Raw genomic sequence first — 72,089 nt, forward strand, 5'->3', positions numbered from 1 at the left:
ATAAAGTGGGCTATATTTCAGTTTGTATAAAAAATATTGCAAATTTTAAAATTGTGTCTAATTCTAGACTTATTGAAAAATAATTTGTCGCAATATTACGATTCTAGTGTGAAAATTACGTCCTGAAGAGTTCCTCAAACTATACTCTTGTCGCAACTATTCAAATTATTCCTGCAATATTATATATGTGTACTTTTGGGGAATTTTTGGTAATATCTCAAGTTGTATACAAATTTTTCCCAAATTTATTTTTTAGGCTTTTAACAAACATATCAAAAAATTATGTAACACAGTTTTGTAACAGTAGTATAAGAAATACGTTCTGACGAGCTCCTTAAAAATAAATTTTAATTTAAAGTCGAATACATATCAAGAATGATGTTTTAGGATACTTCTTGTACAAAGATAGTAATATCGTGTATTGCATTAAAAATATTGCATTTTTTTTCATTTCATATGATAATAGACTTATTGAGGAATAATTTGTATCAGTTTCACTACTTTAGTACTAAAAGTGAACCCTGAGGAGCTCCTCAAAACCACGTTTTATTTATAAGTTTAATACATATCGTGTATTGAAATGTTTGGCACATTTTTTCACAAAGTTAATAATGATAATAATAAAGATTTTATAATTTTTCATCATAATATATTTATAGAGAATAGTTTGCGACATTTTCAAAGTTGTAGTACAAACAGTAAGTCCTGAGGAGCTCCTTGAAATACAACTCAATTTACACATATCGAACTATAGGTTTTTGAGTACATTTTGTTACAAAGTGGGTTATATCTCAGTTTGTATAGAAAATATTGCAAATTATAAAATTATGTCTTATTCTAGACTCACTAAGAAATAATTTGTCACAATTTTATGATTCTAATGCAAAAAGTACGTCCTGAAGAGCTCCTTGAAAATCCAAGCAGTTCAAACGATGTTTTTTAGGTACAAAGTTTGTTTTTTAGTGTTTTGTGTGTATATATTTTTTGAAACAGATAATTTTGCACACTACTAAAGCCAGTAATTATTTCAATAAATATTTTATCAAATAGAAAACAAAAACCTCGAAGCTATTTACCTGCAAACTTTCAATTTTGCTAAAATATTGACACTAAAAATTAATATAAACTATTTTGTGAAAGCTGTCTTAGAATTCTCCTGATTGCAGCTATTATAGCTTATAGGGAAAAATATTGATTATAGACTATAGATTATCCATTATAGACTATAGATTATAGATTATTATCGATTGTAGGTGCCATTATCATAAATCTCTTATATTGGAAGAAAGACATTGCCGAAGAAATTTAGAAAGTCGACAAAGGTACTACTGAGCTACTTATATAGGAAAAATGGTTGAATTTGAGGAGCTCTTCAGGACGCAAATTTTATAGGATTATAGTGAAATTGAGACAAATTGGTCTTTAATAAGTCTCTAATAAGACAGACATATAAAATTTGCTATATTTTTCTCACAAATTAAGATATAGCCAATTGTAAGAAAATGTACCCAAACTCATAATGTTTGATATTTTTAAATGGAATTGTGTTTCATGGAGCTCGTCAGGTCGTACTGTATGCACCAATAAAAATGTGACGAAATATTTTTCAAAAAGTCTATCATGATATGGCATAAAAAAATTTTAATGCTGCTTTGAAAAATATTGAGATATTACACACTTTCTCAAAAAAAAATACCCCGAAATATTTATCCTTACAACAAACAAAAATATTTTAACAATTTATATAGATACAAATTTATACCAAAATATACATTTTTATTACACAAAACATTAAACAAAAGATTCATTTAAATTCTAAAAATATTCCCAAGTGGGAATATTTTTATGGTGAGTAATAAAAATTCCTATTGGTGAGTAATGAAAATGCATTTTGTATCACCATGAAGAAATTTAGACAAAGGTACTATTGAGCTTCTTATTTATAAAAAATGTATGTTTTTGAGGAGCTCTTCAGGTCGCAAATTTTATAGGATTGTGGTGAAATTAAGACAAATTATTCTGCAATAAGTCTGTAATAAGGAAAAATTAAAAAAAAAAATATTTTTCTTACAAACTAAGATATAGCCCACTTTGTAAGAAAATGTACCCAAACACATAATGTTTGATATGTGTAAATGGAATTGTGTTTTCAAGGAGCTCCTCAGGTCGTACTGTTTGTACTACTATAGTGATAGTGTGACAAAATATTTTTCATAAAGTCTATTATGATATGACGTAAAAAAATTATAATAGTTCTCTGAAAAATATTGAGATATTAATAACTTTCTAAAAAAAACACCCAAAATTTTAATGCTCGATATGCCTACTACTGAGTTATTTAGAAGAAATTTGCTGGGAAATTTCTATGTTTTTGAGGAGCTCTTCAGGACATACTGTTTGTACTACAGCAGTGAAATTGAGACAAATTATTCTGCAATAAATCTATAATAAGGCAAAATTATAAAATTTGCGATATTTTTCTTACAAACTAAAATATTTGTAAGAAAATGTACCCAAATGTATACTTTGTAAGAAAATGTACCCAAAAAACGAAATTGGGATTTTAAGGAGCTCGTCAGGTCGTACTGTTTGCACTACTATAGTGACAATGTGACAAAATATTTTTCAAACAGTCTATTACGATATGACATGAAAAAATTTAATGCTTCTTTGAAAAATAATGAGATATTACAAACTTTCAAAAAAAAAACATACCCAAAAATATTTACCCCTACAACAAACAAAAATATTTTAAAAATTAAAATAGATACAAATTTATACCAAAATATACATTTTTATTACACCAAATATCAAACAAAAGATTCATTTAAATTCTAAAAACATTTCCAAGTGAGAATATTTTTTTGGTGAGTAATAAAAATGCCTATTGGTGAGTATTAAAAATGCATTTTGTATCACCATGAAAAAATTTAGACAAAAGTACTACTGAGCTTCTTATTTATAGAAAATGTATGTTTTTGAGGAGCTCTTCAGGTCGCAAATTTTATAAGATGATGCTGAAATTGAGACAAATTGGTCTTTAATAAGTTTGCAATAAGACACACATATAAAATTTGCTATATTTTTCATACAAACTAAGATATAGCCCACTTTGTTCAAAAAAGTACCCAATAACGTAATTGTGTTTTAAGGAGCTCGTCAGGACGTACTGATTGCACTACTACAATGAAAATGTGACAAAATATTTTTCAAATAGTCTATTATAATATGACATGAAACAAATATAATGCTTCTTTGAAAAATATTGAAATATCAAAAACTTTCTAAAAAAAAACACTGAAAATTTTAATGCTCAATATGTCTACTACTGAGTTATTTATGAGAAATTTGCTGCAAAATTTCTATGTTTTTGAGGAACTCGTCAGGACATACTGTTTGCACCACAATAATGAAAATGGAACAAAATATTTTTCAAAAAGTCTATTATAATATGGCATAAAAACATTTTAATGCTTCTTTGAAAAATAATGAGATATTACAAACTTTCTCAAAAAAAAAATACCCCAAAATATTTACCCCCACAACAAACAGAAATATTTTAAAAATTTATACAGATACAAATTTATACCAAAATATATTTTTATTACACCAAATATGAAACAAAAGATTCATTTAAATTCTAAAAATATTTCCAAGTCATTCCTGCCTATTGGTGAGTAATAAAAATGCATTTTGTATCACCATGTTCTCATAAATATTAATTCAGTTCACACAATCGAAGTCTATAACAAATTTTCTATTGTATGAAAAATTGTCTTTAAAAATTTTTACATAATGTGACGTGAATGCAAGAATTTAAATAAAATCGATATTTATTCAATATTTAATTAATTTAATCAATAGTAAACATAATAGATTCATTTATTAGTCACATGTGCCAAAATGAAATTTGTTTATAAAATTAGATGTGAACAATGGTACATTTTTACGTTTTTTTCTATTATGAATATTTATTTGTAACGATTTTGGTGAATGTGTGATTTACTTGCACTTTGTTTTGTAAATTTAATTAATAAACATTAGAAGAAATTTGGGGAACTATGTGTGATTCATTGAATACCAAAAAAATCTACATAATATTTACTAAAACTTTTCCTAAGAAACTATATTTAAATAATTTACTTCGAGTCTGAGAATTATCATACTGCAAATTGAAAATTTATTTGTGCATTTTTTCACCTTTTGCAAAAATATCTAACAACCAGATTTTTTTTTTGAAAATATGTTGTAACTTGCTGAAACTAGATAAAGTTATCTAAATTTTTTGTGAACATTTGTTATATAAAAATCGTCCACAAGTTCTAAAAAAAAATTCACAAAGTTTCAATAAGTATTTCAACGTCATCAATTAGTACATACATAAAGAGAGTGTGTCGTAAGATATTTATTCTGATTTTAATTAATAAAACGAAATTTAGTAACTTTAGCTCAAATAACTGTTAGAAAGAATTAAAGACAATACAATTTTGCAAAATACTTCTGAATACTTAAATTTCATAAACTCAAAACTCATTCTTCAAAATTGAGCTTGAAATTCAAAATTTGTAAAAAAAATCTTGCAAACATGAGGGACATTTGTTCGAAATTTAATTAAAAACACAAAATCTAGTCATTCTAGGTTAAAAACATGTTAGAAAAAATGAAAGACAATAAAATTTTGCAAAATACTTCTGAATACTTAAATTTCATAAGCTCAAAACTCATTCTTCAAAATTGAGCTTAAAAATCAAAATTTGTAAAAAATATTTGCAAATCCTGCGGTACTGTGGTGCTTCATTATTTAACCTTAACTTGCAGGACATTTTTTCACATTTAGTTCTAAAACACTTTAGTTCTATTTTAGTACAAATTAAAGATGATAAAATTATCTATTCTTTATGTATACAATACAATATAATGTTTACAAAACTAATATTTATAGCAAAAAAATAGCTTTCAAAATTAGATTATTAGTTTTATATTTATTATCCTGCAGGACATTTTTTACATTTAATTCTATAACTCCAAAACTATATACAACAACTTAATACTATTTTAGTACAAATTCAAGCTAATAAAATTCCTCATAATTTCTACTAACAACACATGTACAAAAAATTAATATTTTTTATGAAATTATATTTTTTTATCGGTCGCTCCATTTTCCAAATTACTAATTATTACTAACGATTAAGTATATGTGAAATTATGTTTATAATTTTGAATGACTGTTCAAAAATTAAAAAATGTGTGTCGATGTTCTTAAAAAAATGTCTTAGTCATTCCTAGGAAATTAGTAATTGGATTTTGTGGAATATTTATATATGAAATTCATGGTTTATATGAACCTAAATTTTGGCCTAAAATTTCTAACAATATTTTGAAAAACTTCTAAAAATTCCTGAAGTTATTTTGTTGATAAATAAATAAATTCGTTGAATAAAAGTACTAGAAACAAAAATATTTATCAAACAAATATTTACAAAATCAAAATAAATAAATAAATAATCCTTTATTACGTCCAAGAAAACTAATGTTTTTCCAGCTAAAAAAATTCGTAGAAAATTAACGATAACATTTTCCTTGAATTACAAACATTCTGAATAATAAATAAAACATGCTAAATCGATTCATAAAATTATTTTTATCAACAAAACGTTTTTTTAAACATTCTATGCAAATTTTAATGGTCAATGCAAAAATACAATGTAAAAATTATGATAAAGGAATTATAGTAGTTATTTACGTATTTTCTGATAAATTGTGGTAAATTTGTCAGTCTTGTTAAGTTTTAGTGTAATGTAAAACATATTTTATTAAAAAATTTAAAAAAATAGATAAAAAAAAAGTTAAAACATGAATAAAAACAAATTTATCAAGGTACTGATTTTATATATTATTTTTACTTGTGTAATTTTTGTGTAATATATAGCTAATTATGTAGTTAATTTTATGTAGTTATTATATACTAAAACAAATTTGGTAAAAGCTAATTTTGATGGTCAATGCAAAAATACAATATGAAAATTATGATATAGGAATTATAGTAGTTATTTACGTATTTTCTGATAAATTGTGGTAAATTTGTCAGTCTTGTAAAGTTTTAGTGTAATGTGATTGATATTTAAAATTTTAAATTTCAAATTTGATTTTAAAAAATTTAAAAAAATATTTAAATCATGAATAAAAACAAATTTATGCAGGTACTTATTTTATATAATTTTTACTAGTCTAATTTTTGTGTAATATATAGGTAATTAGTAAATTTCATGTAGATGTTATATACTAAAACAAATTTGGTATTTGAAAAAATGTTATATTAAAAAATGTGCAAAAATGTACTAAAAATTTAGTATAAATTTGTATTTGATTCAAGCAATTTCTGGGGCTTGTAGCTTTATACTCGTGTAACTAATATATAACTTGTATTAGCAAAAAGTTTAAATAATTTTATCTAGTTTCAGCTAATCAAAACAGTTTTGTCAAAAAAATTTTGTAGTAAAAGTTATTTTGAAAAAAGTGCAAAAATGTACTTGTACAAAATTGGCATAAAATTTTGCTACAAACATTGACATATAAACTCTTGTCCCCAAAACTCGAGACGTGATTGGTCAAGTTCGCTCACCTGCACCAATCACCGCAAAGAGAACGCGAAGTCGAGCACGATTACACCTGTATGGTATTTTCTCAGATGTAAAATACATAAAAGTTTTGACTTGTGTCTCGGATTCCCGTTACGTTATTGGCTGTCGCGTTTTCCGCAACCAATCACCGAGCTCGGTACAATTACCCGAGTCTGTAAATGTCTGAATATGTCCCTTTATTATTGGAAGAAAGTGGAGGTACTTGAAGTCATACAAAACTCTAGTACAAGACAAGAATTTCATTTATTGTTGACAAGAACACGGCGGCGTTAACAATAAACAAATTAACGTTTTTTGTTATAAAAATTTGAAATTTGTTACGAGTTTTTGAAAATATAGTGTTTTTTCTAAATTTTTTGGTTTGTGTGCGAATTTTTTCGAGTGATTTTCGCGTTTTTAAAAGTGCTTAAAGGGATACTGATTTGACTTCAAGGTAAGAGTGAAAAAATTTGGTTTTTGCAAAAATTGTGTGCATTTTTTGCAATTTTTTGAAACAGTTGTATGAAACAAATCTTTAGGCTTCGTTTTGTGCAAAATTTAATGCTAAATTTGTCTTTGTAGGCTTGTTGTACTATTTATAGTGCACCGAGTGCACTTGCATTTACACATTTTTTGGTGCACTTATTTCTTAAAAATGCTGTAACTCCTAAACGGTTTGAGTAATATACATAAAATATTTGGTAAATTTATACAAAATTACACAATCTAAAATGTTGTATTACATTATAAAGTTCTACAACAACTCTGTATACTTCAAAATCGTGTCTAAACCCAAAAATGCCTAAGTTTTGTATAAGCTCTCATAAAACCTAAACCACTCGATGCGCATGAATGAGGCGTTAAGAAAAATTATTCACAACAAAATTATCTAAATATTTGTCTAATATTATAAAATCCTACAGCAACTCGGTATACTCTAAAATTTAAATTGAAAATGAGTAAAACAAATTTTCTCATCCCTTGAGTGTTTTTCTACAAGGCGTCTCCACCGTTTAGGGTGGATTTTCCCCGTAAAATTTTAATTTTTATTTTTTTGCCAAAAAATTTAACTATTTTTGGTTAGATAATTTAGTGTAAGTTTGTAAATAACTGTACACGAACGGTTTGACATACTTTTACATATATACAAATGTATATAATGGATATTTTTGCAAAAATTGATATATTTAAAATTTATTGTTTGTATTTATTTAAATTATTTTGTTTAATTTATTTATAAAGTAAATTGTGTGTGTGTTGAGATTTAAAATTATTAATATATATGTTTTTAAAAAAAATCATTCATTATTTTATTAAAAAATATCAAAAATTTATATTATTTTCAAAAAAAACGTATGAAAAAATTAGCAGTGGCATCGGATCAATTTTTCAGAATTTTCTGTATAATTTTTTTTAAATCAACCCCTATTTTTTTGGTAATATTTTTGAAAACTGGATAAAATTTACTAAAAAACAGTGCCTATTTAGTTTATTAAATTTGATAATTCAATACTGAAAAATAATATTTGAACATTATAAGAGTTGAAACCTAACAAAAAATTTGTTCAAGTAGAATAAGGATTTTTTTTTTGGATTTCCATGTGTAACTTTTTTTTTAATCGAAACAGAATTTTTTGTGTTAATTTTTTAGAAACTAGATAAAATTTACTAAAAAACAGTGCCTTTTTAGTTTATTAAATTTGACGATTAAATATTGAAAAATAATATTTAACACCATACAAGTTAAAACCCAAAATAAATTTGTTCAAGTAGAATAAGTATTTTTTTTTTTTTTTGGATTTCCATGTGTAACTTTTTTTTTTAATCGAAACAGAATTGTTTGTGTTAAATTTTTGGAAACTAGATAAAATTTACTAAAGAACAGTGTGAATTTAATTTTTAGTAAAATGTTGAATTATTAAAATATTATATTTGAACATTATAAGAGTTATAAAACACAACATAAATTTGTTCAAGTAGAATAAGAATTTTTTTTTGGATTTTAATGTGTAACTTTTTTTCTAATTGAAACATTTTTTTTGTGTTAACTGTACGAAAACTAGATAAAATTTACAAATAAATAGTGTGAATCTTATTTATCTACTATAATACTAAATATTTAAAAATAATATTTAAACATTACAAAAGTTTAAACCAAGTACAAAGTTTAACCTAGTCGTATAAGAACATTTTTTTGGATTTTTATGTGTATTTTTTTTTAATATTTGAAAAAATTTTTGTTGTTAATTTTTTTAAAAGTAAATAAAATTTACTTCAAAATGGTGTATATTTTAAATTAAATTAGTTAAATTAATTACAACACAAAACAAAATTTTGTATTAAAAATCTCGGTTCAGGAAAAAATTCGAAAGTGATTTTACAATTTTGTTTTTAAAATTTTTATAAAAAATTCAATAATAATACTATAAATTTGTACCTGAGATATAACATTTACTAATGCATATATTAATTGAATAAATATTAAAAAAATAAAAATTGTATTTAAACTAGAAGATATTACTAATTTTAGGAACAAAGTGCATTCTGCACTTTAAGCATTTTAAAACCACTTTTTTATATTTTCAAACCCGTAAAAATTTGTTTTTATTAACAATAAATAATATTTAATATTTTTACTAATTTATTTAGTACTAAATATTAAAAATAACCTTGATTTCGATATAAAAAACACGTGCAGAGCTTTTTTGTACAAGTAATCAAATTTGCTTACTGAGAAATATGAATAGGAGACGTCTGAATATGATATGATAAAAATTTATTAAAGATTATTTTTAAATATTATTTAAAATAATAAATTACTAGCTTGATTCTCACAGATTTTAAAATTTATATATATATATAAAATAAAATAAAAATATTATAAATAATTTTAGCATTATTTCCCTTAAATTCCTGAGGTTTCTTACATAAAATTTTTATTCTGCATACTTGGATGTCCTTATGCTAATAAAATTTGCAACTACATGCATTTACTTATTAAATATTTTGTAACTTTCAAACAGTTTGTTCGATTTAAATGCAATATTCGACAAATTTGTTCAAAATTAAATAATCTATAATATTGTCTAACATCATTATGCTCTACAACAACTCGATCTACTCAAAAATTATTTCAGATCAAGTTTTATTCCCCCAGGTGAATTTGTCATCCAAAAATACCAACAAAAATTCTTTCTCTAAATTATTTATGTCATTACAATAAGTAGACGATTTTGAAAATGATAAGTATTTAGAATCGAAGGACGTTTTCTAATTTATATTTACTAATATATAAATGTTTGTTTATGGTAATTGCATATTTTAAAGTTCATTTGTTTAATTTGTTTAAATTTATTTAAGCCAACAAAAATGTTAGGAAATTATCATTAAAATTGTTGACGACATTGGATAGAAAAAATAATAAAAATTATAAATTTGTAGAACATTCACGAGATTTTTTATTTTTTATATATGTATTAAGTATACTGATTTGATGTAGAATTATATTTTTTAAAAAACTACCCAAAATACTTCAAATTTATACAAATTATGCAAAAATATAATTAATTTTAGACTTAAAGAAATACATAAATTTTCAACAGCCAAATAATTTAATTAAAATTGTCAATTTTTACATATTATAATGAAAAAATGATTAATTCTAATAATTAAATTTTGTATATCAAAATATTTACATTAAGCAATATTGTTTAAATAAAATCGTTTAATTGTTTAACAAATATAAATATTGCAATCGAAATTCAACTTTTCTGCAAGGTCTTTTGGACGCATCATTGACATAAGTCAATATTGACATGTGTCAATAATTTATAACAACAGTAACAATAATTTTCACAATATATATTATTATTTTTGTTAATTTGTTATATGATAGCTCAACAGATTTAGTTGTTCAAACAATTACCTATGAAAATGATCCTACTCGTTTGGAACATTGTTCTACGATTATTTAAATGAATAGAAATTTTTGTCCGAGGCACTCTTTTTTAGTTAAGTTAGCAGAAACTAGATAAAATTTACTTAAGATCCATGTAAAAAAATTATATACTCGTATATAAATATTTTAAATAAAACGAGTTTGAAATCGGTTCCATGTTTTGTACAAGTTTACTATAGAATTCCGGGATATAGAATTTTTTTCAAATAACTCAAAAACTTAGCATTAACCACTATTTTGAAGTAATTTTAGCAAAAACTAAATAAAATTTACTACTTATTCTTATAAATAATTTTATATATTCTTATATAATTTTTTTGCATAAAATATATTTGAAATCAGTTTTATATTAATAGGACAAGTTTGATCTAGGTTTTGTGTTGTGTACTAGTTTGCAATGGAATATTCGGGACATTTTTCTACATTTTTTAAATAACTAAAAATTTTGTTTTAGGACACTCTTTTTTAGTTAGCTTAGCTAAAACTAAATAAAATTTAATAAAGATTCACGTAAAAAAATTATACAGTCCTATATAAATATTTCAAATAAAACGAGTTTGAAATCGGTTTTATGTTTTGTATAAGTTTACTGTAGAATATTCGGGTCATTTTTCTACCTTCATTTAAATATCTAAAACTTTGTTTACAGACACTCGTTTTTAATTAGCTTAGTAGAAACTAGATAAAGTTTACTTAAAATCCATGTAAAAAAAATTATACACTTCTATATAAATATAAGGTTGTCAAATATCTCCCTTCCGCCTTTTTGTATTATAAACCAAGAGCAAAAAAGCGGAAGGGAGATATTTGACAACCTAATATTTTAAATAAAACGAGTTTGAAATCGGTTTTATATTTTGTATAAGTTTACTATGGAATTTTGGGACATTTTTCTATATATTTTGCTCAAATAACTCAAAAACTTAGCATTGAGCACTATTTTCTAAATAGATTACCTTAATCTAAATAAAATTTAAAACAAATCTATATAAACATTTTTATACACGCCAATATAAAATGTTTGAATAAAATGAGTTTAAAATCAGAATAACAAAGGAATTTGAATTCGGTATTATATTGTAGACTTGTTTGCAATAGAATATACAGGACATTTTTCTACATTTCTTTAAATAACTAAAAACTTTGTTTCCAGATAAACTTAGCTTAGACTAGATAAAATTTACAAAAATTCCTTAAAAACAGTTTCATACATTCCGATATAAAATTGTAGAAAATTGAAGGAGTTTGAAATCAATTTTATGTTTTGTACAACTTTGCAATAGAATTTTGGAACATTTTTCTACAATTATTTAAATAACTAGAACTTTTTTATCCGGGACGCTCTTTTTTTGTTAGCTTATCAGAAACTAGATAAAATATACAACAAATTCGTAAAAAAAATTCTAGAACTTTTAATCTCAAGTTCTATAATTTTGAAATTGCAAAGTTAAACCAATACTCATATTTATTCATATAAAATTAATTAAGTAGCTAAATAAATATTAAAATAAATATGAAAATAAACTAAATATAATTATTATTAATAAGCTCAAGTTCAAATTTATATATATATATATATATATATAAATATATATATATATATATTATCAAACTTCCTGTTTACTTTTGCAAACGTTTTAAACGGGAAACAAAATAACGTTTGAGCAACATTGATTTAAAAACAAAAATATTATTGTTATAAATATTTTGAAACAAAAAAAAATCATATGACTTACTATTCATTATAATTAGCAGTACTACTTATTTATATTTTTTATTAGTTGTTTATTTATATTTTTATTTATTTTTATCGTGTTTAGTTTATTAGTTATGTCTTTTTTATTTGTTGTTTTAATACACAATTTATACTCATAGATCTTTTTATTTTTGAGTTTACTCTATATAATCACAAAATTTAAATTCAATATATCAAAATTGAAAAAGCTTACTACTGGGTAACCTTTTAGATATAATGTTTAATATTTCATATATCATCAAAATTACTGAATGTCTTCCTTTTTATAAAGACAGGTTGTAATTCAATAGAGGATATATATATGTATATATAATATATATATATATATATATATATATATATATAACTTACTATAACAAACAATATATTATTATTCTTAGTACAGTTATCGTTGCAATTTTCGTTTTGAAAGTGATTAGTGTGTGTATGTGTATTGTTGTGTGTTTAGAAGGAGAATAGAAAGTGCAGTTTTCGATTCAAGTGCATTCGCTTCAAGTGCAACGGAACAAAATTCACATTGACCTTAGATAGAGAAGATTCTAGGATAATTTCTCTCTAATACTGATAATAGTCCGGTCAAATGAGAAAAATATTCATAATAAATTATATATCTTATATATAAAATTCTTCTGTAACGGCGTATGAAAGGTTAATCCTCCTTCGGATTTTCATAAATCTTCCTGAAGTTTGTTAAGAAAATTTTCTAGGATTTTTTGATCCATAGAAATATAGTAAGATTGTAGAAATAAATGGAAAAAATTACAAAAAACCGCTTATCATCGTTTGATTTTGAAAATATTTGAGGCATTGTTTAACATTAAAAACAAATGAAGACTGACATTTGCCAAACATTTTCATTCACTTATAGGCTAAGACAATATTTAAATATAATATATTCATGATTATGAATAACAAAAATGTAATGTCTACGTTAATATTGCCGAAAAGCAGCTGAGATGTGCCAAAAATTAAAATAATATAACATATACAGTCAACATGAGTCTGGAGGTTGTGGACTGTCAGTGATTATTATTTTTTAACTAATGCAGTCGTGTTTCGCCTCACTTTACTAAATCACAATACAAAAAAAAAAATACTTACTAAAAATTTATTTACAAGTTTCATTTTGTCAAAAATTCATATGTTTGGCATTGGATACGGAATATTTACTCAAGTCAAGTGTCTGAATTTTTTTTACTGTGATCCAATTTGAATGAAATTTTGGAATTAGATTCACTTTACTCTCAAGTTCAAAAGTGAAAATAATTAGGGGATGAATAATTGGAGATGACATTTCTTTTCATCGGTATCGATAAAAGAACTAATTATAGGAGAAAAATGTTTATATAGCATATTCCCAAAATATCAAGCAAATTGGAGCACAGTAAAAAAAATTCGCAGGGCACAAGTTTTTTTCCTCTCCATTTACTGCAATAATTTTGTTGATCGTATGTTGAATAGAGCACATGTGAACAGGATTTGACAAATTGATTCACTTCAAATATGAACTTAAGTAATAATGTATATTGAATTATTAGTGAGAAAAATGTAAATTAGATATTAAAATTACTAAAAGCCAGTTAAAATTATAAAAATTATAGGCAACATTATTGAAGCAATTATTTTGAGTGAAAAACTCTAAGATGATATTGTACCTTCTGAGAACAACTTCTGTCGGGTCATCAAGTATATATATATATATATATATATATATATATATATATGTAAATATATATATATATACGTAAATACCCAAATAAATCACACTATTTTCTATTTTGTCACTTTTGTGGTTTATTTTAAGAAGAAAGACGAATAATTGTTCTTTCACGCCGAACAAAAACTTTGTGGTTTTGGAGTCATTACACTTTATATAGAAACTACTTTTCATTATTTCTTGAAGTTTGACATCGAAGACTATCAAGAATTTTTAAAAATATAACAAATAATAATTTGGTACTGAATTATATAAATTTGACTTATATATGTATATGTATATATATATATATATATATATATATATATATATAATTTGACTGAATAAAATTAATGTAAACTTATGATTTGTGCTGCTTTTAAGGTTTTGCACAAAATTTGGTTTGTAGTCTTCAATTTAGGTTAAAAATAAATTTACAATTGCACTAATAATTCTTGAATATGTCGATTATAATAGCAAATACTAAAATTCATAATTTTTTATAAAATTTGGTAGAAATTCACGTTTTTGTTAACAATTTGCAAAAAAATCAGAGAGTAAATGAATGTAATTAATATTTCGTACGAAAAGCTACTCAATTTCTTCAATTTTTGACAAAATTGATTGCAAATCTAATATAGTATTTCTGTGTATGTCTATTATGGCAACAGATACTAAAATTGTGAAAAAAAATTATACTTTGGAAGAAATTCACGTTTTTGTTAACAAAGTACAAGAAAATCAGCGAGTAACTTTGAGATCAAGTAAAATTTTAGTACTTTGTACACAAAAACCTACAAATTTTCTTCAATTTGTGCCAAAATTGATTCAAAATCTAATATAGTATCTTTGTATATGTCTACTATGACGACAAATACTAAAACTGTGAAATTTCTAACTAAATTGAAAAAAAATCTTTGAGATTACTTAAAATTTTAGTATCTTGCACACAAAAACCTACATATTTTCCCAAATTTTTATCAGAATTGATTGCAAATCTAATATAGTATTTTTGTATATGTCTACTATGACTACAAATACTAAAATTGTTAAATTTTAAACCAAATCGGAAAAAAATCACGTTTTTATTAACAAATTACAAGAAAATCAGTAAGAACTTAAGAGATTAAGTAAAATTTTAGTATTTTGCACTCAAAAACCTACATATTTTTTTCAATTTGTGTCAGAATTGATTGAAAATCTAATATAGTATGTTTTTTTTATATCTACTATGACAACAAATACTAAAATTGATAAATTTTTATATACTTTGGAAAAAATTCACGTTTTTTTTAACAACTTGCAAGAAAATCAGCGAGTAACTTCGAAGTTAATTAAAATTGTAATATTTTGCACACAAAACCTACATATTTTCTGCAATTTGTGTCAGAATTGATTGAAAATCTAATATAGTATTTTTGTATATGTTGTCTACTATGATAACAAATATTAAAATTGATAAATTTTTAACCACAATGTAAGAAATTAATGATTTTCTAGCTATATATATTTATACATAAGAATTTTAAGATTTTGGTACAAAATGCCTAAAAATCATACTAATAAATTTCAAATTCTATTAAAATTTGCCAAACAAATATCATACGAACATCTTAATAAAAAAATATATATGTGTCATTCAATTAAAATCTAAAGTTTGCCCTTAATGTAACAAAAACGAAACCGTTGCAACAAACTAGTAACACACGAGTGTCTTCTAGGTTACGTAACATCCACGTTAAACATGTTACGTAACAATTACTAAATTACTTACATATTTATATCATTCATCAATCTTTTACCAAAATATTAATATTTTTTAGCATATTTATAACTTTAATCAAACTTTTACCAAAATATTAATATTTTTTTGCATATTTACAACAACTTTTATCAAACTTTTACCAAAATAATATTTTTAAATAATTTTTTTTTCTACAGATGGCTCCAAATCTCTTAGGAACATCGGCAGGGTTGTTTTTAACAGCAGAAACAGCCCTAAGTCACAACCAGGACCAAAAACAACAACAACAGCAACTTTTAAGCAACAAACAGACCAATAAATTGTCGACAACGTCAACAAAAACTTTGCAACATCAACAGACGAATTTAAAAAAATCCGCAGAAAAAAATTACAGGTAAGATAGAAGAAAATTTGTTAATGTAAATATACATTTATTTATATATATATATATATATATATATATATATATATATATTTATATATTTGTATATATAAGTATATATATATATATATATATATATATATAATTATAAAAATAATCTGAAAATCTTACCTTAATTTGCCAAATTTTGCAGAGCATTTTGCACCAAATTCGTTGTTTTTTCCCCAAAATAGATCTGTAAATAAAATAAAATATTTATAAATATACTAGCTGACCCGGCAAACGTTGTTTTGCTAAGAAAGGTATATTCTAAACAATTTCCAGGGAATCAACAATATTAATACTTTAAGTGTATAAGGATATGTTAGTTGAATGCTATATACAGTGAGGTATTATAAAAACAATAAACCCCATTAGTTTGTCTATATTTTGTCAATACAATCAAACTGGAAGTTTTATACACTTTCTATAGAAAACATGCCATAATTCAATCCAAGTCTTTTTTGGTCTTTCGACTTATTGATTGCGTTTCAAGTTTTTCAGATTCTTTTTGGATTCTGTATTTTGTGTATAATTGTAAATAATACTACTGAGCTTATACAAAATTTTCAAATTTCTGCAAGAAGAGATAGAAAATGAATTAAGTATTTCTTCTACCTGCTTTTTGAAAAGTTTCAAGTAAAATTCGATGATTTAAAGTAAATTTGATAAAAAAGTATATGTGTAAAGCAGGGCGAGGCACAAAGGCCCAATTTGACTTTGAAAAAATATAAACTATATTGTGAAAACCATAACAATTATATCACAACAAATAACACATTTCAAACAAACAATTATCTGACTACGTTCAGTAAAACTGCCAGCTACTTCATCATTGTAGAAATGTGCTTTTTATGTCTTTCAAAAATTTGTTATCTACACCTTTCTACCCTATAGGCCAGGTGGCAAACAGGTTTAATGTCTCATTTTAATTTTAAAGGTATTTTACAAAATAATTACATTTTATAATACTTTTATTATGAGAAGAAAATACTTTTATTATGGATTTTCAAAGATTACTGTTTATCGCCCAATAGCAAAGTCATAAAAATCAAGGTTATAGATGGTTATACATCTTATTCCCTTTACTTTCAAATAATGTTGTTAAACAATGCTTAGCTTTACTGGTTTTGAATACTTCGGTCGTGGAACTTTTAAACCCGGACCTTCAAATATTACTATCCATTCTTCGATAAATTCTGGGAAATTATAACTGGAAATAAGTTATTCGACAAAATGTCTCTTTGATATATTTCAAATTTATAAATTTATAAATTTATATATATATATATATATATATATATATAGAACCAAGATCTAATATTTTATCACTATATAAGGTAGTCGAGTAATTTCAATTAGGACTCTTTATTGTCCAATCAAAGCACATTTGCTGATAATATATATGCCAATTAGTTGTAAATGCCTAAAACATTTTATAAGATATGTACAAAGAAATTAAAAATTAGCAACAATTAATATATAACTATTTACATTTTTACTACAAATTTTGAGGTTATGTTAAGAAACTATATTTCAAAATATTTTTCTTATTAATTTGTTGATGATTATACTTATTGCTGATATACAGAATATAAACACCTCAAATACTCTATTTAAATACGTATAAACAAATATATATATATAAATACCTAAGTGTATAAATAACCACATTCCCATTTTCAAGAAATAAATTTCCCAATCGTCCATCTGGCATCGCTTGCTATTATTAAGAATGAATTTACTTGCCACTTCGTAATAATTTTCCATGGTGATTAAAATATTTATATTATTCACGTAATAATTTTCAAAAAGTAATGATTAAAAAATGCACTTTAATATATTTGTATCAAAACAGAAACACCGAATGGCGAATGACAGTTGATCATTGAAAGTAAATGTCATGGATGAAATCTTTGATAGAATCATAGATTGAATAAACTACATGGATAGTTTGTAAATAATTCTGAATTAGAATGAAAAACGGGATAAAAAGTATTTCATATGTTTCTTCTGGTTCTAAAATACCTCCCTGCCAATTTTCATCTAAATCGGTTCAGCCGTTCGTGAGTTATGAGTGTTCTAATTTAAGCGATCCTCTTTTATGTATATATTTATATTTATATTTATATTTATATTTATATTTATATTTATATATATATATATATATATATATATATATATTATCCTAAAGACGATTTGAAAGTGAAATTCCCAAAGAAAAGTGAAAAGCTATTAAACTTAACTCTTTGATTGATGGATGGTGTGCAAATTTCTCTTAAGAAAGCTGAACTAAAGTTCAGTTTTAGAAATCGTTTATAACAATAGCAATAATATTAATAATAATAATATATTATTATTATTATTATAGGATAGCTAAACAGATTTAATTGTTTGAACAATTACCAATAAAAATGTTCCTATAGTTCGGGACATAAATTTTTTTTTTTTAAATATTGTTCCCAAATAATTTTTTTTAGTTTACTTAGCTGAAACTAGAAAAAATTTACAATAAATTCATGCAAACTGATAAATACACACACATGCAAAAATGCATGTGTGTGTATTTATATTTTAAATATTTTGAGTTATTTGACAAAAACCAAAAAAAATGTCCCGAGTTTTCTATTTATTGCTGAAAAATGAAATATTGAATTCAAAGTCGTTTTATTCAAAACTTTTATATCAGAGTGTATATAACTGTTGGCATGAAATTGTAGTAAATTTTATTGGTAATAAAAAAAATATCCTTAGAAATATAATAATTAACTATAAAGATAAATATTACAGACTTGCATTTTTAAAAATTCTTCCAAATCCTGAAGATTTATTCATGCATAATATATATTCTTGATGAACTTGTGAAAATTGGAAATCGAGAGTATTACTATTCGATGGCAAACCAAAAATGCTTCTAGAACAACTTTTTGAATCACCAAAATATCTACAATAGTTTTTACAAAATTGCATTTTTACACTTTGCAAATTTTATAAGTTGCAAAAAATCAATATGGATCCTGCGAAATCGAAATGTTTAAAAATGCAATATCTCGAGAACGCTTTGAGATATTTTAGAAATTCAAAAAGCCGCTTATATAACATTTTTAATTTGCCATCGAACTGTGGTACTTACTATATGTTGTTTTAACTCGTTCACTAAGAATGCAACATTAATTTGCATACTCATAGAAAGAATCAAATAATACAATCGGTAATGAAAAAATAACCCTGAAAATATATTAATTAACAATAAAGATACATACTATCAACTTGCATTGTTAACTATTTCTTCAAATCCTGAAGATTTATTTATGTATATGTACATTTTTGAGGGAAGAGTAAAAATTATAAATCAAGAGTATTACTATTCGATGGCAAATTAAAAATGCTTCTAGAGCAACTTTTTGAATCACCAAAATATCTGCAATAGTTTTTATAAAATTGCATTTTTACACTTTGCAAATTTTATAAGTTGTAAAAGATCAATATGGATCCTGCGAAATCGAAATGTTTAAAAATGCAATATCTCGAGAACGCTTTGAGATATTTTAAAAATTCAAAAAGTCGCTTATATAATACTTTTAATTTGCCATCGAACTGTGTTAATCACGATTCGCTGTTTTAACTTGTTCACTAAAGTGCAACATTAATTTGCACACTCATATAGTAAACTTGAAATAACACAATCGGTAATAATAAATTAACTTTAAAAATATATTAACTGACTAGTAATATAATAGTATCGACTTGCATTGTTAAAAATTCCTCCAAATCCTGAAGATTTATTCATGCATAATATATATTCTTGATGACTTGGTAAAAATTGGAAATCGAGAGTATTACTATCCGATGGCAAATTAAAAATGTTATTAGAACAACTTTTTGAATCACCAAACTATCTGCAATAGGTTTTACAAAATTGCATTTTTACACTTTGCAAATTTTATAAGTTGTAAAAAATCAATATGGATCCTGCGAAATCGAAATGTTTAAAAATGCAATATCTCGAGAACGCTTTGAGATATTTTAGAAATTCAAAACGTCCATTATATAATACTTTCAATTTGCTATCGAACTGTGTTAATCACGATTTGCTGTTTTAACTCTTTCACTAAGAATGCAACATTAATATGGATAATCATATAGAAAGCATCAAATAACACAATCGGTAATGATAAATTAACTTTAAAAATATATTAATTGACTATTAATATACTTTCGACTTGCATTGTTAACTATTTCACTAGTTCCTTGAAATTTATATATGTAGAAAGTATATTCTTGATGAATTAGTAAAAATTCAATATCAAGAGTATTACTATTCGATGGCAAATCAAAAATGTTCTTAAAACAACTTTTTGAATCACCAAAATATCTGCAATAGTTTTTATAAAATTGCATTTTTACACTTTGCAAATTTTATAAGTTGTAAAAAATCAATATGGATTCTGCGAAATCGAAATGTTTAAAAATGCAATATCTCGAGAACGCTTTGAGATATTTTAGAAATTCAAAAAGTCCTCTATACAACATTTTTAATTTGCCATCGAACTGTGTTAGTGACGATTTGCTATTTTAACTATTGCACTAAGAATGCAATATGAATTTGCATACTCATATAGAAGGCATGAAATAACACAATCGGTAATAATAAATTAACTTTAAAAATATATTAACTGACTAGTAATATAATAGTATCGACTTGAATTGTTAACTAATTCTTTGAGATTTATTTATGTATATTGTATATTCTTGATGAACTAGTGAAAATTGGAAATCAAGGGTATCACTCTTCGATGGCAAATTAAAAATGTTATTAGAACAACTTTTTGAATCACTAAATTATCTGCAATAGTTTTTATATTGTAGTGAATTTTATCTAGTTTCTGCTGTACTAATGAAATGAATAAGACGACTTTGAATTCGATATTTCTTTCTTAAGCAATAAATATAGAAAATTTGGGACATTTTTTTGTTTTTTTGTCAAATAACTCAAAAATTTCATATGGAACCATCCCTTTACTAACTAAAAAAGAGTGCTTTGATATAAAATTTGTGAGTTATTTGACAAAAACCAAAAAAATATCCCAAATTTTCTATATTGCAAACTTGTACACAACATAAAATTCAAAAATTCATATACCAAATTCAAACTTAATTCATTTGATAAAATTATATCACAGTATACCAAATTGTTTATATACAATTGTTTATATACATTTATATATATTATTATTATTATTTATTTCAGATTCACACACCACAAATTAGTTTGGAGAAACATTTTGGCCTTCATTTATTTACACATTGCAGCTTTGTATGGACTTTATTTAGTTTTCACGGCGGCCCAACTAACTACCTCACTATTTAGTAAGTAGAAAACATTATTAAATATATATATATATATATATATATATACGTATATATATATATATATATATATATAATATAATTAAATAATAAATTTATCAACAAATGTTTACATATACCCAAACCGTTTACAAATTGTGATCGTTTCAAGAAGTAAAACCATATTAGTTCATTTGTAGTTTCTAATAGAATTTTAAAGTATACCGAGTTGCTGTAGGGCTTTATGATATTATAGAATATGTTAGATAATTCAATTTAGAACAAATTTCCCGAAAACACTATTTATATTCCTTAACTATTTAAAAAGTTACAAATTATTTTGCAAACAGTGGTACCTTTAACGTCTCTAAATTAATTTTCGGTTTTCTAATGCCATTTTAAAGTATACCGAGTTGTTGTACGGCTTTATAAAATAAAAAAGTATTATAGATAATTTAATTTTAAACAATTTTGCCAAATATCTTATAAATTTTGCTCAAACTGTTCAAAAGTTACTACATAAGATATTATAAGTAAATGCACCTATAAAATCACAATTTGCAACTTCAAACTTACGTACTATTTATAGTACAAAGGGACTAGTAAAATTTTATTCCATTTGCACATTTCCAATCATAAACTATTTGTTTACGATAATTTGTTTGCGAATAATTTATAATTAAAATAATTACTGACAAATTAAATCCTCAAGGTGAATGTCGTCGACTTTTCGACTTTCTAATATTTAAGTACTAACTCAACTATCTATTTTACAATTATATAAATTTAATGGATAATGAAAAAGAAAATTTTACAACTGTCAATGATGTAAATTAAACGGATAATCGTTTTGCAGTATAAGGAAAGTGAATTTATGAAAAAAAAGTGGTACATATATTTATATTATAATTCATAACTTTTGAGTTGAGGTATGTAAATAGTGTGTTAGACAAATTTGTTTAAAATTAAATACTCTACAATATTTTATAACATTATAAGACCCTACAGCAACTCGGTATACTTTAAAATTGCAATTGAGTAGCGACTTTATTCAGATTTACGTAGTGGATCCAACTTTCCAGTGCAAGTACATGGATTGGCATGCATTGATTTACTATATATTTTATAACTTTTGAACTGTTTGTTTAATATTAATGTAATATATGGCAAATTTGTTCAAAATTGAACAATCTATAATATTTTCTAATGTTATATTACCATTCAACAACTCGGTATACTTAAAACTTACATTGGAACATGTAATATCAACTCTTAGTCATATTTACATTGCGCAACTTTTTGGTGCATTTGTTTATTGTAGCTCTTGTAACTTTTAAACGATTGGTTTTATATAAATGAAGTATTTCGCAAATTTGTTTAAAAATGAATAATCTATAATATTGTCTAATATTATGAAGCCCTAGTGCAACTCGGTATTCTCTAAAATTGCAATTGAATACAGACTTTGTTCAGATTTATATAGTAGAACAATGTTTCTAGTGCAAGTACGTGAATTGTCATGCTTTTATTTACTATATATTTTATAACTTTTGAACTGTTTGTTTAATATTAATGTAATATATGGCAAATTTGTTTAAAATTGAATAATCTATAATATTGTCTAATGTTATATTACCCTTCAGCAACTCGGTATACTTTAAAATGGGTTTGTATCCCGTTTTTTGGCCCAGTTTTAAAATGAAGTCACCAAAAATCTTATAATCATCCTCCCAATTTCATGTAACGGAACCCAATTTTTTGGTTCCGTTTATTAATTTTTTTTTTGTTATTACTTCGACAATGACTTTGTCAAATTAGTTGAAATGTTTTGGATATTTTAGCCAAATCATTCTCTACCATAAATAATTGGGGTCAATTGACCTGTATTGTTAATAATAAAAGTGTTGTCGAAATTTTTGAAAAGTCATCGTGAAAGTCGAAAAAAATTAAAGATAAAATTCCGAATGAGTTGGTAGAAGACTAGCTGTAAGTGGAATTCTGTCTTAAGGCAATTAAGGCATCGTGCCTTGAGGCAAATTGCTGGAACTTCCCGTACCAAAAATTATTATTTTTTTAAAAACGATTAACATTTTTGAAAAAATTTTACTTCGAAAAAATAAGATTTTTTAGAAATTTTAAATTGGACAAAAAAATACTTTTTTTGAAAATAAAATTTTTTTTTAAAAAAAAATTTTTAAACAATTTTTTTTATAAAAATTTTTTTTTGGAAAAAATGTTATCTTCATTTTGATATATTTTGGAAGATCTGAACTTTTTTTCAAAGCAATCGTACTTCTTTAACTGCATAGAGACAAAATATAAAGCGCGTAAGCGCCGCGTCGCTGTCTAACGGAAAAACATTAGTACGGAACCCATAGGAATGTAAACAAAACTTATACTTATTGTAAAAATCTCAATAAAATATCTGATAATTTGATATGCATATGTCTAATGTCTAATGATTATTGTTGACCGCCAAATGTTATTTTTTTTTAGTTTTTTTTTACTAGATCTCCGAAACCGCTAGTCCTATCTTCATGAAAATTTGATCAAATCTTCATCTTGTTCATACAAGTAAAATGTTTTTTGAACTATACAAATCGGACGCTCCGTTCTCTTAAAAACTGAGTTACCGTTTTTGGCCCTTTTTGCCCCATATCTTCGGAACGGCTAGAATGTTTTTTGAATTATTCAAATTGCTTTATCCGTGTTCCCGAAATCGTCGACGAAAATTTGTATCCGAACACACACACATGCACGCACACACACACACATACACACACACATTCATCAATTTTGTCCAAGGTATGCCAACATATTCAGAAACCTCTGAAACGTGAAGATATATAAAAATTTTCATTTTCGATTTTTTTGCGATTACTTACTCCATGGAAAGTTAATTATAAATAAATCAATTTATCATCTCCAGAACATTAACAATCGTCATTTCATTTCGAATCAAATTCCAAAAAAAAATAGTTGCCAAATTTACACAAAATTGAAAAAGTGCTCCCGCATAGTCACAGTCTAAACGCATTTGCAAATAATTCTGTGCGACATTTTCACTTATACTGTGCTCAGTTTGGCGGTATTTTCACATTTTTCAATAATTTTCACAAAATTGGAAAAGTGCTCCAGTACACAAACAGTCTAAACGCACTTGCGTAAACATTTCTACCAGAGTGGCGCTTAGACTGTGCTTAGCTTGGGTGATTTTTTGAATTTTTAGTCCAAAATTACAAAAAAATTTTTTTGAAAAAAAATTAGAAACAAAAATTTTTTTTTCCAAAATCAATTGTTTTGTTGAAAAAAGCAGAAAGTTCTTTGAATCATTTAAATCGGACGCTTAGTTCTCTCAAAAACAGCCATTTTTTTTAAATTTAGCTCTGTAACTCCGAAACCTCTGGGCCTACCTTTGCCAAAAACTAATCAGCACATCTCCCTATCAATAGGAATCGAATGTTTTTTAAACCATTCAAATCGGTTGATCCGTTCTCTCAAAAATTCGCTTTCTATTTTTTGCACTCTTTGCTCCATATCTCCGTAACGGCTGGACCTGCCTTTGCCAAAAACTAATCAGCACATCTCCCTATCAATAGGAATCGAATGTTCTTTAAACCATTCAAATCGGTTGATCCGTGCGCCCGAAAACGTGGACGAAAAAAAGCGGACATACAAAACACACACACACACACACACACACACACACATCCATTTTTTCTGAAGTATGCCAAAATGTTCAGAAACCTTCAAAACGTCGAGAAATGTAAAAATTTTTGATTTCGATTTTTGGACGATTACTATAACTTACCCTACGGGAAGTTAATAAAATTATTTTATATGTTTCAAATTAATATTAAATCAAGAGATATATATCGAGGAATATAATATTATAAAGAAATTGGGTCGACTTGGATCAAAATAAAATTGTGGTTTTATATTAATTTTATGAGTATACCGAGTTGCTATAGGTCATCATAATATTAGACAATATTAAAGATTATTTGGGTTTAAACAAATTTGCCATATATTACATTGATATTAAACAAACAGTTCAAAAGTTATAAAATATATAGTAAATAAATGCATGCCAATTCATGTCTTGCACCAGTAACATGTTACATGTTTACATGTTTTACATTTACATGTTTCACTATGTAAATCTGAACAAAGTCTGTATTCGATTGCAATTTTAGAGTATACCAAGTTGCTCTATGAATTCATAATATTAGACAACATTAAAGATTGTTTAATTTTAAACAAATTTGCGAAACACTGCATTTATATAAAACCAATCGTATAAAACCAATAGTATTAACATTACTCTTGGATTGCATACAAATTCAACGCGCATTCAGTTACGAAAAATTTATTAACTTTTAAACTATTTGTCCAAAATAAATTAAATATTCGGCAAATTTGTTGTAAATTCAACAATCTACAATATTGTCTAACAACAAAATGCTCTACGACAAATCGGTATACTTTAAAATTGCATTTAAAAACCAAAACTAGAAATCTAGTGAAAATCCTTTTAACACACCAGCAATTGCTTGCAAAGTCAACGCGCATTTAGTTAAAAAAAATTAATAACTTTTAAACTATTTGTGCAAAATAAATGAAATATTCAGCAAATTTGTTGTAAATTCAACAATCTACAATATTGTCTAACAACAAAGTGCACTACGTCAAATCGGTATACTTTAAAATTGCATTTAAAAACCAAAACTAGAAATCTAGTAAGAATCTTTTTAACACACCAGCAATTGCATGCAAAGGTAACGCGCATTTAGTTACAAAAAAATTAATAACTTTTAAACTATTTGTGCAAAATAAATGAAATATTCAGCAAATTTGTTGTAAATTCAACAATCTACAATATTGTCTAACAACAAAATGCTCTGCAACAACTCGGTATACTTTAAAATAGCATTTTAAAAACCTCAATAACATTTTTTGTTAATATCGACTTAATACTCTTCCGGATTGCATACAAATTCACCGCGCAACAATTAGTTACAAAATATTTAATAACTTTTTGACTATTTGTGCAAAATAAATGAAATATTCAGCAAATTTGTTGTAAATTCAACAATCTACAATATTGTCTAACAACAAAATGCTCTACAACAAATCGGTATACTTTAAAATTGCATTTAAAAACCAAAACTAGTAATCTAATAAGAATCTTTATAACACATCAGCAATTGCTGGCAAAGTCAACGCGCATTTAGTTACAAAAAAATTAATAACTTTTAAACGATTTGTGCAAATTAAATACAATATTCGGCAAATTTGTTGTAAATTCAACAATCTACAATATTGTCTAACAAAAAATGCTCTACGACAAATCGGTATACTTTAAAATTGCATTTAGAAACCAAAACTAGAAATCTAGTAAGAATCCTTTTAACACACCAGCAATTGCTTGCAAAGTCAACGCGCATTTAGTTACAAAAAAAATTAATAACTTTTAAAATATTTGTTCAAAATAAATGAAATATTCAGCAAATTTGTTGTAAATTCAACAATCTACAATATTGTCCAACACAAACAATTTCTACATCAACTCGGTATACTCAAAAATTACTCAAAACACGATAAAAACTATTATTAAGCCGTTTGGTTTAAATTCGCAATAGATCAAAATCTGTTTTGTAAATGTGTCTCAAAACAGTTTCATAAATGTTACGTACTTGTTACGTAAAGGTTGCAGAACTAGTAACTTCTTTGTAATATAAAGTAATTTGTAATATAATTAAAATCTATAAGAAATGTGAAAAATATTCTCTTGAGCTTCGTTAAGGAATTTTTCATTTCTGTTTCATTTAAATTAATGTAATACTATTTTGTAATTTTTTCGTAAATGATTCTTGAAAAGTTTGGTTTAAATGTACAATAGATCAAAAGCTGTTTCGTAAAAGTTTCATGAATGTTACGTACTTGTTACGTAAAGTTACATTTGTTTCAAGTATTTTCTTTAATATTTCAATTATTTTTTTATATTTTTAGCTCTAGTAATTGGAAGTTTCGGAGCAGTTGGAATAACTGCAGGGGCGCATCGTCTATGGGCCCATAGAGCCTACAAGGCAGACTGGAAATTGAGAACCCTTTTGACAATCTGCCAAACTTTGGCCTTCCAGAATCACATCTATGAATGGGTCCGAGATCACAGGTAATAAAAAACAATTTACCAAATCTGGAAGACCATCCAAGTTTGGAATAAGGACAGATTTACTGACTCAGGATGTCCATATGTGGATTGTCAGCCAATTACCAACTTGTTTTTCTTCTAAACTCCACCAAAAGTTCACAAATCCATCTGCAATCCAATATTTAGTTGGCAGACAATCCAAATCCCATTAGTCCACCAATTACCAACTTGCTTTTTTTTTAGGGTTCACCACAAATTCACAGACACCGATGCAGATCCTCACAACTCCCAAAGGGGCTTCTTTTTCTCCCACATAGGTTGGCTGATGGTCAAAAAACACCCTGACGTCAAAACTAAGGGCTCAACTGTCGATATGAGCGATTTGGAACGAGATCCTATTGTCATGTTCCAGAAAAAGTAAGAAACTAGTGGTGTACGGCATCGTGCCTTAAGGCAAATTGCTCGAACTTCCCGTACCGTAATGAAATATTCGAGAAATTTTAAACGTTTTCAAATATATTATTACAAATACTATAACTTTCATTATTTTTGCTATCTTGTTATATCCGAGCAAATTAAATGTAAATCATAAATCAATTTATCTCTAGAACATTAACAATCGTCATTTCATTTCGAATTCAATTTCAAAAAAAAAAAATTGCCTAATTTACACAAAATTGAAAAATTGCTCCCGCATAGTCACAGTCTAAACGCATTTGCAAATAATTCTGTGCGACATTTTCACTTACACTGTGCTTAGCTTGGCGGCATTTTCGCATTTTTCAATAGTTTTCTCACAAAATTGAGAAAGTGCTCAATTACAAAAACAGTCTGAACGCACTTGGGAAAACATTTGTACCAGAGTGGCGCTTAGACTGTGCTTAGCCTGGGTATTTTTTTGATTTATTAAAAAACCTTACATATAAAAAGTATTACTATTCACAAAATGTACCAAGTTTTTAAAAAATGTTTGAAAATGTTAAAAAAAAACGTAGATTGTGCAATATGATAAAAATTGACTTGAGTTTTAGAAAATTCAAAAAAAAATTATTGGAAATTTATGAATCAAAATGAAAAATGTGTCTGTCTAGGCACAGTCTAAGTGACAATTTCAAACAAATATATTAATAATTGCATTTAGATTGTGACATTACTGGAGCATTTTTCCTAATTTGTATAAAATTATTATTATTATTTATGCAAAAACAACAAACCAGCAAAAAAAATGAAAAATATGTCTGTCTAGGCACAGTCTAAGTGACAATTTCAAACAAAAATATTAGCAATTGCATTTAGATTGTGACATTACTCGAGCATTTTTCCTAATTTGTATAAAATTACAATAATTTCTATGCAAAAACAACAAACCAGCATAAAAAATGAAAAATGTGTCTGTCTAGACACAGTCTAAGTGACAATTTCAAACAAATATATTAATAATTGAATTTAGAATGTGACTTTAAATTTTTTTTTAAATTTGTGAAAATTATTGAAAAAAGTGAAAAAAGTAAAAATGTGCCCGTCTAAGCACAGTCTAAGTGACAACATGGTACAAATATATTCGCAAAGGCGTTTGGAATGTGATTTTACTGGTGCACTTTTTAAATTTTATGTAAATTATAGAATCGCAAACTTTGTGACAACCCGGCACAAATATAATAGGTTGTCAAATATCTCCCTTCCGCCTTTTTGTATTATAAACCAATAGCAGAAAAGCGGAAGGGAGATATTTGACAACCTAATATTTGCAAAGGAGTTTAGAATGTGACTTTACAGGAGCACCTTCCCCGATTTATATAAATTATGAAAGGAATAGTATTTTTTAGGTTAAGAAAATTCCAATACTGAGCACAGTCTGAGTGCCAACTTCAAACAAACATATATGTACTTGCGTTTAGAATGTGACTTTACTGGAGCCTTTTTCCTAATTTGGAATAATTTTTATGTAAAAACAATTTATAAATATTTTCAGTCTTAGCTCAATAGTTTGCACAAAATTGGAAAAGTGCTCCAATATCACGTCTCCTTATCAGTACGAATCGAATGTTTTTTAAATTAATTAAATCGGTTGATCGGTGTTCTCGAAATCGTCGACAAAAATTTGTATCCGAACACACACACATACATCCATTTTTTCTAAGGCATGCCAAAATGTTCAGAAACCTTTGAAACGTCGAGAAATGCAAAAAATTTTCATTTTCGATTTTTTTGCGATTACTATAACTACTTTTAACCTACGGGAAGTTAAAAAAAACTAAAATCATGGTCAACCTTGATAAAAATTCGATCAACCTTATCTTTTTCCCTAGGTACTACCTAATAATGATGCCGATATTCTGCTTCCTCCTGCCAACAATCATCCCTTATTATCTGTGGAACGAAAACCTTTGGGTTGCCTACTACGTCGCCGCCGTTTTAAGGTATACCTTGTCCTTAAATATGACCTGGCTGGTCAACAGTGCTGCCCACATTTGGGGAACTAAGCCCTATGACACGTGAGTAGAAAAAAAATTGCAATTTTTTTATATTCTCCAAGAAATTTGCATTTGTTGTGTAGGGGTGGTGGAGGCCCAGTGGTTCGACAAAAATATCGAGCCGAAAAATTGGAATCCCTATTATTTTTGGCACGGATTGGATTCTAAAGTAGTTTTATTTGTGTACTATATGTAGTAGGTATACAGAGCACCGTGTGGTATTTGTTGTATTTGTAGGGTTAGTGGAGGCCCAGTGGTCCGAAAAAAATAATCGAACTTAGAAAATTGCTATTCTAATTGTTTTTGGCACAGATTTGATTTTAAAGTAGTTTCATTTGTGTACTATATATAGTATAAAAAAGCACTATATGTTATTTGTAGGGATAGTGGAGGCCCAGTGGTCCAAAAAAATAATCAAACTCAAAAACAGTGTATAGTAATATTTTTTGTTTTTTTTTGTCTAAGGAATTAATTCACAATTACTTTCTACTTTATATAGTATTTATTGTAATTGTAGGGATGGTGGAGGCCCAGTGATACAACAAAATAATCGAACTCAAAAACAGTGTATAGTAATACTTTTTTTGTCTAAGGAATTAATTTTCAATCACTTTCTATATGTTATATGGCATTTGTTGTAATTGTAGGGCGGGTGGAGGCCCAGTGGTTCGAAAAAAATAATCGAGCTTAAAAAACTGGTATCCTAATTATTTTTGGCACAGATTTAATTCTAAAGTAGTTTTATTTGTGTACTATATATAGTATAAAAAAGCACTATATTGTATTTGTAGGGAAGGTGGAGGCCCAGTGGTCCAAAAAAATAATAGAACCTAAAAACAGTGTATAGTAATATTTTTTGTTATTTTTTGTCTAAGGAATTAATTCTCAATCACTTTATATATGTTATTGTGGTAATTGTAGGGGTGGTGGAGGCCCAGTGGTCCAATAAAATAATCGAACTTAAAAACAGTGTCTAAATCACTTTCTATATGTTATATGGCATTTGTTGTAATTGTAGGGATGGTGGTGGCCCAGTGGTACAACAAAAAAATCGAATTTAAAAACAGTGTGTAGTAATATTTTTGTTTTTTTTTATCTAAGTAATCAATTCTCAAATACTTTCTATATGTTATATGGCATTTGTTGTAATTGTAGGGATGGTGGAGGCACAGTGGTACAACAGAATAATCGAACTCAGAACAGTGTATAGTAATACTTTATGTTTTTGTTGTCTAAAGAATTAATTCTTAATCACTTTATATATGTTATTGTTGTAATTGTAGGGATTGTGGAGGCCCAGTGGTCCAGTAAAATAATAGAACTTAAAAACAGTGTCTAAATTACTTTCTATATGTTATAGGGCATTTGTTTTAATTGTAGGGGTGGTGGAGGCCCAGTGGTCTAACAAAATAATCGAACTCAAAAACAATGTATAGTAATATTTTTTGTTTTTTTTTTTGTCTAAGGAATTAATTCTCAAATACTTTCTATATGTTATATGGCATTTTTTGTAATTGTAGGGATGGTGGAGGCCCAGTGGTTAGGAAAAAATAATCGAGCTTAAAAAATTGGTATTCTAATTGTTTTTGGCACAGATTTGATTCTAAATTATTATATCTATAATTATTTGTGTACTATATATAGTATACAGAGCACCTTATGACATTTGTTGTATTTGTTGTATTTGTAGGGATTGTGGAGGCCCAGTGGTCCGCAAAAAATAATCGAACTTAAAAAATTGGTTTTCTAATTATTTTTGGCACAGATTAAATTCTAAAGTAGTTTTATTTGTGTACTATATATAGTATACAAAACAATATATGGCATTTGTTGTATTTGTAGGGATAGTGGAGGCCCAGTGGTACAACAAAATAATCGAACTTAAAAACAGTGTATAGTAATATTTTTTGTTGAAAATTTTAAACTTTTTTAAAAGTTTAAACGGTAAAAATAAATATAATGAGAAATGTAAAAGAATTATGAAAAAGATAAACAAATATTAAAATAAATAAATTAAATAATAAAGTTTATTAAAAAATTAGAAAAATGAAGGAATTAAAAACGTGAATAATTTTTAATTATTAATGAAAATCTAATGAATTAATAATAAAGACTAATTAAACTAATTTATATATTACAAACAAATTCACGAATAAATAAATAATTTATCCAACTATTATTATTAGAAAAGAAATGACTTTTTCCATAATTAAAATCGATGAATGTTGTTTATTGTTTTTTTGCAAATTGCAATATGAATATGCAATTTGGATTTTGTTAACAAAATCGAATTTTGCATACAATAGATTGTTAAAAAAAATGGCAAAGTCCAAAAGTACATTCGTAAAAAATTTGTTTATTTTTTTTATATGAAATGAGTCACTGGAATAGTTTAAATTTGATAAAATTATAGATGGAAATATTTTCGTGATATTTGAAAAATATCAGTTTATAATAATAATTCATTATTTGTGTATAAAATGATTTTTATTAATTAGAATTGATATTGATTAGTAAATAAATCATGTATTACATTCACATAAATAATTTCTTCGATTTTGTTACAAAAACTGAGTTTGTTTTATGAGACTTTTACTTTAATGATTCATTTTATTATAAATGGGGTCTTTGGGGTCAAAATAAGGTCTCTAAGGTCGATGCACAAAATTGCATAAATAAATATCGAATAAATTATTATTCGTCGAAGTGCATTCTGAATAAATAAATTTCGTATTCATTACGTCCGAATTTTGCATTGTGACCTAATTTCCGCAAACGTAATTTGATTATGAGTCAAATATTAATCAAACATGCACCTTATTTATTGTTTAAACTGTTTAGAATAAATAGTAATAAATAGTGACAAATTATTAATAAATTTGTCGAGAAAAGGCGTTAAAATTAATCCAAGATGTAACGGATCAAAATATTGTTTTTAAAAATAATTCAGGGGTGTTTGGATGCAATTTTGGAGTATACCGAGTGGCTGTAGGATTTTATAATATTAGACAATATTATTAACAATTCACTTTTAAATAAATTTCCTAAATATTTTATATATTTTAGAAAAAGCATTCAAAAGTTATAAGATATTCATTGAACAAATACATAGTTGCATGTTAAATAAACTTAGCTCTGGGCGTTTTGTTATATTGTGTCTATTTTCAAATGCGATTTTAAAGTATACCGAGTTGCTGTAGAGCATTATAATATTAGACAACATTATTAACAATTTAATTTTAAACAAATTTCCCGAATATTATATATACTTTAGATAACCCGTTTAAAAGTTACAAAGGATTTAGTAAATAATTGTAACATGTATTGTGAATAGTGTGAGAGCTGGTTTTAATATTTTATTTTTTTCCAGGAGGATAAGTCCCACAGAAAACATCTACGTCGGCTATTTGGCTTATGGTGAAGGTTGGCATAACTACCATCATGTTTTCCCATGGGATTACAAGGCTGCCGAATTGGGCAACTATAATGGAAACTTCACTACTGGATTTATTGACCTTTTTGCTAAATTAGGTAAGGGAAAAATTGATATAACTTTTGAAATATTTGTGATAAATAGATTGTGTATATAGTAAACTTGTGCAGAATTAAATAATATATAAGTTTGTCTAATATCGCAAAACCCTACAACAACTCGGTGTACTTATAAAATGCATTGGGAACAAACAATATTCCTTATACACACTCTTAGCAAACGTGTACTTGTTTACAAAATTACTGATAACTCCAAAACTATTCATTACTACAAAACCCAAATACATCAAATCCATACAGAATTAAATTTCCTACAACTTTGTCTAACACCAAAAACCCCTACAGCAACTCGGTATACCCCAAAATCACTTCACAAAACTCTTCTCCCCCAGGTTGGGCATACGATCTGAAAACAGTCTCCGCCGACATGATCCGCAAACGCGTCAACCGCACGGGAGATGGCTCTCATCCCCAAACCGAAAAAACAGATTCCCATCATCACAACCATTCTCACGAGGAGGGTGTCTGGGGTTGGGACGATAGAGATCTGACAGAGGAGGACAAAAGGATAGCACAGATTGTGCACCAGAGAAGGACAGAAGATCAGGACAACTTGGTGGTAAAGCAGAGTTAGGAAAAAAGATTTACCATGATGGTTGATGGTTGATGAAAGTGGTTTGAGTTGTTCTGAGAACAAGGATGAAGGATTTTTTGGGTTTGAGCAATTTTTTTTGTGAGGACAATGATGGTTATTCAAGTCATATGCTACATCATTGTTATTTTTTTTGTCTTCAGCCAGAAAAATGTAAACAAATCACGTGACCAATTTACTACCAAATAATTTTTACAATTTCTGCCTTCGATTTAAACTTTTAGCCAGGACACAAACCTTTAGCCAGGACACTAAAGAGCAATTTTTTTGCGAGGACAATGATGATTATTCAATTCACATCCTACATCATCATTGTTATTCATTTTTTTGTCTTTAGCAAAAAATGTAAACAAATCCCGTGACGATTTTACTACCAATTTATTTTTACAATTTCTGTCCTCTACTAGCGTAGATTTAAACTTTTAGCAGGACACAAACCTTTAGCCAAGTCACAAACCGGTTTGAAATTTTTTGAAAAACACTTGTAGATGTATAAAATAGACAAGAATATTTACTATAGACCATTTTACTATAAATTTGTTTTTACAATTTCTGTCTTCTACTAGCAAAGATTTAAAACTTTAGCCAAAACACAAACCTTTAGCTAAGACACAAACCGACTGGAATTTTATTGAAAACAATTTGTAGATGTATAAAATAGACACGATTATTTACTATAGACCATTTTACTACCAAATTGTTTTTATAATTTCTCTCTCCTACTAGCAAAGATTTAAACCTTTAGTCAGGACACAAACCTTTGTCCAAGACAAAAACCGACTAGAAATTTTTTGAAAAAAGCTTGTCGATGTTTAAATTAGACAACATTATTGACTATATGCAAATAATTTGTGTATATATTATTTTACTAGGACATCACCTTTCAAATTTTGTTTTCAATAAAAAAAAGTGAGTGAAGATCCCCACCATGGTTCAAAAATTTGCTAAACATTTTGCTTTCTCATCAATTTATTACCTTTTTGCATTTTGTTTCCTGAGTGATCAATATTTAGAATTATTTTCAGAAAATAATTTATTATTCACGTTTTAGAAACAATATCGACAATTTTGAAATTTTATATTAAAATAGTCATATTAAAGATACACATATACAAAAATCAAGTCCTAGTTATAAACGGTATGTCCTGACGAGCTCTTTGAAAACTGTCAATGAAATATATACTCTTTACTCTATCTACATTTTGTACTTTTATCAGCAAATAATTTATAACTCACGTTCTAGAAACAATATCAACAATTTTGAAATTTGATAATATAATAGACATGTTTGAGAAAAATATATCCAAAAATTAAGTCTTAATTGCAAATGGTACGTCCTGAAGAGCTCTTTGAAAACGCATGCAAATTGCAACCTATTCACTCTATACACATCAAATATTTTTCTCTAAAAATAATTGATTTATAAGCACTTTTACCAGAAAATAATTTATAACTCTCTCTCTATTGACAAATATCTGCACAAATATTGGTTCAAGTCTTGGCTAAAGGTTTAATACTATAACAGTAGACAGAAACGTATAAATAAATTAATTAGAAATATACTTATTAGTTGCCAATTCCTTCAACAACAAAAAAATGTAAACAAATCACCTGAACATTTTATTTTTACAATTTCTGCCTTGTACTAGCAAAGATTTTAACCTTTAGCCAGGACACAAACCTTTAGTCAGAACACAAACCGATTAGGATTTTTTTCAAAAAACTTATATTTAAATATTTAGACAACATTATTGACTATAGGCAAATAATTCGTAAATATATCATTTTACTTGGACATAACTTTTAAAATTTTGTTTTCAATAAAAAAAAGTAAGTAAAGATCCACACCAAGGTTGTAAAATTAGCTAAACTTTCACATTTTTTCATATAAAATAATTTTGTTCTGCAAGAAATTGCTCCAACATAAATCCTTCAACAAATTAAAACATCAAAACGTTTTTTTTCTTAAAAATTATTAAAAAAAAACAAAATTGTGTTGGTTTTTTTAACATCACGTCAAATTTTTTTCAACTAAAATAAAATATAATTAATTATTAATAATTATAATTAATTAATAATTAATTATTATGTTATATAATTAAAGTTTTAATTTAATAAATATTTAACTTTTATATAATTAAAACAATAAAGGTGATATATTAAGAAAAAAAAATATAACTTGCCAAAATTTTCAAAAAAAGGGCAAATAGAATTAATTTTTTGAACTAGAGGTAGTTTGTAGATTTGTATTTAGTTTTTAAATAATTATACTATATATAAAAATATTATTATTATTATTATTGTTATAATTATTTTATTTAAAGTAACAATTTGTTATGAAGAAATAAAATTTAAATAAAATATAAATGATGTGTTTTTATAAATGATTTATTTAAATTTTTCAAAAAAATCTGCAAGATTTTTTTTGGAAATTGTAAAATATATAGTCAAAATTTTGATATTTATGTTTATGGAAGTAATTTTGCCTATTGGCAAGTTTTAATTTGATAAAAACAAAGTACTAGGAAATATATAAGTGATATTTCTATATGTATGAAAGGATGAATTATATATATTTTGATTGGTGGTTTCGAGGAGCTCTTCAGGACGTACTGTGTGCAGTTAAGTCTTAATTTTTGGATATTTGTTTTTTTAATATGTCTGTTATGACTTCAAATTTCAAAATTTTCAAATTTGTATTTAGAACTTGTGTTATAAATTATTTTCTGAAGAAAGTACATGATATTGATAGAATAAAAGTGAATTATTTTTTGAAGATTTCAGAAAGCTCTTCAGGACGTCCCGTTTGTACTTAAGACTTGATTTTTACTACAAAAATTCTTCAATATGTCTATTATATAATCAAATTTTTAAAATTCAAAAATTATACTCAGAAGGTGATTTATAAATTATTTTCTGAAAAGAGAACTTCATATTAAGACAGTAAAAAAAATATTTATTTCAAGGAGTATATTCTTAAGTTTTCAAGGAGCTTTTCAGGATGTACTGTTTGTAACTGGGACTTGATTTTTTGATATGTATTTTTTTAATATGTTATAATATCAAATTTTAAAATTTCCAAAATTATACTCAGAAGGTAAATTATAAATTATTTTCTAAAAAAAGTGCTTGTTTGTTTATTATTTTCTGAGATAATTATTTATAGTATAAGTAGGATGCAACTTGCATGCGTTTTCAAAGAGCTATTCAGGACGTACCGTTTGCACTTACGACTTAATTTTCAGATATATTTTTCTTTAACATGTCTACTATGATATTAAATATTAAAATTTACAATATTACACTTAAAAGGTAAGTTATAAATTATTTACTGAAAAAAGTACATGATTGTGATAGAGTAAACATTATTGTTTTCAAAAAGCTCTTCAGGACGTCCCGTTTGCACTTAAAGACTATTTTTACTACAAAAATTCTTCAATATGTTTACTATATAACCAAATTTTAAAATTTCCAAAATTATACTCAGAATAAGATTTATAAATTATTTTCTGAAAACAGTACATGCTAATAAATTATTTTTTCAATAATGTAAGATATGTAATTTGCTTGTGTTTTCAAAGAGCTCGTCAGGACGTATCGTTTGTAAATAGGATTTGATTTCAGGATATATTTTTCTTAAACATGTCTATTGTATTAGCAAATTTTAAATTTGTTGATATTATTTCTAGAACGTAAGTTATAAATTATTTTCTGATAAAAGTACAAGATTAGATAGAGTAAAAAGTATATATTTTATGTACAATTTTCAAAGAGCTCGCCAGGATGTACCGGTTATAATTAAGACTTAATTTTTGTATATGTGTATCTTCAATATGTCTATTTTAACATAAAATTTTAAAATTGTTGATATTATTTCTAGAACGTGAACAATAAATTATTTCCTCAAAATAATTCTAAATATTGATCACTCAGGAAACAAAATGCAAAAAAATAATAAAGTGATGAGTAAGCAAAATGTTTTAGCAAATTTTGCAACCATGGTACGGATCTTCACTTCATTTTTTATTGAAAACAAAATTTGAAAGGTGATGTCCAAGTAAAATAATATATTTACGAATTATTTGCCTATAGTAAATAATGTCGATTTTAAACATCTACAGGTTTTTTCAAAAAATTCTTAGTCGGTTCGTGTCCTGGCTAAAAGTTTGTGTCCTGGCTATAAGTTTAAATCTTTGCTAGTAGAAGGCAGAAATTGTAAAAATAAAATTGTCAGGTGATTTGTTTACATTTTTTTGTTGAAGGAATTTGGAACTAATAAGTATATTTTTAATTAATTTATTTATATGTTTCTGTCTACTACTACAGTTTTAAACCCTTAGCCAAGACTTGAACCAATAATGGTGTAGATACTTGGCAATAAAATTAAGAATACGAAAATTCTTTATTCAATATAATTTAATTATTATTTCTTAAGTTAAAGACCAAATAATAAAATAAATAGAAATTAAATAATATTTAAATAAAATATAACACAAATATAGAAATAAATATTAACTAAAACTAAAACTAAATAACTAAACCAAAAAATTAACTAAAACTTAACTAATATAAATACTTAAAGAAAATAAATAAATAAATTAATTATGAAATACAATTACAACTATATAATAAATAAATATAAAAGCACCCGAAGTGCTGGCAAGAACCGAAGGCTATAGTTCAACTTTTTGACGTCTTTAAGGTGTTATATAATATATTAAATAAACAAAAATATAATAATATTTTTGTTAATTTAATAATTAAGTAACTCACTTACTTAATTTAATAATTAAAACGTAATATCCTAATAATAAATAGCATTACCACAAACAAAATTTACCTAAAATTATTTGTTCATAAGCTTTTTGAGTATGAGTCAACGGCAGCACCGTCGACATTGAGGTTCAGAACCACTATTTAACTTCCAGTAGGGTAGTTCTAGTAATGGGTCAAAAATCGAAAATCGAAAATGAAAATTTGGATTAAAAATTCGGAAAAATTACCCAGGCTAAGCACAGTCTAAGCGCCACTCTGGTACAAATGTTTACCCAAGTGCGTTTAGACTGTTTTTTTTATACTGAAACACTTTTACAATTTTGTGAGAAAACTATTGAAAAATGTGAAAATGACGCCAAGCTGAGCACAGTATAAGTGAAATAGTCGCACAGAATTATTTGCAAATGCGTTTAGACTGTGACTATACGGGAGCACTTTTTCACTTTTTGTGCAAAATTTGGCAAAGATTTTTTTTTTTTAATATTGAATTTGAAATGAAATGACGTTTGTTAATGTTCCGGGAGATAAATTGATTTACGATTTTTTCATTTAACAAGATAGCAAAATAATGAAAGTTACAGTATTTGTAATAATATATTTGAAAATGTTTGAAATTTCTCGCATATTTCTTTACGGTACGGGAAGTTCCAGCAATTTGCCGTAAGTCACGATGCCATACACAACTAGTTAAATTAACCAATTGACATCATCAAATAACTAGCAAAAATTAATCAATAATTATTAATGAACTACAATTATAATCAATACGCATATTTTAGACATTATTTATATTAATTCACAACTAATTTTATCAATGTAAATAATAACTATTAATATAATTGATAATTTTGTATATTATTTGGTGTACAACTTTGCTTCCGCCGTTTTTACAAGAAGAGTTCTTTACAATAATGGCGGCAGCAAAGTTGTACATCTAATATATTTCCGATCAAATTTTAGGGTATACCGAGTTGTTGTAGGTCTAAATGATGTTAGATAATATTGTCAATGATTTAATTTTAAACAAATTTGCCGAAGGCATAGTTCATTTTAAATAAACGGTTTAGAAGTTACAAGCGATAAAATAAAAATATGCACTTGATATACTAAAACTTAAAGTTTGTTAGGAAACTAGAGTACTTTATACTCAATTTTTTTCGCTCAATTGCAATTTTAAAGTATACCGAGTTGCTTTAGAGTGTGACTATCTTAGACAGTATTCTAGATAATTTAATTATGTATAAATTTGCCGAATATTTGATTAAAATCAGACTTATCGTTTGAAAGTTACAAGACTTTGTATAAATCAATTTACAGTCTGATAGGTGTAATGAGGTGTCAAAACGTTTCGCGTTAAATATATCGTGTGGGGTATCATTTAAAAGGTCTCGATAGAATATATTCAAATCTGAAATTGACTGACATGATAAAACAATAGGGTTAGTAGGACATCACGGCAGTAGGATATCACGTGCATTTATTTTTTACCTCATTTTTAAAACATTTTCCTATTTTTTTTTAAATTGAATTCGAAATGAAATGACGATTGTTAATGGAGATAAATTGATTTATGATTTACATTAGTGATTTGCTCAAATATAACAAACAAGATAGCAAAAATACGAATGAAAGTTACAGTATTTGTAATAAAACATTTGAAAACGTTTAAAATTTATCACCTTATAATTATTTATTACATTCATCCATCCATTCCACCTATCACATAACCTCACAAATGCTTCTCAATCCTTGTCAAAAATTTATCACCTGTGATACCTGGTATGATATCCTGCCATGTGTCCTCCGTATCCAGGATTATCATAAACTACGTTGGCCTTGTCGTCATTAAAGGCCATTCCTCTTATGAAGGAAAACAAGGCCATTCCGAAGGCTATGTTGTTTATAAGGCCAATTTTGGCTGCAGCAAACATCATACCTGGCAGGAAAAACGGAAGGATTGCTGCCAGGATTAGAGGTTTTACCAAGATGAAAGCTATGGCGTATTGGAGACCAGAGTTGCCTTTGTTTTTTTTGCCTCGGGATTCCTGGATAGAGGTGGTACCTGGAATGAAAAATTTGGTAAAATTCGTGGAAAAATAATAATAATTTTAAATATATATATATATATATATATATATATATATATAACGTACATATATATATTTATATTTATATATATATATATATATATATATATATATCCTTTGTTTTAAAAGTGGTCAAGTTCTGAAATCTAATATTTTGAGAAATATATTTTCAAATATATATTTTAAATATATTTTCAAAATCCAAAAATATTAAAATTGTACTAGTTCTAATCCAAAAATATATAAAAATTTCAGGTTTATATGTTTCAAGGTTTATACAAAGTATGAACTTAAAAATTTTATTTTTAATATTTCATGTAAAATTGCAATATTTTTAATTTTTAAAATTAGAAATTCACAGTAATTAAATTTGCAACATTTGCAATTCTTGAAATTTCTTGATTATTAGATTTCTGGAATGTGAGATTTTTGGAATTTGAGATTTGTGTAATTTGTGGAATTTGAGATTTACGGAATTTGAGATTTGTGGAATTTAGGATTTGTGGGATTTGGGATTTGTAGAATTTGGAATTTGTAAAATTTAGGATTTGTGGAATTTGAGATTTGTAGAATTTGAGATTTGTGGAATTTGTGGAATTTGAGATTTGTGGAATTTGAGATTTGAGTAGTTTATGATTTCTGGAATGTGAGATTTCTGGAATCTAGGTTTTTGAAATGTTGGATTTTTGGAATCTAGGTTTTTCGAAATCCAGGATTTCCGGAATCTTGTATTTTTGGAATCTTGCATTTTTGGAATCTTAAAATTTTGAAATCTTGGATTATTGGAATCTTGGATTTTTAAAATTTAAAATTTCTGGAATTTGGAATTTCTGAAATCTAAAATTTTAGGAATCTAGGTGTATAAAATGTATTTTTGGAATCTAGGATTTCCGGAATCTTGGATTTTTGGAATTTAAAATTTTTGGAATTTAAAATTTCTGGAATTTAAAATATCTGGAATCATTCATCATCTGAAATCAGTCTTTTGGGATTTCTGGAATTTGAGATTTCTGGAATCTAAGTTTTTGAAATGTTGGATTTTTGTAATTTAAGATTTCCGGAATCCAAGATTTCCGGAATCTTGGATTTTGGAATATAACATTTCTGGAAACTAAGACTTCTGGAAACTAAGACTTCTGGAAACTAAGACTTCTGGAAACTAAGACTTCTGGAAACTAAGACTTCTGTAATATAAGGTTTCTGGAATCTAAGGTTTCTGGAATCTAAGATTTCTGGAATCTAAGATTTCTGGAATCTAAGATTTCTGGAATCTTGCATTTTTGAAATTTAGGATTTCCAGAATCTTGGATTTTTGGAATTTAAAATTTCTGGAATCTAGGATTGTGAGATTTCTGGAATGTGAGATTTACGGAATCTTGGATTTTAAAATTTCTGGAATCTAGGATTGTAAGGTTTCTGGAATGTGAGATTTTTGAAATCAAAGATTTCTGGAATGTGAGATTTCTGGAATCTTGGATTTTTGGAATTTAAAAATTCTAGAATTTAAAATTTCTGGAATCAGAGATTTTTGGAACCAAAGAAAGATTTGTGGAATTTGATATTTTTGGAATCAAAATTTTGTGAAATCTAAGGTTTGTGGAATTTGAGATTTGTGAAATCTGAAATTTCTGGAATCTGAAATTTCTGGAATCTGGCGTTTCAAAATGTTGGATTTTTGGAATATAGGATTTCCGGAATTTTGGATTTTTGGAATTTAAAATTTTTGAAATCTAAGTTTCTGAAATCTAGGATTTTTGGAATTTAAAATTTCTGGAATCTAGGATTGTGAGAATTCTGAAATTAGAGATTTCTGGAATCAAAGATTTCTAGAATGTGAGAATTCTAGAAAAAGAGATTTCTGGAATCAGATTTCTGGAATCTTGGATTTTTGGAATTTAAAAATTCTGGAATCTAGGATTGTGAGATTTCTGTAGTGTGAGATTTCTAGAATCAGAGATTTTTGGAATCTAGGTTCCTGTAATGTTTTATTTTGGGTATCTAGGACTTCCGAAAAAGATTTCTGGAATCTTGGATTTTTGGAATTTAAAAGTTCTGGTATTTAGGACTTCTGGAATCTATAATCTTTGAAATTTAGGATTTTGAAATTCTAAAATTTTCTAAATGTAAAATTTTTTAGAATTAGAATTTTAGGAACTTACGATTTTGCAATCATAAAATTTTGGAAATATATTATCTAGGTTTTCTAGAAAGCTAAAATTTGAATTATAAGATTTTGAAATTCTAAAATTTTGAAAATAAAACAAATTCTAGGATTCTAGAATTCTAGGGTTTCCAAAAAAAATGTATCGAAATAGGGAAACTATTGCAATTATAATATATATATATATATATATATTTATTTAAAATAAATTTTTGAAAGAAATCCATGTTTTTTATTGATGTTATGCCCGATTATTAGACTTTGTTAATACATATGTCAACATCAAATTCAGAATCATACAAAATATATATATATATATATATATATATATATATATATATATATATATATATATATATATATATATATATATATATATATAAACCCATCATGACCTTTATAACAACTTCTTGCAAAATTAAATCTCCACAGCATTTCATTGCAGAATTTTCGCAATGGTTTCCCATGCGAAATTGCAAAAAATTCAACCAAACACTCCTCCTACATATATCCTCCGGCATTATAATAAATAATTATATATATATATATATATATATATATATATATATAAATATATAATTTGCAATTTATTTTATTTATTTATTTATGTGTGCGAACATATTTGCAAGTTAGAAAGTAGGTCCATTAGAGGATGGTCAGACAGAAACTAGTTTTCAGGAATAATTATAAATGCATCTGATGATTTATTTTGCTGATACGGAACCTTATACGGTAATTGTCTCTAGAGTCGTTTTTTTACAGATTCCATTTGTGGTCCGGCACATTAATAGATCCGTCGATAAATATCTGTTTCCGGAGATTTATCGATTTAACTGTTATTTATCAACATTTATCGATTATTGACTTTGTCGATTGACACGGTTATCGATTTAATGAACTGGAAATAATGATATTTTGGACTCCGTAAAACAGGCTCCAAAACTTCTTTTTGGCAATACTAATAAAATATTTTAGATTCCAGTAATCATAGATTTCAAAAATTTTACATTTCGGTAATATAAGCAAACATGATATTTTTCAGAAATTCTAATTTAACAAAATTATATTTTTCGGAAATTTTGTACTCTGGACTCCTGAAATTTTAGATTCCTAAAATGTACGTTCCAAAAATTAGAGATTCTACAGATTTTAGTTTTCAGAAATTTCAAAATCCAAAGAGCACAATATTCCAAAATCCTACATTGCATTTAAATGATAAATTCGAAAAAGACTGCATTAATAAAATCTCGCCTAGATTAATAAAATATTAGATTACAGATATTACTCAAATGCTACATTTGAAAAATTCTGCATTTTAGAAATCCTTGTTGCAAAAATTCTAGATTTCAAAATCCTAGATTTCAGAAATCCAAGGTTAAAGAAATCCCAGATTACAGAAATTCCAGATTACAGAAATCCCAAAATCCAGAAATCCCAGATTCCAGAAATTCCAGATTTCACAAATCTCAGATTTTGCAAATCTCTGATTCCAGAAATCTTTGAATCCAGAATTATCTGAATCCAGAAATCTCTGATTCTGGAAATCTCTGATTCCAGAAATCTCAGAAATAAAAAAAATACAAAATTTCAGTTTCCAGAAATCCTTGATTATATAAAACCGAGACTTTCAAAATTCTAAACTCGCAAAATTCTAGATTTTCAAGATCTTATATTCTAGAAATTCTAGATTTCAAGAACTCAAGATTGTAATAATTCTAGAAATCCAAAATTTCTGTTTTCTGAAATTTAAGATTCCTAGAATCTAAGATTCTCGAACTTCTAAACTTACAAACTTCTAGAATTTCAACAACCAAATTTCAAGAAATTCTAAGAATCTAAAAATTTCAAAATTCAAATTTTTCGAAATTCTAGAAATATTAATTGCCAGAATCCAAAAATCCTAGATTTCGAGAATTTAACATTCTCAATTTTGAACTTACAAAATTCTATAAATATAAACAATTTCAGTTTCCAAAAATCCTAGATTCTAAGAATCCAAAATTTTCAAAATTATAAACTTGAACCAATCAAGAAATCCAAATTCCCTGTTTTCAAAAATCTAGAAAATTCTAGAAATCCAAAATCCCAGTTTCCAGAAATTCTAGATTTTAAGAAACCTAAAATCCAGAATTTTATAAATGCTGAAAATTCCAAACAGAAATTCTATTTTGGAATAAAAAAAATTCAAAAAAGTATGCAGGCTAAGCACAGTCTAAGCGCCACTCTGGTACAAATGTTTACCCAAGTGCATTTAGACTGTTTATGCACTGGAGCACTTTTCCAATTTTGTGAGAAAACTATTGAAAAACGTGAAAATGCCGCCAAGCTAAGCACAGTGTAAGTGAAAATGTCGCACAGAATTATTTGCAAATGCGTTTAGACTGTGACTATACGGGAGCACTTTTTTGAATTTTGTGTAAATTAGGCTACTATTTTTTTTTGGAAATTGAATACGAAATGAAATGACGATTGGAGATAAATTGATTTATGATTTACATTTGATTTGCTCACTCAGATATAACAAGATAATGCAAAAATAATGAAAGTTACATTATTTGTTATTAACGTTTAAAATTTCTCGATCATTTCGTTACGGTACGGGAAGTTTTGGAGCAATTTGCCTTAAGGCACGATGCCATACACCACTAGTTTTACTTCTACTTTTATCTAATTTATTGATACATGTAAGTATTTCATACTTACTGTCTAATATAGAGAATTCAAGGATCAGTTCAATTTACCCGTTTCATCACCATCATCAGATTCTTTGCCTTCAACACTAGTTTCGTCTTCGGGTGCAATGTAGAAGTTCCAGACGTTTTTTAGCAAAGACCAAGGGCTTGCTGGTAATTTTTTCAAACCAGAATCTATCAGAGTTTCCAGAGAACTTCCATATTCAGTAACAGCTGAAGAAGAATCATTACTGCTGGTGCTGGTGCTGGACGAATCCTTGGCTGATGCTTTGTCCTGGGATGGCTGAACCTGAGAGGAAAGGGTAAATGATCCATTTTTGTTAAAGATGATTCCCGTAGGGTAGTTATAGTAATAGGCCAAAAATCAAAAATAAAAATTCTTGCATTTCACCACGTTTCAGAGGTTTCTGAACATTTTGGCATACCTCAGAAAAAATGGATTTGAGAAAAGGTGATTAGTTTTTGGCAAAGGCAGGTCCCGCCATTTCAAAGATACAGAGCTAAATGTGCAAAAAATGGTAGTTTTAAATATGATGTCGAGTTTAAAAAGAACCTTCAGATTGCTGCAATAACATCAAACAGTCTAATACCACGATTAGAAATGACTTTTACTAGGTTTGCTTTCTAATATCCAACTATTAAAAAATTACTTTAGTTAGTTTTTAATATGATTAGTTTCTTCAAGAGTTTTCGTACAAAAAAAATCCGGTTTGATTATGTTAAGATTTGGCAAAGTTAGATCCGTGGCGCTAGGATACGAGCTTTGGTCTCGCAACCATAGGGATACTGTGATATCATGATGTAATGATATCAAGTTTAATTGGTTTTTTATATGATTAGTTTCCGTAAAAGTTTTTGTACAAAAAAAAAATCCGATTTGATTATGTTAAGATTCGGCAAACTTAGATCCGTGGCGCTAGGGTACTAGCTTTGGTCTCGCAACCGTGATACTGGGATACTGGGCTTTCTAATGTCCGACTATTACCAAAAAATCACTTCAATTGGTTTTTTATATGTTTAGTTTCTTCAAGAGTTTCTGTACAAAAAAAATCCGGTTCGATTATGTTAAGATTTGGCAAAGTTAGATCCGTGGCGCTGGGGTACGAGCTTCGGTCTCGCCAAACCATAGGGATACTGTGATATCATGATGTAATGATATCAAGTTTAGTTGGTTTTTTATATGTTTAGTTTCCGTAGAAGTTTTTGTACAAAAAAAATCCGGTTTCATTATGTTAAGATTTGGCAAAGTTAGATCCGTGGCGCTAGGGTACGAGCTTTGGTCTCGCAACCACAGGGATACTGTGATATCATGATGTAATGATATCAGATTTTTGCTTGAGTAAAAATTGCAAATATCCTGATTTTTACTTTTAAATATAATGTTGAGTTAAAAAAGAACCTTTACATTGCTACAATAACATCACAAAGTGAAAAGAATGTTGAAAAAATATCACGATTACAAATGACTTCTATTGGGTTTGTTTTCTAATATCCAACTCTTAACGAAAAATTACTTTAGTTTTTTTTTTATATGTTTAGTTTCTCCAAGACTTTTTGTACAAAAAAATCCGGTTCGATTATCTTAAGATTTGGCAAAGTTAGATCCGTGGCGCTATGGTACGAGCTTTGGTCTCGCAACCATAGGGATACACTGTGATATCATGATGTGATGATATCAAATTTAGTTGGTATTTCATATGTTTAGATTCTTCAAGAGTTTTTGTACAAAAAAAAAATCCGGTTTGATTATGTTAAGATTTGGCAAAGTTATACTCGTGGCGCTGGGGTACGAACTTTGGTCTCGCAACCATGGGGATACTGTGATATCATGATGTAATGATATCAAGTTAAGTTGGTTTTTTATATAATTAGTTTCTGTAAAAGTTTTTGTACAAAAAAAATCCGGTTCGATTATGTTAAGATTTGGCAAAGTTAGATCCGTGGCGCTAGGGTACGAGCTTTGGTCTCGCAACCACAGGGATACTGTGATATCATGATATAATGATATCAAGTTTAATTGGTTTTTTATATGATTAGTTTCCGTAAAAGTTTTTGTACAAAAAAAATCCGTTTCGATTACGTTAAGATTTGGCAAAGTTAGATCCGTGGCGCTAGGGTACGAGCTTTGGTCTCGCAACTGTGATACTGGGATACTAGGCTTTCTAATATCCAACTGTTACCAAAAAATCACTTTTGTTAGTTTTTTATATTTTCAGTTTCTTCAAGAGTTTCTGTACAAAAAAAATCCGGTTTGATTATGTTAAGATTTGGCGAAGTTAGATCCGTGGCGCTAGGGTACGTGCTTTGGTCTCGCAACCCTAGGGATACTGTGATATCATGATGTAATGATATCAAGTTTAATTGGTTTTTTATATGATTAGTTTCCGTAAAAGTTTTTGTACAAAAAAAATCTGGTTTGATTATGTTAAGATTTGGCAAAGTTAGATCCGTGGCGCTAGGGTACGAGCTTTGGTCTCGCAATCATAGGGATACTGTGATATCAGATTTTTGCTTTCAAATATGATATTGAGTAAAAAATGCAAATTATTATTAAAACTCGGCCACTCGTCCATGACGAGTATATTCGTCAATCACATTTAACTGGTCAAATTTTAAATCATAAATACATTTATCATCGAAAATGTGATGGATTTTACAATCAGTTTATATGGATATATCGAATATTATATATAATATCGAATTCAGAGTCGTTTTATACCAATCTTTTATATCGGAGTGTATAAAAGCGATCCCTAGAAAATGTTGTAAATTTTATCTAGTTTCACCCTATCTAACTGAAAAGGGGTAGTTTTATGTAAATTTTTAGAGTTATTTGACAAAAATTGCCATGATGACTCACCAAACAAGACACGTATTCTCCCAAACTTCCAAAACACTTGGAAAAGTGATCGTAATCCTGATAGTTTTCGAAGCCATCTGATTTAGATCCTGGGGGATTGATGATGTCTTCACCTTCTCTATCAAATTTGGACATATCATCATCAGATTCTTCCTGGTTTTTGGAAACATTTTCAGAGACATCTACTTTATCCAACATTTGATCAGTCTTGGCTGGTGAAATTGGTTCCTCCTGGTGCAATGGTTTAAAATCATCAGTAATCTTGATAGTAGACGTACTTGGTTTCGGAGTAGTTTGCACCAAAGCTGCTGAAATTGGTTTAAATTTTGGCCTACTTGTGGTAATAACTTGGTCAAACAATTTAAAAATCTGTTGCTCCTTATACTCCTCGCCTGGAGCAACCGTACTTTTAACACTGGTTGCTGGTTTAGGTTTAAAATTTGGCACAGATGGCCTAAAGGGTTCATCCTCAAGAGGCACCAAAGGTTCTTGTCGACTTTCCACTCTTGTTGCCTCAGGAAGTATTGGTCTAAAGGAATCGACGTCATCACCTACAGGTTTCCAAGAATTACCAGAAAAAATCTTTTGGACATCGTAATTTTTTGAGGAATTTTGTGCTAAGTTGACTTGCCTTGGCATCATGTGGTTGTAGGCTAATTTTATTGGTAAAAACTGAAACGGCGGAGGATTGGCGTATTGGTCATCCTGATCCCGGAATTCAGCAACATCATCATTGTTTTCTCTAAAATCTGCATCTGATTCCTCACCATCATTACCATTATTATCAAGGCCATATCCTGTCGAATAATCCTGGCTGTCAGTAGGATTATACTCGTATTTGAAGGCTTGGGTTGCATTATCAGCTATTGTCTTGTTTTCTGATGTATTAACGCGAACTTTAGCCAAAGTCTGGATTTGTTTTATAGATTGCTCCGACAATTTGTCAACTTTTGGTTGATTTGGAGCTGTTGACACCAGGGAAACTGCCAGCAACCACACAGCCAAAATTGTGAATATCATTGTTGGTTGATGCATTTTTGCAATTGGACACAAAATTTATTGAATTGGTGATCGGTTTGTTGCAGATACTGATTTTGAATGGTACCAAATCTGCAAGTTGCACCTATGTTGGCACCAGATGAGGATAAACCAGGATTCTGCTTTAAATTTGCTAAATCAGTTTTGTGGTGTTGACAAGCCAAATATCCAGTTTATTGTAAACCAAAAAAATTTCGTTAATAAGGTGCTCTACACTGGTTCTCAAACTTTTAAAAAAACATATACCAATAGCTCTCAAACTGTATTTGTAAATAATTCGATTATAATCCAAATTGTAAAGTTAGCACCACAGTAAATGTTTTTTGATAAATGCAGAAGCTCCAAAAACAATGGTAATACAGTTTTTTTTGGTTCAATTTTTTTTTCTGAATCTCAGTGGTTCTCGAACTTTTAATTAAATCAACCAATGGTTTCCAAACTTTTTTTTCGTAAATAATTGGAATAAATTTCATTCGTTTGTTTGGTTCAATTAGTTATTCCAATTAGCAAAATATCCACTTTATTGTAAACCAAAGACTTTTCATAAACGAGGTGCTCTACACTGGTTCTCAAAGTTTTGAAAAAAACATATACCAATAGTTCTCAAACTGTGTATTTCGATAAAATAATTAGATTCAAATTGTAAAGTTGAAACCAGAGTATATGTTTTTGGATAAATACAGAAGCTCGAAAAACAATGGTAATCCAGCTTTTTTTGGTTCAAAAATTTGGAAAGATCTTCTAAATCTCAGTGGTTCTCCAACTTTTATTTAAATCTTAACCTATGGTTTCCAAACTGTATTTTTGTAACTAATTGAAATAAAATCCAATGCCTTGGTTAAATTTTGTTTAAATTGTAGTACTCCAATTTTTGAGAAAATTGAAGACATGCCAATGCTTCTCAAACTTTTTACAGAATCTTACGCAGTTGTTCTCAAACTTTTAGCTTCCAAACACCAAAAATTGAGTCAAATATGTAATAGATGGATCTTAAATTTTTGTCAAATCAAAGACATCTAAATGGTTTTCCAACTTTTAACAGAATCTTACTCAATGGTTCCCAAACTTTCGACAAAATCTCGCACAGTTGTTCTCAAACTTTCAGCTTGTAGATTCAGAAATTACAAAAAGTGTGTTATTTTAGAATTTTGCTCTTTGTTCCAGCAAAAAATCAAATTGCAATTGGTAGATTCAAAATTTCTGGAAATTTGGAAATATACCAATGGTTCCCAAACTTTTAACAAAATACTGTCGCAGTTGTTCTCAAACTTTCAGCTTTTAAATTCAGAAAAATTGAGTGAAATAAACAAATGATTTTAAATTCTTGCAAAATCAAGTAAATCTGAAGTATAAAAAACTTTTAACAGAATCTCACTCAGTGGTTCCCAAACTTTTGACAGAATCTTGCGCAGTTGTTCGCAAACTTTTATTATTTTAGAATTTTGCTCTCTATTTCAGCAAAAAATCAACTTCCATTCACTTTATGCTTCCAAAACTTAACAAAACCCTCATTTACCTCTATTACAATTTTTCTGTGGTTCTCAAACTGTTCAGCACATACTTTTAGAACAAACAACCAACATTTTGTACAAAGTCACATACAAAATACTCAACAAGTAAAGTCCTCCATAAATATAAATCAATTTCACATATGGATACATACGGAAATAATTGTAAAAATTACACAATTTTTTAAAAAATTGGTTAATAGAGGTTTTCAAAGTTTAGTTTGAATAGAGCAACTAAAATTATTATTATGATGTTTAGTAGTTGGAAGAATAAATCGGCGCAACGAAAAATGACATTGTGGAATACTAAGTCACTTTGTATCATAACTATTTTGAATTTTTAAATTGTTTTTAATGAAATTTATAGTTTATAGTATAAACTATATAATTAGTTAAAATTTAGCACAAATATTTTTATATAAGTTTTTTAAATACATCCAGGAACTTTAGTATGCACTTTGTATATATTAATCCATGAATTTTGTAGTGTTTTATTTTTTTCTGATAATTTTTTTAATTAATATAAAATTTTTATATTTTTAAAAAATAGTTGAAACCTTTGACATCATGTATTTATAAAAAAATATGTAGTTCAGATACAACTTTATATTAAATAAATATTTTCTTCATAAATTGTTCTCAAATTCTTCTTGTTTATACAAAGTTGTTTGATGAAGTCTAAAATTTGCACTTTTAAATAAATTTTTTTGCACTTTTTAGTTAATTTTTGTTTAAATTGTCACTTGCATAATTTAATTCTAGTATTTTTGTAATTTTAAAAAATACTTTAGAATAATTTTGATTAAATTTTTGGTATTAAAAAAATAAGAACAAATTTATAGTACACTCTTTGAAATAAACTGGTTAATTTTAAATAGACACTTTTAGTACAGTTTTTTTGTTTTTTTTTTACAGTTTTTTGTTAAAAATATTAACAAAAGTCATTTGTTGAATTTTCAACAAGTATTTTTATAAATTTTAAAAATACTTTGAAAATAGTTTGATGAATTTTATGGTTGTAAAAAAATAAATTCAAAATTGTGCACTTTAAATTAAATTGTTTTACACTGGAATTACACTTTAAGTTAGAAATTTGGTCCTTTTTGTTAAAAATTTTACACTTTTTGGTTCAAAATATTAACAAAAGTCACTTGCTTAATTTTTTACAACTCTTTTTGTAAATTTTAAAAATACTTGTGGATAATTTTAACAATTATTTTGGTTTTAAATGAATAAAAACAAAAACACCTTATAAAATTTTTTGTACTTAGAGTTTTGCATCAAGTAAATTTGTAATTTAATTTTAAATATTTTAAATTAATTTATTTATACAAATTTAACAAATTACAATTTTATATATATATTTATAAATTTTAAAATTTGTTTGGGTATTTAAATTAATACTTTTTTTTAATAAAACTTGGACAAATTGAATTTATTTTGCACGCAAAAGGTCTTTTATTTGCACTATTGAATTTAGAACCAAAAATATAATATTTTACTAATATTAACATAAATTAATGAATTTTTAAATATTATTTTTGTCGTATAAAATTACTGAAAATGGACACAGCATTCCAGCAAATTAATTTCTTGCAATTTTGACCACAAATACTATATAATTAGTTATCAATTTGTTTTGGAGAAAAATTTGTATTAAATATTTTTTTAGAAAATAAATTCACTTCACTTTTAATAAATTTAACTTACTTTTTATTGAAAACAAATAGTTTAAATTATTTTGCAAACAAATTTTTATAAAATAATAGATAATTTTGTCCACAAATATTTTTACTGAAGTTTTTACCACAAAATTCATTAAAATTTTTAGTCTTTGCAATTATTTTTTGCAAATAGTAATATTCACAGTTTTAGTAAATTTTAATGAATTTAAATAAAAATAATTACATGAAGAATTGATTTAAATTTGTAATTAATTTTATAATAATCCAAGTCTGTTCCAAATATACTACTTTTGTTAGTAACTAAATAATTCACTTTTAGTCCCACATAATTTATTATAATTATTTTATTTATTAAATTTCCTCACTTTTGTACATTTTCCACAAGTACATATTTTTTGCACAATATTAACTTTTTATAAAATTTATATATGTTTTTATTCAACTTTTAGAGACAAATTGCTGATGTATGAGTCATTTTTCCATCTAGTATTTAGTATTTTTAGCACAGAATTTTATATATCATATTTTATTATTATTTCTAAGATATTTTTAAGTGTAAAATTCTATTTTTTATTATAAAATCTTTTCGTTGTTGTCCGATTCGTTCCAACGAGATTACTGAATGCCGATTTCCTCATTTCAAGAAAGTTGATATGGTGGGGCAACTTGTGATCTCGATAAAGATTGTAAAAAGAAAAAAAATAGAATAAAAACTGAAGAACAAGATATAAGAGAGAATGTAGAAGAAATGGCTGTGCTGATCTGCGCAAAAATTGTAAAGATTTTGGAAAAAAATGGGCAATCTGTGGAGTTTTCCATTTATTGCTAAAGAATGATATATCGAATTCAAAGTCGTTTTATTCAAAACTTTTATATCGGAGTGTATAAAAGTGTTCCCTAGGAAATGTTGTAAATTGTATCTAGTTTCACCCTATCTAACTAAAAAGGGGTGGTTCCATATGAAATTTTTGAGTTATTTGACAAAAGCAATTTGTGTACCAAAAATGCATATCAGTGCATAGATAATCTTATCACTTATAGTAACTTTGGTGAAACTATGTGGTATATTTCGATGAGATTCTGTATATCTTCTAAACTAGCCTTTGAATTTTAAAACTGTCTATGGCAGATATATAGCCAAAGGTATCATCTATATATTGTTCTTACAACACATTTTAGTAAAACCAAAATTAGTGACCAAAAAGCGCACTTAAATGCAACACTCTAGGTAGGTATTGAACAAAATTTGGCAGTTTTGTTCAAGTCTTATAAATTATGCAAGTATTTTGGTGGATTTTTATCTCTCTAAGCATTGTATATAGATTTTTCTCATATATATATATATATATATATATATATATATATATATATATATATATGTATGAAAAATCTAAAAATTTACAATTTTTTGCAAAATTGTATTTAAATATGAAATAAATTTACATACAATGAATTTATTCATATTGTATGCAAAGCAAATATATAAAATATTAAATATAAAAACAGAAATAATGCAAATACATAAAATAAAAATTTATTTAATTTATGCAAGTTTTTGCATTAAATAAAATTACACTCAGAGAAAAAAATAACCGACTAGGTGTTTTTTTTGGTTACAATTTATTTTTATTAATCAACCCTTTAATGTCTTATTTACAAAATTGATATTAGCAAAAAAATACAAAAATACAAAAAATGCAATAAATTGAATATATATATAAAATGAAAAAAAAAGAAAAAAAAGGTTAAATAAAAATAAAATAAAAACAGTAATACAAAAATAATAATATAACCGACTAGGCGTGAGTGGATTATTAATAATGTTTTCATATGTTATATTAGGATACAAAATTGTAAGTGTTTTTTTATTATTATTGTTATTATTATTGTTTTTCTATGAAGTTTCTTACATATTATTTATTTAGTTTTAATTTTTATAGTTAAATTGATTGCCACTGAATGAAGGCTAAGATGCTAGCCGAAACGTATGGATTTTAAATAAATAAATTTCTAAAAAGTCTTATACTATTTTTATTGGTGTAACGCCCGAATTTTTAACTCCAATTAAATATATTATAACAACATCAAATTCAAGACTTGAAATATATATATATATATATATATATACATATATATATAATTTAAGGCTAATGATCTTCGTGTTTTCGTATATATAAACCTGAATAAAACGATTTTATCATCTTGATCGTCTTGTTCTTCACAAACAACTGTTATTTTCTCATTCATAAATCGTGAAGGAATTTCGACAAAGAAATAACTTCGATACAAAAAATAAATTCACATTCAAATCACAAACAAAGACAAACCTACTGGTGTATGGCATGGTGCCTTAAGGCAAATTGCTGGAACTTCCCGTACCGTAACGAAATATTCGAGAAATTTTAAACGTATTTCATTATTTTTGCTATCTTGCTATATCTGAACATTAACAATTGTCATTTCATTTCGAATTCAATTTCAAAAAAAAAAATAGTTGCCTAAATTTACACAAAATTGAAAAAGTGCTCCCGTATAGTCACAGTCTAAACGCATTTGCAAATAATTCTGTGCGACATTTTCACTTACACTGTGCTCGGCTTGGCGGCATTTTCACATTTTTCAATAGTTTTTTTCACAAAATTGGAAAAGTGCTCCAGTACATAAACAGTATAAACGCACTTGGGTGAACATTTGTACCAGAGTGGCGCTTAGACTGTGCTTAGCCTGGGTAATTTTTCGAATTTTTAATCCAAAATTACAAAAATATTTTATGGAAAATGAAAAATGATGCAATAATTTTTTATCCTTTATTTTGGGATGTTAATATAAATTCAATTAAGAGCGGACCCAGAGTAGGGCCTTGAGGAACTCCAAGCTTCAAATTTAGTCTATTTTATAGTACTAAAAATTGGATAATTCTTAATGGGAAGAAGACAATTTTCATTACATTTAGAATTAAGTAGAGTTAAAATGTATGTTTTGGAAAGTTTGGGCAATAAATAATAATACATAACAATTCTAATTATAAGAGTGCGCGTAAGGTTCACACTCGATTGAAGTAAAACTTAGTTACTACTGTACAGGATGGCATTTAAGTAAAAATAAATACATCATATAAGAATTTTGAATAATGTTTATTAGTGATATGGTAACACTCGTGATACACACATTTATTAGTGTCGACCATTATACATATTTATATAATGATAAATTATAAATTATAGATTTATAATAGCATTAAAAATATGTATAATATTTAAAAACAATCATGTAATTAAAGTCATACTTCAAATATGGCATGATCGGTTTGTCATTGTAATTAGCATTTAGAATTTAGGTAATTGATTTATGATTTATTTCAAAGATGAGCATCCTTTATATGTGGTAACTAGTGGTGTATGGTATATATATATATATATATATATATATATATAAAATTGCTGATTAATAAATTCTATAATATTCGTCACACACAATAAATTGGAGCAAAACATAAAAAATGCCCCGCAAAACGCTTCATTCTTTACATTAGTAATTTCGTTCAATAAAGTTCAAAGTTTGATGATTTTTTCTGCAAAATTTTGTTTTAAAGGTTAAAATTAAATTTATATAGGTTTATAGTAAAGTTTTATAAGCTTGCTAGTAATATATATTAATTTATATGTGCTTAAGAAAATATATATAATATAAAGCAAAATATAAAAAAATGCGCCGCAAAATGCTTCATTCTTTACATTAGTAATTTAGTTCAATAAACTTGAAAGTTTGATGATTTTTCTGCAAAATTTTGTTTTAAAAGTTAAAATTAAGTTTATATAAGTTTATAGTAAATTTTATTAGCTTTCTAGTGATATATAACAATTTATATGTACTTGAGAAAATATATATATATATATATATATATATAAATAGAGCAAAATATGAAAAAGCGACGCAAAATGCATCATTCCTTACGTTGCATTTGTTCGGATTTACACCCTAGTCGCGCCTAAAGAAGTTTTACTTCAGAAAATATTTATAAAATATTTATTAATGAAAAACAATACTAGACACAATGATACATTAATAATATTATAGTATCAATTTATGTATTAATAAAAATGAACAAAATATTGGGCTAAGGATATAACCTTGAGGAACCCCAAAATAGGATTCCAATAAAGTCTAGAGTGCACATAGAACAATTTATATAAAATTACTCCTAATTATAAATTTATTGCCTAAAAATCTAGAACATATAATTAATTACTAATAAATTAATTGATCTAATTAACTTCCCGTAGGGCAAGTTATAGTAATCGCAAAAAAATCAAAAATGAAAATTTTAATATATCTTTACGTTTCAGAGGTTTCTGAACATTTTGGCATACCTTAGAAAAAATGGATGTATGTGTGTGTGTGTGTGTGTGTGTGTATGTGTGTGTGTATGTATGTATGTATGTATGTATGTGTGTGTATGTATGTGCGGATACAAATTTTCGTCGACGATTTCGGGAACACGGATCAACCGATTTGAATAATTCAAAAAACATTCGATCCGTATTGATAAGGAGACGTGCTGATTAGTTTTTGGCAAAGGCAGGTCTAGCCGTTCCAAAGATACGGGGCAAAAAGTGCCGAAAACGGTAACTCAGTTTTTAAGAGAACGAAGCGTCCGATTTGAATAATTCAAAAAACATTTTACTTGTATTGACAAGATGAAGAATCGATAAAATTTTCATGAAGGTAGGTCTAGCGGTTTCGGAGATATGGAGGAAAAAGTAAAAAAATGAGCTATTTGGCGGTCAAAAATGATCATTAGACATAAGCACATCAAATTATCAGATATTTTATAGAGATTTTAACAATAAGTATAATTTTGGTTTACATTCCTATGGGTTCCGTACCAATGTTTACGCGTTAGACTTCGACGCGGCGCTTACGCGGTTTGATATTTCGTCTTTATGCAGTTAAAGCAGTACGATTGCTTTGAAAAGAAAGTTCAGATCTTCCACAATATGTCAAAATAAAGAAAAAAAATTTTTTTTCAAAAAAAAAAATTAAATTTTTTTTTTTTTTTTAAAAATTTTTTTTTCAAAAAAAAGTAATTTTTTGTCCAATTTATAGTTTCTCAAAAATCTTATTTTTTCGAAGTAAAATTTTTTCAAAAATGTTAAAAAAATAATAATTTTTGGTACGGGAAGTTCCAGCAATTTGCCTTAAGGCACGATGCCTTAATTGCCTTAAGACAGAATTCCACTTACAGCTAGTTATTTTACTATTCTATAAACTGGACATTTTTCTAGTTTTATTAGAATTCTAATAAATTATTATCAATCGGCATTCACCTAATTAATAATTGACTACCAACTACTATCTTTTATAAACTAGTTCACAGTCAAGATCAATCAAGACGGCCTTGACCATCAAAGAAAGTTTATTCCTATATCCGACACAAATTATATATGTACATACATAATTTTTTTATATATATTTTTTTTGGAATTGTCAGATATAGATATCTAGGTATTTCTTGTTATAGACTTGGCTCTGGTGGTAACAGATAATTACAGAAAATAAAAAATGAAAATTTTTGCATCTCTCGACGTTTTGAAGGTTTCTGAACATTTTACTGGCATACCTCAGAAACTAAATGGATGTGTGTGTGCATTTTATATGTCCGCATTTTTTCGTCCACGTTTTCGGGCGCACGGATCAATCGATTTGAATGGTTTAAAACACATTCGATCCCTATTGATAGGAAGATGTGCTGATTAGTTTTCGGCAAAGGCAGGTCCAGCCTTTACGGAGATACGGAGCAAAGAGTGCAGAAAATACAAATCGAGTTTTCGAGAGAACGGAGTATCGGATTTGAATGATCCAAAAAACCATTCAATTCGTAATGATTGGGAAAAGAGGTGACTAGTTTTTGGCAAAGATAGGTCCCGCCATTTCGAAGATACAGAGCAAAATGTGCAAAAAATGACAGTTTTTGAGTGAACTAAGCATCCGATTTGAATGATCTAAAAAACATTCTGCTTGTTTCAACAAATCAATTGCTTTTGAGGATAAAAAATTATTACAACTTTTTTTATTTTCCTTAAAATATTTTTGTAATTTTGGATTAAAAATTCAAAAAAATAACCCAGGTTAAGCACAGTCTAAGCGCCACTCCGGTACAAATGTTTACCCGAGTGCGTTTAGACTGTTTATGTATTGGAGCACATTTCCAATTTTGTGAAAAACTATTGAAAAATGTAAAAATGCCGCCAAGCTAAGCACAGTGTAAGTGAAAATGTCGCACAGAATTATTTGCAAATTCGTTTAGACTGTGACTATACGGTAGCACTTTTTCACTTTTTGTGTAAATTAGACAACTATTTTTTTGAAATTGAATTCGAAATGAAATGACGATTGTACATACAGAAAAAATAGATGTGTGTGTGTCAGATTTATATATTTTAACCGTTATATTCCATGGATGCTAGAGCATCCACGTCAAATATGAGCATTTTTTTACCAAATGATTTTTTGTGAGTAAACTTTCGACGAAATCCTTGTCTATGATGAAAGTACATGATGTGCGTTCTCTAAATATAATTCCAGCAATTAAATTTCCAGTTGGAAATTCCGCTAAACCATAAAAAAAAGAAATGGAAACACGCATGGAATATTTTCAAGCAACATTATTGCAAAAGTATGAATGAATTCTTTCGAAGCAATAAAAAAAATAAAATTTATACATATATATATATATATATATATATATAAATATAAATTAATTAAAAAAATGTATATATATATATATTAAAAAAATGTACAATGTACTACAAAAGTTAAATAAAAACTTTTCTTTAATCCACATCGGTGTAATATGAGAAAGTTATTATAGTGTGCAGTACACTTTTTTTGTTTTTAGGCCATAACTTTTTTTAGGGTTAACATAGACTTTTTTGGTATTAGAAACCTAAAATCTAGATACTTTTTTTAATAAAATGGTATCAATACTCTTTCAATAAACACCATAACACAATTTTTATAAATGTTTATACTATATAATATACATTTATTTATTAAATTTTGGAGTTAATTTTTCTTTAGTGTCCAGACTACAAATTTATTTATCTATTTATTTTTTATTTATTCATTTATTTATAAATTCTGAACACAAAAATATTCATACTGTTTTCTTCTACTCTACTTAATTTTTATTTCAATTATCAGAGCATTTACTCATAAAAAAACACACAAATTTTTTATTTCGATCGATATTATCGAATTAGTCAATCAGTCAATTTTATGCGTCTCACGCATTTAAAACTTTCTTAATTTTTTACGCACTGAATAATAAGTGAATTAACAAAAATAAAAATGAGAATAGTTTGAGAATACTTTCTTTTGAAATATGTAACAGAAAAAAATTGGTTAAAATAAATTGAAATGTTGGTAAAACACTTCCTAACACACTTGGTCACTTACAAAATTTTATTTATATGGATCTAGCTATTTAAAAAACGTACTTTTTTTTAGTTTTTTGAACGCAACTTTTTTTAAGACTTTGATAGAACATTTGGGTATGAGACTTATAAAATCTAGATAAAATTTCCTATACAATGGTATATAAATTGTTCATATTATACCACTAACTGATATTCTATATATACCTAAACTTTGTATTTGCAAAAAAATTAGAGTGGGTCAATTACCCACCGCACTTTTTCAGTTTTTTGATTGTAACTTTTTTCACAGTTAAGAACTTTTGGCTCTTAGATTTCTAAAATCTAGACAAAATTTGCTAAAAACTGACATCTTTAAAATTTTTGTAAACATTTCAAAAAAAAAAAATAAGTACCATAATTTTAAGTCTATTTTTTCTTAGCAATTTACCCATGTAATTTACTTCTGACTAAGGTGTAATAACAAAGGTTAATGATCCATTAACTATTCTAAAACACACAAATTAACCTTATTTTATTACCATGTCAACATTTAGTTATGATTTACAACCTTTCTCTCTAAAAGTCGCAGCAAATAAAAAAAAATCAACTCGTCGTCGTAAATATTTGTGTTAATTGAGACATTAAGGAAACGGAAACATTTACTGTTAAAAATAATAAAAAATAGTCAAAGGTAATAATATAATAAAAAAATAGACTAGTTGGTAATAAATTATTTATAAATATCTCTAGTACTTGGTAAAAAAAAATTGGTAAAGAATTTTAGTTTGTATGTATTAAGAATAGTTCGGTTTTACGATTTGTTTTCTCCCACTTAGCAAAATTTTTTTTTCAAAGTTTTTTTGTATAATTAATGTAATAAAACCAATCCATTAATTCGTTACAAATTAATTCAAAAATCGACCTAAATAATTAAAATCGTTCCACAAAATCATTTCGATGCGTGAGTGAAATTATGTTACATCGAATTCAATGAACAATCGATTTAAATATCGTCACGATAATCGATACCGTTATTTGAAATCGATATATCGATTAAATGTATATTACATTTAATAAAACAATACGACAATGTATTTTAGTGCAATAAAATGAAGTTGTAAAAACATTTTAATGCAGAACAAACTTACTTGTGGATTTTTTTTTGCAAATATTATGTTTGAGAGCTTGTAGCAAGTGTAGTAAAATTTTTGTTGAAATTTTAAATATACTATTTTATAGGTATTATAAAAGCTCAAAACTTGGATATGTCATACCTTGGACACTTGTTTAAATATTAAAAATGTTACATGTATTAAATTTGTCAAATTCATAAATTTATATACGATTTTCTTACGCGAATCCTGCAATTATTCTATTGATTAGAACAAAATTGATTTGGGATTTAGAAAATTCATTAAAAGCCAAATATTTATTATAAAAGCCCAAAATTTGGATATGTTATACCTAGAGCAGTATTTTAAATTCTGAAAATATAAAATATGTAAACTTTGTCATATTCATAAATTCATAGACAATTTTCTTAAGCAACTCTTGAAAACGTTCTTTTGACTCGATTAAAATTTTAACATTCAGTTCTTTCTGAAAAATTGATACCAGATTTTAAAAATTCATTTCTCGTAAAATATTTATTATAAAAGCTCAAAATTTGGATATGTTTTACCTAGGACACTATTTTAAATATTAAAAATATTACACTTATTAAATTTGTCAAATTCATAAATTTATAGACGATTTTCTTACGCGAATCCTGCAATTATTCTATTGATTGGAACAAAATTGATTTGGGATTTAGAAAATTCATTAAAAGCCAAATATTCATTATAAAGGCCCAAAATTTGTATATGTTATACCTAGAGCAGTATTTTATATTCTGAAAATATAAAATATGTAAACTTTGTCATATTCATAATTTTATAGACAATTTTCTTAAGCAACTCCTGAAAACGTTCTATTGACTCGAGTAAAATTTTAACATTCAGTTCTTTCTGAAAAATTGATACCAGATTTTAAAAATTCATTTCTCGCAAAATATTTATTGCAAAAGCCCATAATTTGGATATGTCATACCTTGGACACTTGTTTAAATATTAAAAATGTTACATATATTAAATTTGTCAAATTCATAAATTTATAGACGATTTTCTTACGCGAATCCTGCAATTATTTGGGAACAAAATTGATTTGGGATTTAGAAAATTCATTAAAAGCCAAATATTTATTATAAAAGCCCAATATTTGGATATGTTATACCTAGGACACTATTTTAAATACTAAAAATATTAAACATATTAAATTTGTCGAAGTCATAAATTTTTAGACGATTTTCTTAAGCAACTCTTGAAAACGTTCTTTTGACTCGATTAAAATTTTAACATTCAGTTCTTTCTGAAAAATTGATACCAGATTTTAAAAATTCATTTCTCGTAAAATATTTATTATAAAAGCTCAAAATTTGGATATGTTTTACCTAGTACACTATTTTAAATATTAAAAATATTACACTTATTAAATTTGTCAAATTCATAAATTTATAAACGATTTTCTTACGCGAATCCTGCAATTATTCTATTGATTGGAACAAAATTGATTTGGGATTTAGAAAATTCATTAAAAGCCAAATATTTATTATAAAAGCCCAAAATTTGGATATGTTATACCTAGGACACTACTTTGAATATTAAAAATATTAAACATTTAAAATTTGTCATTCATAAATTTATGAGCAATTTTCTTAAGCAACCCCTGAAAACGTTCTTTTGACTCGAGTAACATTTTAACATTCAGTTCTTTCTCAAAATTGATACCAGGTTTTAAAAATTCATTTCTCGTAAAATATTTATTATAAAAGCTCAAAATTTGGATATGTTTTACCTAGGACACTATTTCAAATATTAAAAATATTACACTTATTAAATTTGTCAAATTCATAAATTTATAGACGATTTTCTTAAGCGAATCCTGCAATTATTCTATTGATTGGAACAAAATTGATTTGGGATTTAGAAAATTCATTAAAAGCCAAATATTTATTATAAAAGCCCAAAATTTGGATATGTTATACCTAGGGCACTACTTTGAATATTAAAAATATTAAACATTTAAAATTTGTCATTCATAAGTTTATGAGCAATTTTTTTAAGCAACCCCTGAAAACGTTCTATTGACTCGAGTAACATTTTAACATTCAGTTCTTTCTCAAAATTGATACCAGATTTTAAAAATTTATTTCCCGGAAAATATTTATTATAAAAGCTCAAAATTTGGATATGTTTTACCTAAAACACTCGTTTAAATATTAAAAATGTAAAATATGCAGAATTTGTCAAATTCATAAATTTATAGACGATTTTCTTACGCGAATCCTGCAATTATTCTACTGACTTGAACAAAATTGATTTGGGATTTAGAAAATTCATTAAAAGCCAAATATTTATTATAAAAGCCCAAAATTTGGATATGTTATACCTAGAGCAGTATTTTAAATTCTGAAAATATAAAATTTGTAAACTTTGTCATATTCATAAATTTATAAATAATTTTCCTAAGCAACTGAAAAAATGTAGATAGATAGATTTCAGTTCACACTCGACTTTTTTTCACACGTACTACGTTTTATAATTTGTAGAATATTTTTCGGAATGCGCCAGACAATTTTTCAAAAATCTGGGCCACCAAAAATAAATTTCACTCGTCCAAACATCCACGAATCCAATAAGAATTTAATTTAAATCCAATTAGAATCCAAGGCACGTCCGATCCTTATTTGTAGTCAAATCATTCGGTATATGAACGGAGTTGCTGGTCGAAAAATTGACATTGTTAAAAGATCCTTTGAAGTGAATTGACGATCAATAATTGATAAAATTATTGACAAATTTATTAATTGAAGTGTTGGTTAAATTTGTTGGTTGCTATTATGGCTGGTGCTAAATTTTTGGTGGTCTTTTTGGTGGTTTTTAGTGTTTTGGTGCAGAATGGATGGAGTGCTGCTGTTCCTGAAGGAAAAACTGATGTTTCAGGTGAGATAAGGGATGGAAATGAAAATTTAGTACTAGGGGTTGTAGTTTGAGGTTTAAACTTTTTTTGCGTATATAATTTATTATAGGTTTTTGTTACGGATTTGAAATTATGAATAGTTTTGTAAAGGCGTGCACTTTTTTGTTTGTATAGTTTGTTGAAGTACTCGTCTTACGAAAATTGTACATAAATTTAACATCTTGATAAATTTAATATGTTTAATATTTTTAATATTTAAACAAGTGTTTTAGGTACAACATATCCAAATTTTGAGCTTTTGCAATAAATATTTTGCGAGAAATGAATTTTTAAAATCTGGCATCAATTTTGAGAAAGAACTGAATGTTAAAAATTTTACTCGAGTCCATAGAACGTTGCTTAAGAAAATTGCTCATAAATTTATGAATTTGACAAATTTTAAATGCTTAATATTTTTAATATATAAAATAGAGTCCTAGTTATAACATATCCAAATTTTGGGCTTTTATAATAAATATTTGGCTTGTAATGAATTTCCTGAACCCCAAATCAATTTTGTTCAAGTCAACAGAATAATTGCAGGATTCGCGTAAGAAAATCGTCTATAAATTTATAAATTTGACAAATTTTAAATGTTTCATATTTTTAGTATTTAAAATAGTGTCCTAGGTATAACATATCCAAATTTTGAGCTTTTATAATAAATATTTGGCTTGTAATTAATTTTCTAAATTCCAAATCAATTTTGTTCAAGTCAATAGAATAATTGCAGGATTCGCGTAAGAAAATCGTCTATAAATTTATGAATTTGGCAAATTTTAAATGTTTAATATTTTTAATATTTAAACAAGTGCCCTAGGTATGACATATCCAAATTTTGGGCTTTTATAATAAATATTTGGCTCATTATGAATTTTCTAAATCCCTAATCAATTTTGTTCAAGTCAATAGAATAATTGCAGGATTCGCGTAAGAAAATCTTCTATAAATTTATAAATTTGACAAATTTAATATGTGTAATATTTTTAATATTCAAAATAGTGTCCTAGGTATAACCTATCCAAATTTTGGGCTTTTGCAATGAATATTTTGCGAGAAATAAATTTTCAAAATTTGGTATCAATTTTAAGAGAAAAATGAATGTTAAAATTTTACTCGAGTCAATAGAACGTTTTCAGAGGTTGCCTAGGAAAATTGCTCATAAATGTATAAATTTGACAAATTTTAAATATTTAATATTTTTAATATTTAAACAAGTGTTTTAGGTATAACATATCCAAATTTTGGACTTTTATAATAAATATTTGGCTTGTAATAAATTTTCTAAATCCCAAATCAATTGTGTTCAAGTCAATAAAATATGCAGGATTTGTGTAAAACTTGTGTAAAATTTTAAATGTTTTATATTTTTAATATTTGAAGAAGTATCTTAGGTAATAAATATTTAAATTTGGGCCATGTACAACAAATATTTGAGAAGAAAGAATTTTTTAAAATCCGGTATCAATTTTGCTCGAGTCAATCGTCAGGGCATTGCTTAAGAATATTATTTAAACCCTAATGAAATTGACGAATTTAATATGCTTAATATTTTTAATATTTAAAGAATCATATTAGGTATCACTTGCTTGAATTTGGGATTTTCACAATAAATATTTCAAAAGAAATTAATGTTTGAATTCCGGTATTAATTTTGCTGAACGATTGCCGAAGTCGCTTAAGAAAAGTATTAATTTACTAAATTAAAATATTAAGATTTTTTACTAAATACCAAAAAAATCTAGAAAGAACTATCTATTAAATGACACCAATCACGTTTATCTAAGATTTTTTTGTAAAAATCCTAAAAATATTTCAAATCTGACAAAAAATCCACTGTGTTGCTCATAGCTTTGGTAAAGAGTGCTGCGTTTAATTTTATTTGTGCAATTTTTTGCAAAACAAAACCAGAAAAAACTATCTTAGCCTAAAGAATCTAGATGAAATTACCTACCAATTGATATAAAGAACTTTAAAAACAACATATGCCCTATTATTGACTTTATCGTCTCCAAAATCACAAAATCAAAATCCAATTTATCAACCAATCAAATTCTCAGATCAACTTCATATTTTTTGAGTTTAATAATTAATTTTTTTTGTTTTTTTTTCTAGAAAGTAGAACTTTTGGCCACCACTTCCTAAAACGTGTAAGTTTTGCCATAATTCCAGCAGCTTTCGTGGTCGGTGTCACGACCACACTTTTGGCAACGCTGACAGTCATGTCGATGAAAGGTTTGGGAATCGGTGTGCTGTTACTGATTTTAGGATTATCACAGGTAAAAAATAAGAATTCGAAGTCGTTTTATTCAAAACTTTTATATCGGAGGGTATAAAAGTGTTTTATAGGAAATGTTGTAAATTTTATCTAGTTTCACCCTGTCTAACTGAAAAGAGATGGTTTCATATAGAATTTTTGAGTCATTTGACAAAAACCCAAAAAAAATGATCCGAATTTTCTATATTTATTGCTAAAGAATGTAATATCGAATTCAAAGTCGTTTTATTCCAAACTTTTATATCGGAGTGTATAAAAGTGTTCTCTACGAAATGTTGTAAATTTTATCTAGTTTCATATTTTATTATCTGGTTTATTATTTTTTTTTAGGTAATTGCTAAAACTCTACCATTCGCCCACCCAGCTCCTGCACCAGCAGCAGTTCCTCTGGTTTACCATTCTAGGAGTGAACCTTTGTGGTTAAAAGACGAACCAGTTCATTTGGAACCAGTTCCATATTTGGACCATTAGTTGAAGATTAAATTAATTTATTTATTTGCAAATTTAAGTATTTATTTTTGATAAATAATAATAAAATTTGGATTGATCATCCTTCGGTTTGTTTTTGTCTAGAAAAGGTGACGATACAAATTTGCAGATTATTTAGAAAATCATTGTTTTTCACATGGGCAGTTATACGTTGTCTGTTCACGACTTGGAAAACCATCCGCTTTGTTTGTGTTAACGTCAGACCAAAAAACAAAAAATGTAGTTTACCAAAGAGCACTTCAATGAAACGGATAATTTGCGGATTCACTTTCATTTACTTAGAGAAGTTCAACTAAAAAACACTTCATTTTTGTAATCGAAATGAATTCATTACCGTTGTGTAATAAAATCAAATTTTTCCTTTTCAAATATAAAACAAACAAAAAATTTCTTCATCTTTCTCACGAAACCATCTGGGTGGCGAAACGGAGTTCGTCGGGTTTGCTAGTCTTTTATAACTTTCAAACCGTTTGTCTAAAGTAGATGCAATCTATTTTAAACAAATCTATTTAAAATTAAATTATCTATGATATTGTCTAATATTATAATGCCCTACAACAACTCGGTATACTTTAAAATTGCAATTGAATACAGACTTAATTCAAATATACATAGTGGAACAATGTTTCTAGTGCAAGTACGTGAATTGGCATGCATTGATTTACTATATATTTTATAACTTTTGAACTGTTCGTTTAATATTAATTTAATATATGGCAAATTTGTTTAAAATTGAATAATCTATAATATTGTCTAATATTCCCTTCAGCAACTTGGTATACTTAAAAATTACATTTGAACATGTAATATCAACTCCTAGTCATATTTACATTGCGCAACTTTTTGGTGCAAGTGTTTATTGTAGCTCTTGTAACTTTTGAACGATTTGTTTTATATAAATACAGTATTTTGCAAATTTGTTTCAAATTAAACAATCTATAATATTGTCCAATATTATAAATTCCTAGAGCAATTTGATATACTCTAAAATTACAATTGAATACAGACTTTGTGGAACAATGTTTCTAGTGCAAGTACGTGAATTGTCATGCTTTTATTTGCTTATAATTTGTAACTTTTGAACTGTTTGCTAAATATTAATGTAATATATGGCAAATTTGTTTAAAATTGAATAATCTTTAACATTGTCTAATATATTGTAGTTCTAGAGCAACTCTGTATACTTTAAACTTGCCTTCAAGCTTAGATTTTGTTTTTAAATTTTTTTGTATTCTTGTACGAGTTCGAGTTTCACAGTAATTTTTTTTGGTTTTTAAATCATAACTTTTTGATGGATAAAAATAGAATATTTTGGTCTTAGAGGAATAAAATCTAGACAAAATTATTTAAAACTTTTATTAATGACAATTTTTCCATATATAGTACTGAAAGTGAATTACAAGTTCAAAAATAATGATTAATATAAAATTAATAAAATTATAAAATAGACTTTTTTATTTCAGTATATTGTACTATTCGATTTGAATAAATGTATTCAGAATCATTGATCATAAAAATAAAATAATGCATATTTTATTCATCATAAAACACTTTTTTATATGACAATTTTTTCTCATAAAAGAAAACAGAATCTAATTCCCATAGCGTGTCTTGAATTTTTCAGACTCAAGAGTTTTCTTTACAAAAGCCTTTATTATTTATTCCCATATTGTCAACTACAGTTGAATTTGACCTGATATAGTTCTATTATTATTTTATTATTATATTATTTAGTAGAAAATATAATTATAGACACGAACAAGTGAAACTTAGATCTTCTTGAACTCGAACACGATATAAAATACTACAGTTAAAATTATCAGACCGGAGAGACGTGAAATTATGTGAAATTCTTAAATAAATATAGAAGATTTATGATTAAATGTTAAATATTTATTGAAATTAGTGTACGGAACAAATATTTCGCGATTTTGGGTAATAAAATTTGAGCCCGGTGTACTAGTTATAAGGCGGCAAAGTTTGGATAAACATTTTACAAATTGTGGGTGCAATATTTACCATATCTTGTGTAAACGATTGATTGTATATACCTAACATATTCCGCAAATTTGTTTAGAATTAAATTATCAATAATATTTTCTAATACTACAATACTCTAAAGCAACTCAGTATACTCTAAAATAGCAGCACAAAATACATTATAAAATTAATACTCGGATAAATTAATTCAAGCGCATCACTAGCTTAAATCATTCGTAAATCTCAAATCATTTGATTAATATAAATAATGTCTGAGACAAATTTGTTCACAATTGAACACTCTATAAATTTCTCTAATAACAAAATGTCCTACAACAACTCGATATACTTAAAAAAAAGCCCCCAAAAATATTATTTTAACCAAATTGTTTCTGGCAACATAAATTTACGAATTGCCTCATTATGAGTATATAAATCCGTAAAGTTCTTGAACTAAATTTGTAAATTTCCTTGCAAATTTTTAAGTAATTTATAAAACAGTTTCTGTGTCGATTCTCACGCTGTTTTATTAGCAATTTCACGACAAAAACAACAATAACAATAACAACAAAAGTCCTCTTGTATGCACTTTTTTTTAAAGCCATTAACATTAATGCATTCAGAATGCAGAGGAAACATAAATAATATAATGAAAGAGCTAGTAGAAGATTTACTTAACATATTTTATACATAGAAAAAAAAAATCACTTATGTAAACTAAATTTTTGCAGTTTTTCTATTATAACTTTTTACTGGATCAATTTCGATTGTTTTGGTCTAAAGGTGAAAAAACGTATATAAAATTTGCTAAAACTTTTATTTAAGACTATTTTTGCATATATAGCCAGAAAAACAAGTTATAAGGTCCAGAATTCGGAATTTCTAGTCTTTCTGATGAGTATTTTGCAGTGGCCTATATCTCATTAATAAATTGCACGACTTAAATTTATTGCAGGTTTTTAATCTCAATTTTAAAGCACACCGAATTGCTTTAGGATGCTATATTATTAGACAAAATTAAAAACAATTTTTTTCTGAATACTTTCTTCTAATATTCAATTTAAATTAGATGAATAATTTAAAAGTTACAAGAGATATAATGCATAAATGCAAAAACTAGTAAGTTCACTAACATGCATTGGCGACTTGAAATAATTTGATTTCAATCACAATTTTAAAGGATACCGAATTGCTTTAGGGTGATATATTATTAGACAAAAATAACAATTTAATTCTAAGTATTTTCTTCTAATATTCAATTTAAATTAGATAAATATTTTAAAAGTTACAAAAAATGCATAATTGTAATAAAGCCCTGAACAATTTTTGTTCTTTATGCTAAAACTTCTTAATTTTTTAACAATTTTTTTACAAATTGGCTTAAGTTTATATGTTAGCAAATTTGCATAATATACAATATATTATGTATTAAAAATTATTATAATATTATATATCAAGTTTTTTTTAATATAAATCGACATTAGGTCAAATAAACTTAATAAACTAATTTCTGTACCCGTTATGAGAAAGTTGTTCCTGTTCAAGAAAGAAGATTAATTCCTCTTGCAAATCTTTACATAGACTTAGAAATTTATATATATATATATATATATATATAAATCTGTATAAATATATCTAAAACCCACGTAAATTATTATAGACTTATACAGAATCTAAACTTGTTTTTCTGATTTAAAATTGTGACAAAGTTACAAAACTTTCCGTGAAAAACTTGTTTTTTAGCAAATTTAAATTTTTTTTTGGTTGTGGTATATTGGTCAAATAATGAATATATTATTAATTGAACTTGATAAAAATTAGTGGACAAATATTGTAAGAAGCTTCTATAAAAGAGACAATAATTTACGAATTAATTTTAAATTTATAAATAAATTTTTATTCTTCAAATATACTTTTACGATATAATTGTTTGTATTAAAATATTTTTTTATGAATATTTTATTCATTAATGTGTCCTTAATTGAGTTCCATTTTTTTAAAATTAAACTTTCAAATAAATTTTAAAATTTTTTACATTTTTATATCTAAAATTTTTTTCCGGAAAATGTTTAATTTATTGCAAAAGTTCTTACGTTTGCATTAAAATTTTATTCTAAAGATTTGTAAAAAAATATTTTTTTCCATAGATTTTGTGTAAAAGTAATTTCCCATATCATTTTCTATGTACAATTTAATTATTTACTAATTTAGTGAAAGCTAAAAATAATTATTAATAATTGCAAAATTAGTACAAATTTCATAGTTCATTAATTTAATTTTCATTTCGATTTAATTAGTAATTATTTGCTTGAAGAACTTCAACTTTCTTTCTAAAAACTTTTACAAAAATTAAGAAAAATAATTATATATATAATACTTAAATAAAAAATATATAGCTAAATAACCCTTGAAAAAATTGTCTCAAAAATTGTGTTAAAAAGTGCAAAATGTTGTAAAATTAGTATTTAAAACAAAATCTTATAACCATATCAGTTTATAAACAATTTTATATCTTACCATATAATTTTTACACGTTTATTTATTTATAAACAATATATTTAAACAACAATAAACAAATTATAGTGTATTGAACTTTTGAACTATTAAATAATAATAAAATCTTCTATGAAGTGACTCGACAAAATAGTTGAATAGCTTTTTGTTATATAAAACCGCACAAAAAACAAATAATTGTTATATAAATTATTTATAACACTACATAAAATTATTTATAACGTTAT

General features: G+C 26.4%; 2 protein-coding genes across 2 annotated transcripts; both read left to right on the top strand.

The window, feature by feature from the left end:
- Positions 1-18,794: 18,794 nt before the first annotated feature.
- Positions 18,795-34,402, top strand: LOC113389385 ((11Z)-hexadec-11-enoyl-CoA conjugase-like; the record flags this gene model as incomplete). Its single annotated transcript, XM_026626429.1, has 7 exons — positions 18,795-18,809; positions 21,460-21,568; positions 27,560-27,722; positions 27,945-28,118; positions 30,011-30,196; positions 33,546-33,706; positions 34,060-34,402. Coding segments are annotated over 7 exons (1,050 nt in total), but the record flags the coding sequence as incomplete, so codon positions are not given.
- A 30,080-nt stretch (positions 34,403-64,482) lies between these two features.
- LOC113389773 lies at positions 64,483-67,350 on the top strand. Its single transcript, XM_026626781.1, has 3 exons — positions 64,483-64,585; positions 66,717-66,880; positions 67,210-67,350. Exons 1-3 carry the CDS (start codon positions 64,483-64,485, stop codon positions 67,348-67,350), a joined length of 408 nt encoding a protein of 135 aa, XP_026482566.1.
- The last annotated feature ends 4,739 nt before the right edge of the window (positions 67,351-72,089 follow it).

The sequence above is a fragment of the Ctenocephalides felis genome, unplaced genomic scaffold (assembly GCF_003426905.1).
Source record: "Ctenocephalides felis isolate EL2017-DRISC unplaced genomic scaffold, ASM342690v1 CF-g0.4_SCAFFOLD_03573, whole genome shotgun sequence".
Classification (NCBI taxonomy): Eukaryota; Metazoa; Arthropoda; class Insecta; order Siphonaptera; family Pulicidae; genus Ctenocephalides; species Ctenocephalides felis.

What these genes read in the sequence shown, in the direction of transcription:
- LOC113389773 (XM_026626781.1), top strand. Translation starts at nt 64,483, where the DNA reads ATGGCTGGTGCTAAATTTTTGGTGGTCTTTTTGGTGGTTTTTAGTGTT. An exon ending in AGGAAAAACTGATGTTTCAG is followed by an intron (nt 64,586 to 66,716) that starts GTGAGATAAGGG and finishes TTTTTTTTCTAG; the next exon opens with AAAGTAGAACTTTTGGCCAC. An exon ending in TGATTTTAGGATTATCACAG is followed by an intron (nt 66,881 to 67,209) that starts GTAAAAAATAAG and finishes ATTTTTTTTTAG; the next exon opens with GTAATTGCTAAAACTCTACC.